Source organism: Humulus lupulus, chromosome 5 (genome assembly GCF_963169125.1).
Source record: "Humulus lupulus chromosome 5, drHumLupu1.1, whole genome shotgun sequence".
NCBI lineage: Eukaryota > Viridiplantae > Streptophyta > Magnoliopsida > Rosales > Cannabaceae > Humulus > Humulus lupulus.
Genome location: NC_084797.1, coordinates 76,840,478 through 76,901,425, shown reverse-complemented (window position 1 = coordinate 76,901,425; position 60,948 = coordinate 76,840,478). Strand labels below are relative to the sequence as shown.

Below are 60,948 nucleotides of genomic sequence, written 5' to 3'. Positions count from 1 at the left end.
GCTGATGCTCCCTCGACCAGTGGTCGAGCTGAAAATGCTCCTGACCCCAACATCCAAAGACACGCTCGACCCCGACATGCCGCTCAGCCAGATGTTGAGTGGCATTTAGTTCCTGAGAGCAGAGTGACGATCAGAATGATCGCCAATTATATAAGGAAGTATGGTCTCACGGGGGTGACCCTATTCAGACCTAACCAAGACCAAAGGGCGAACTTGCCCGGAGGCGCCTTCAGCACCTAGTCGAGGTTTCATATCGAGGCAGGGGCTACCTTGCCTCTTCACTCATTTTTCCAAGGGGTGGCCAACTATTTTGGAGTTGCCCCTTTTCAAATAACCCCAAATGGATATAGGATGCTCGCTGCGCTCTATATCCTGTACAACCACAAGAAATGGCCCGTGCCAACGCCTCATGAGGTCAACTACCTGTTCGACCTCAAATCTAACCCCAACCAAGAAGGCACAGGGTTTTTTCACTTCTGTCATCAGGAAACCGGGCGCACCTTCCTGACTGACACCACCCATATATCAAATGTGGGGAGGTACTACCAGGAGTACTTCCTCACAACTGACATGATCGCAGACAATCTGGCCTTCGCTCAAGGAGGTAAAACTTTCGTATCACTGGCTGTTACTTCTTCACTTAGTGTTCCCCTCCACATTTTCTTAAACTGTTAATGTCTTCCAGGCCCATGGCTGCGACCAGACCCAACTCTGGACATGGAGTTGAGATCGGCGCTCCTAGCCAGCATGACTGATGTAGAAAAGAGCGTCAAGCATCTAGTTACTGAGGCTAACCTTAGGTTGGTTGGCCTCCTGGCCCCTCATCAGGACACGAGGGAGTCAACTACAGGGAGTGCCATTGTTGAGGAGGAACCCGAGCAGCAACCTCCAGCATCACCTCCACAAAGGAGACCGACTGGGGTCACGATCAGGGAACCTGTTGGCACTCCTCAAGCAGAGAGGCCCCCGGCCCCCTTGGGGAAGGGAAAGAAGAAGGCCACCGAGCCTTTCGAACACTCGAACGAGTTCTCGAATGATAATGGTACAGTTATTTCGCTTTTAGATAGCTTGCCAATTCCCTGTCACCTATTCGACGGGGACGGCAATTTTAAACATGCTCCAAATTCAGGTCCAGGCTTTTTCATGTCAGAGAGTGAGTATAAGACTAGTAGAGTCTATAGTATAGCGACCAGTAATAATAGCTCGGGTATTTGACTTTACAATCTTTCTTTATTTCTTTTTCTGATGTAATATACTTGGTCATTTATGCTATCTCAGTGTTCGATATTGTTCTTCTTTTTCAAACATGGAATCCGTCAATGTGTTCAACATCTACAACACTCTTGAGGCTACCGCGACTCCCCCGAGCAAGAAAAAGACCAGCAAGAGACACCACGGGGAGAGCAGCAAAGCGCCTCCGGCGAAGAAGGCTCAAAATGCAGGCCCTTCGGAGGATAGGCCCTCTGCCACCACAACTCCATCCTCTCCTCGTGAGCAGCAGATTCCTCCTGCTCCAGCCGGATCAACTCCACCTCCCGCGACCCCGACCAACCAAACTCAGCAGGGCGATCCTGCTTCAACTGGGGGCGACATAACTGGTCGCGCCTTTAAATTGGTCAAGGAGAGGGTTGCTAAGATTGTGAAGCACGACCGCTGCCGCGAGGCAATGACTGCTACAGAGGTGATGGATGTTGACCTAATCCTGAACCACGCCCTGAACGAGTTCACCAGTGTAAGTCATCTTTTTCTGCAGAAACAGGTCTTCTTTATTTTATAGTTAGTCTAACTTCTACTCCAACTGCAGGCCATGCTGACCCTCACTGCCGGCCGTATCCGCTCGGGTGCTGTCACCGAGCAGGCCAGAACTTTGGAGCAACGACACTAGGATGAACTTAAAGCTGCCGAGGCAAAATACACCGAACAGCTGGCAGTGGTGGTTGAAGAAAAGGCCAAACTGGCTAAGGAGTTGGAGGAGAAGCAGAGGTCTTTGGAGAAAGTTCGTGAGCAGATGGACCAATTTAAGGAGTCCAACTGCTTCAACTACCGCACGGCCCAACAGCTCGAGTTGGACTTGGTCGCGAGCAGGCAGGAGAATACTACCCTGGAGGGCTGGATTAAGGAGTTTGAGAAAGCCAACGCCGGCAACTTGGAAAGGTACAAGAGTGCCACTCTTCGATGCTTCTATAATTTATGGAAGCATAATCAAGGTGCCAACTTCGACTACCTCCCTGAGAATGTGAGAGACGTCGAGCTTGCTCGCTGCGCTGCTCAGCTAGCTGAGGAAGAAAGATCAAGGGTTCCTGCTTCCCCTGAAATCTCGCTGGTCGCTGGGATGGATGGGGCAGACAACGAGGCTGCAGGCATCGTCGATCAAAACCTTCCCCAAGATCCTCCGGCTCCTCAGGATCCTTGAGCTCCTTAGTCTTTTCTGCTTATATTTTATTATTATTATTTTTTTAACTACACAACCTACGGGTCGTGATGTAAAGACAATATAATTTTTTGTTGCTGCATGGGCAGCTTTTACTTTTACTTGAACAATTACATCCGAGCAGTGAGTGCTCGCGGTGTAAAAGGATTCGTTTTGATATTATAATATATTTGCATATTATTATAACATCTGTTCGCATGACTAAAATTAGCATAGCACTTTGGTTTGATTTAACAAAATAACAAAATTTTGAAAAATACTCTAAGTGCCCTAGCATGCTTTCACTTATTTTGCTCATGTGTTTACATACCTTTCAATGATATGCTTTGCTTACTTGTACCTTATATGCCCCCCAAGTGATTGAGGAGCTTTAGGTCCTTGGTCACTTGCCATGACCAGAACCTGCTCGTAGCAATATGATTAGAACTATAATACATCAAAACAACACACGTAATGAGAAAATACTTGTAATAAATACAATAGTTGTCAAGAAATGACTAGCTGATCACAGTCCCTTTTATTTCTCGTAATAAATGGACTAAACAGGTATGTACGAGTGATCAATAAGATCTTACACTTTTAAAACTTGTAAAAAATAGAATTTATACAAGCCAATTCTTTAAGAAGAATTGTTCATTGGTAATACTTGCGCAGGTGTTCTCCATTCCAATAGCAAGGAATGAGATCTCCGCTTAAGCGTGCAAGTTTATAAGTGCCTGGGTGAAGGACTTCATCAATCTGGTATGGCCCTTCCCAATTAGGCCCAGTACTCCAGCAGCTTGGTCGCGGGTGTTTAGGAAAACTCTTCGAAGTACAAGATCTCTAACATTGAATTTTCTTTCTCACACTTTAGAGTTGAAATATCGGGCGACCTTCTGCTGGTACGCGGCTACTCGGAGTTGGGCTTGTTCACACTTCTCATCAATTGAGTCCAGGGATTCCATCAATAGCTGGCTGTTAGAGTCTTGGTCATATGTTAATCTGCGATGCGAGGGTGGATCTAACTCGACAGGCAACATAGCTTCATACCCGTACGCCAAGGAAAATGGGGTATGACATGTTGCTGTTCGGTGGGAAGTTTCGTACGACCAAAGAACTTCAGGCAACTGCTCTGGCCATGCTCCCTTAGCTTCTTCAAGTCCTTTCTTCAGGGTATCCTTTAGCATTTTGTTAACTGCTTTGATTTGCCCATTCACTTGGGGATGAGCGACTGAAGAAAAGCTTTTGATAATATCATGTCGTTTGCAGAAGTCCATGAATAGATCACTGTCAAACTGGGTGCCGTTATCCGAGACTATCTTCCTTGGTAATCCATAGTGACAAATGATGTTCTTGACTACGAAGTCAAGCACTTTCTTGGTCGTTATGGTTGCGAGTGGTTCAGCCTCGGCCCATTTGGTGTAGTAGTCGACAGCAACCACTGCCTACTTGACACCACCTTTTCCTGTAAGCAAGGATCCGATTAGATCTATTCCCCAAACTGCGAAGGGCCATGGACTCTGCATATGCTTTAACTCATTGGGAGATGCTCGTGGGATTTTAGAAAATCTTTGACACTTGTCACATCTCCGCACAAACTCCATTGAGTCTTCATTCATGGTTGGCCAGAAATAGCCCTGTCTTAGGATCTTTTTTGACAGACTCTGCCCCTCAGCATGGTCCCCGCAAAAGCCTTCGTGCACCTCTTTCATTAACTCTTTGGCTTTCTCCTTTGTAATACATCTAAGGAGTGGCATGGAGTATCCCCTTCGGTACAGGATCCCATCGACCAGGATATACCTAGCAGCTTGACGCTGAAGGGTCCTGGCTTTGTTTCTGTCTGTCGGTAGTACGCCGCTTGACAAATACTCTACATATGGTGCCATCCACATATCTGCCATCTGGATGACCAGAGTGGTTTCTGCTGCTTGGATGCTTGGTACTGATAGTCGCTCGACTAGCACTATGTTTAGAGTATCAACATCCTTTGCACTTGCCAACTTTGCCAAAGTGTCCGCATTGGAATTCTGATCGCGAGGTACTTGCTGGGGAGTGTATCTATCGAACTGGGCTAACAGATCCTTTGCTTTATTCAGATAGGCGACCATCTTCAAACCTCACGCCTGGTACTCCCCCAAGACTTGGTTCACCACCAGCTGAGAATCGCTATAGATGTCAAGCACTTTTATGTTCATATACTTGGCTAACCGCAATCCAGCGAGTAATGCTTCATATTCAGCTTCGTTGTTAGAAGCAGTGAAGTCAAATCTAATTGCACAGTGAAATCGATGCCCTTTCGGCGTTATCAATATCACTCCTGCTCCTGCGTGGGATTAATTGGATGAACCATCTGTAAACAATTTCCACGAGGATGCTTGGATTTGACACTCAGGTTCGCTGGGCTCTTCAATCTTTTCGCCACCCGCGAGCTCTGTGAATTCGGCGATGAAGTTAGCCAAGGCTTGTCCTTTTATCGCTGCTCACGGCAAGTAAGATATGTCGAACTGCCCGAGTTCGACTGCCTACTTTAGTAATCTTCCTGCAGCCTCTGGCTTTTGCAGGACTTGCCGAAGAGGCTGGTCGGTCAATACTGTAATTGGATGAGCTTGGAAGTAAGGCCGCAGCTTCCTAGAGGCCAAAACTAAACAATAGGCTAACCTTTTGATGGGGGGATACCTCAATTCTGCTCCGATCAACCTTTTGCTTACATAGTAGACAGCCTTCTGCACACCTTCTTCTTCTCTTACAAGAACAGCACTAGCAGCGTAATCCGTGATTTCCAGGTAGATGAACAAAATCTCTTTATCGGCCGGCTTTGACAGGATGGGTGGTTGCGCCATATGCGCTTTTAGTGCTTGAAAGGCCTATTCGCACTCATCTGTCCATTCAAATTTCTTATTGCCTCTTAGTAGATTGAAAAACGGGACGCACTTGTCTGTCAATTTCGAAATGAATCTACTGAGAGCAGCAATCCTCCCGGTCAGGCTTTGGAGATCCCTAACCTTCACTGGCGACTTCATCTCGATCAAAGCTTTTATTTTCTCGGGATTAGCTTCAATTCCTCTCGAGTTAACAATAAATCCCAAGAAATTCCCTGATCCTACTCCGAAGAAGCATTTAAGGGGATTTAGCTTCATCCTATATTTATTCAGGACGTTGAAGCATTCCTGCAAATCCCTTACATGCCCTTCTGCTTTCTTCGACTTAACCAGCATGTCATCGACGTAAACCTCCATGTTTGTGCCAATCAGCTCCTTAAACATGTGGTTGACGAGTCTCTGGTAAGTCGCACCAGCATTTTTCAAACCGAAGGGCATCACCTTGTAACAGTAGAGCCCTGTATCAGTTCGAAAGCTAGTGTGATCCTCATCAGGGGGATGCATATTGACTTGATTATACCCAGAGTATGCATCCATGAATGAGAGGATCTCGTGCCCTACAGTGGCATCGACCAGCTGGTCGATCCTTGGGAGTGGGAAACAGTCTTTGGGGCAGGCTTTATTAAGGTCTGTAAAATCCACGCACGTACGCCACTTGCCATTCGGCTTGGGCACGAGTACGGGATTAGAGACCCATGATGGATAAAACACCACCCTGATGAACCCATTCTCCTTCAGCTTCTCGACTTCCTCTTTCAAGGCCTTTGATCTATCTTTGTCGAGCAACCTTCTTTTTTGTTGCACTGGTGGAAAGCTTTTGTTGATGTTCAGGACATGGTTGATGACTGCAGGATCTATCCCGACCATGTCTTTATGCGACCAGGCAAAGACATCCTAGTTCCTCCTTAAGAACTCCACCAGTGCTTGTTTTGTTGTTGTATCTAAGTTTTTATCAACTTTCACAACTCTGGTCGGATTTTCCCCATGGACCTCTTCAAGGTCCTCGATGGGTCCCACTTCTTCTTCAAAATCCCCAAAGCAAGGATCTAAGTCTCTATTTCACTTTGGGCAACACCCTATTTGGTGAGATTATCACCTGAGCGGGCTTGAACATTAGTTGCCATTTGCAACTCCTTCCCGATGGCATCTCTCGATACACCCTTCTTTGCCTTGGTGATCGAGGCGTTATAGCACTCCTTCGCTTCCCTCTGGTGTTCCCAACATGCATCCTACCCCTGCGTCCGTTGGGAATTTCATGGCGAGGTGCCATATAGAAGTGATGGCTCGCAGGTCGACCAGAATTGGTCTCCCTATCACGGCGTTGTACGCTGAAGGACAATCAACTACTATAAAAGTAGTGAGTAATGTCTTGTTAGCAGGTGCAGTGCCTGCTGTGACTGGGAGTCTAATCGACCTTACTGGGGCGAGCCCTTCTCCGAAAAAACCATAAATGGTTTGGTTGCACGGCTCCAGATCCTTCACGAACAACTTCATCCTTTCCAGCGAGGACTTATATAGGATGTTGACCGAACTTCCTGTATCGACCAACACCCTTTTTACCATCATGTTCGTGATTTGTACGTCCACGACCAGCGGATCGGAATGTGGGTATCGCATGTGCTGGGTGTCGTCGTCAGAGAAGGTGATCAGTTCCTCCTCTGTTCGAGCCTTTTTTGGTGCACGATCCTCGACACTCATCATCTCGATGTCCTGGTCGTGGCGTAGGGTTCGAGCATATCGTTCCCTCGCTTTCCCACTATCTCCTGCAAGATGTGGGCCTCCACAGATGGTGAGTAAGGTACCTGCCACGGGAGCTGGCTATAAAGGTGGTGAGTGTTGGCGTGCAGGCACCGACTCGTTGCCACCTTGAGCCTCTCGCTGAGAACCTCCCGCGGGTCGTACATATCTTCTTAAATGTCCCTGTCTTATCAGGAACTCAATTTCTTCCTTCAGCTGGTTACACTCATTAGTGTCGTGCCCATAGTCGTTATGAAAACGACAGAACATTGTTGAATCTCTCTTGGAGATATCTTTCCTTATTGGTGCGGGTTGTTTGTAGGGCACGCTCGAGCTGGTCGCTTGGTAAACCTCAGCTCGACTTTCAACAAGGGCTGTGTAATTGGTGAATCTCGGTTCATACCGACTACCTTTGGGGCGCTTACTCTCGGAGGTCGAGGGTTCGCTGCTCACCCGCTTTCCACCATTCTTACCATTGCCATTCACGTTGCCTTTGTCGTTGCCATTGAGCTTAAACCCGTTGGCGGCTTTGGTGGGCTCTTCCTTGGACCCCTTGTCTTTTGCTGGCGATTTCCCTTCATTAGAAATCGCGTCCTCGAGCTTGATGTATCGATCAGCTCGATCTAAAAACTCCTGGGTACTTTTAACCCCATGTTTTCTGAGGCTACTCCAGATGGGAGAATGGCGCCGAACCCCAGTAGTTAGGGCCATCATCTTGCCTTCATCGCCCACAGTCTTGGCTCCAGTTGCAGCTCGCATGAAACGTTGAACATATACCTTCAAGGGCTCCCCCTCTTTCTGGCGTATCTCGACCAGTTGGTTTGCCTCAGTGGGGTGCACACGACCCGCGTAGAACTGTCCGTAAAACTCCTTCACGAACATTTCCCAGGATACTATACTTACAGGAGAGAACTTAAAGAACCACTCCTGGGCGGCATCAGAAAGTGTCGTTGGGAAGATCCTGCAGCGAGCATCTTCAGAGACTTTCTGAATGTCAATTTGTATCTCAAACTTGTTGACATGAGATACTGGGTCTCCATACCCGTCAAAATTTGGCAGTGTTGGCATCTTGAACTTACTGGGGGTTTCTGCCACAACAATCCTCTGTACGAAAGGGGTGCCTCTCCTCTGATCGTGCTCAATGTGTGAAGTCCGCCCCCCGACCAGCTGCTGCACAGCCTGGTTCAGGGCATCGATTTGAGCCTGAACAGCTTCTGGGATTGTTGGGGCCTCTGGTGCCGGGGGAATGTACTCATCATGCCTTTCTCAGCGGTCGTTGAGTACATCCCTCAAGTCATCGTCTCTTCGCCGCTGTTCGCTGGCTCCGAGCCGACTAAAGACATTATTCTGCCTGGGCTGCCCCCCAGCGTTGCGACCTGCTAGTCGGTCTTCTCTAGGTGGGGGGTTCTTGCCTCCACCTCTCTCTTCATCCCTCCGACCAGCATTTCCTCTGCCTTAGTCGGCTTCATTGTAGCCGTGGCTGGCTATGGTGAGACCGACTATTCCCTTTGTTGCCTCCTTGGGTTGGCATTTCCCGAGCATTAGGGGGAGGCCTGCGTTGGTCGATGGGTCCCCGTGCATTGTCATGGCGTGGAGGGCCCCTGACCACAGAGCCAGTCTCTGAGTTCCTCCTGTTGGTAGAAGGATGTTGCCCCCTGCTCGGTGGATGCAACTCTTCACCCCCTGGGCGTCTAAGGCTGCGGGGCTGTTGCCCAACCCTATTCTGCCTCGGGCGCAGGGGATTGTCTCGACCAGCCTGAGACGGAGGCTGCGTCTCAGGTTCCCTAGGTGGGACATCATCCTGAGGCATAGGTGGCTGCTCCCGCCTCTGAGGGCTTATTGGTTGAAGCGGAGGACTAGGATTGGGGCCCCTTTGAGGTGGCCCGTTTGGCGATTGATCTGGCTGGGAGGCTGGCGCAACTTGATTCCTAGCCAGTTGGATGGCTGCTTCAAGGGCTGCCATGGCATCCCTCTGCCAATGGTCCATCTCCGCCTACCGCTCGCTCAGCTCTTAGCGCTGGCGCTCTATCCCCCTTTGTTGCGACGCCATTATCTTGGCAACATTCTCTTGATTGGCCCTCAGATTGGCCAACTCGTCTTGCAACACTCCCAGTGTTGCCTTCAGGGCCTCAGAATCCAACTCCTCCTCATCAAACTCCAAATGAGGCTGGGATGGTGCAGCGACAGCCTGTCCAGTCTTTTTGATAGTTTTCACCATTAGATCTTCTTTTGTCAAGCTCTCAATGAAAGCACCAGAATGTTGACCCTCGTTTTTATCAACGACACGGAGTCTATTAAACGATAGGAAAATAGTACAAAGCTTGATCAAACAATCTAATGGAAAGTAAAGAACACAAGGAATTATAGTGGTTCGGCCCCAGTGATTGGTAATGACCTACGTCCACTTGATACTATTATTAATATTGAGCTTCAAATGTGTGATCAAAGAACTAGGGTTCCTGAATTTCACAGACCTTAGAAGGAGAAAACAATACAAGCGATGGATAATAGTAATGTAATTCGGAGAAAGATCAAAAGATCCCTCCTCGAGCTATTTCTTGTATATTTATAGGCTCAAAGAGGGTTACATGAGTCAATTAGTCATATCTTTCCTGAATAAACGGATCTTCAGGTCATAATGAGGAGATATTCTCGGATATCATTACAATTGTACAGATTTATTCATAAATAAATGGAGTATACGACCAGGCTTGTCGTATATAAAACTTGAACTTCACATATGGAAATATCCCTGGTCGATAGGCGAGCAGCATTTCTGCCACGTGTCGAAAATTCTTGTCACGTCATCCACAACTGTTTTTTTGGGTAAACAATATCAAATATATATATAGAAAAGTTAGAAAAGAAAATAATAAAATATTTATAAAGGAAAGAATAGTTGTCTCTACATGTAAATAATAAATAGTGTATTGAGCTAAAAAAATTTAGATTAACTCATTTGATGGAGAACTATTTTATCACATTTGAGCTATAATTGTAGAAAATAGTTATTTTAAAGGAGATGCTCTAAGAGCACTCCCAACGGGGGAGCTAAAATGTCTAACTCTTTATAATATAGAGAAAAAATAGTTAAATAGTCTTCTAATGAGTGATGTAAACTTATATTTTTTTTTACCTAAATGAATAGTATTTCTCTAATATGTAGTGAAATACTATTCATCAAGCTATAAATATTTTATTATTTTTTTATAAACTTTTTGTATATATATACGAGTGTGATACTATTATATTTAATTATTTTATTTCTTAAAATGAATAAAATATTTTTTTTAAAATATAATATTTAAATGATGTAGAGAAAAAATAGAAAAGCTAGTGTATGATATAATGTAAAAGTTTGAGGTAAATTATAAAAAAAAATATGTTTTTGTGATGTATTTTGTAGTACACTTTCTCTATAATATTTAGCTAAAACTCACAAAAACATCTTCTATCAACTTTTTTATATATATATTTATAATGGCTATGCACAAATTCTAATTAATTTATATTTATATTTACATATCATTTATATAATATTTTAATATTATTATTTTTCTTTATAAATTTTCTCTTTTCTATTTAGTATATATTTATTTTATTTTATTTTTTTAATTATTTTATTTTATTTTAATTAATAAAATATATTTAAAAATATAATATTTAAATGATGATGAGAAAATAATATTTGTTATAATATAAAATTTATTGGTAAAATAGGAAAAAAAAAAAAATTTGGGAGATATTTCAAAGAAAACGAAGTACACCATCTATATCTACGGTGTTTCTCTAACTCTCTCGGCTTTCACTCCTCTCCCTTCCGCCGCTACAATGTCCTCTCTCTCTCACTGAGTCTCCCTCCTTTGAGTCTCTCGTCTCTCCCACCTTCCCCGACGGCGTCGACAGCACGGCAGCAGCAGCAGCGACAGCTCAGAAATAGTGACGCATACGCAGCTGATACACCACGACGACAGACATATCTTCTTCTCTCGTGCTCCAGACCTCCCATTGTCGTTGACTCCAACAAACAGGTACGGCAGTAACACCTCTTCTTCTTTGTAATCTCTTGATTTCTAATTCGTGGCTGAATATATTTTGATGTGAACATTTTGTGGTTTTTCTCTTGGTCGATTTCTAATTTTCTAGTTCATAACTGGTATTTGTCATTTGATTTGAATACTGAATATATTTGTGGTGTTTATCTTGCTTCATTTGATTTTGCTCAGTTTTTATTTCTAAAGCCACACAGTGTTTGACAAAATGTCTTAGAGAATGTTAACGGAGTTTAAATTGGTTCCGTGGTGAAGATGTGAGTATTTATAAATGTATCTCTGCTAATATATATATATATATATTTGTTTATATTATCTGTTTATGTATAATATTTAGTGGACCATAAAACTTATGATTTTTTTAGTGTATTCTAACATTTAGAATGAAGAACTTTGCAAGAAAACTGTGGTGTAATTCTTGCTTTTGCTGATACAATGATCTAAATAATTGATGATCCTAATCAAAAGAGGTCGAGTTGATTCCTCCGAAGTTTCATTGAATTTTATAAGTCGATCATGTGCTGTTTTTTTTTAATAAATAAATTTTAAGTCAATGTTTTAAAATAAAGACTTGATTATTTCGGAGTTTTTCGTTTATTGAAAGAGTTCCAGTGGAAGCATATACTCCTTGTAAGTTGATATGAATATAATAATAATAGACAATACAAAGAAAAACAAAGACAACATTATAAAAGTAATAATGCATGTGTACATTTATGTTTGTCTTATTAAAAAAAATAGATAATAGCCAAGAACTTACTACACGGCTGTTAAGTAGTCATTATAGATTGTTGGATGAATTCAAATGCTCTTAGGTGTTTTGTAATCTTTCCTAGAAGAATTCAGTTCTTAAGGGCCTGAAGGCCTGATTGGTAATGATTTCTTATTTGATTTTATGATTTTAAAAACTCAGAATTTGTGGACCCACCAAAATATCTAATGGTGTATTGTTTTTAATTCTAATTTTGTGTTTTAATTTAGAAAACGACAATTTCGCGTTTTCTTAGGGCTTGATTGGTTCGTTATTCGAAAACTATATTTTTAAAAATTGTGATTCTAAAATGAAAATTTGAATTTAGTGATTAAAAACATGTTTCTGAAAATGTGATTGGTTCACTATCTGTAACTGTTTTTTAGTTTTAAAAAACAAAAATTATATAACAGTAATAATTTGTGATTGGTGAAGCTGAATTTGAATACTATTTTAATTTAACAAAACATTAAAAGTTAAAAATAAACTTTATATGAGATTAAATTTTAATTTAACCACATCAATCTTCATGCAAGTGATTATTACACTACAGGTGATTATTACACTACAGAAACGTATTGCAAACTAACAATTTTAAGTAAACTATAGGTACATTCTTATTCATACACAACACATTTTAAATGGCAAGCTCAATGAAAGAAAACCAATGCCCCGGCGGAGCAAAACTAGCACGGCCAACCAAGTGTGTAAGAACCAACATCACTTTTTACTATTGTTCTCCAAAAAGTATCCAATAGTAATAATTCATTAAATACTAGTAAAGCAACATCATTATTTTAAAAAAACAAGAATACTTCCTGAAATGCTTTACTTCCATACACCTCAATCTCAATATTTTCTTCTAAGTTACTTCCTCTAAATTCTCATTAATATTTTAAAATTGAACATAATATATTTCAAGTAAACTTCAGTAAAAAAATATCCAAATCCAACAACAATAACTCATAAAAGACCCAATAAAACAACATCACATAATTAACATATAAGGAAATGAATCTAAAATAGCTAACGAATGGACATAACAACACCCGTTATTTACACCAAAGGGACTGTAGTGATAGCTACATCAAATGCATTAGTTTAAGCCTTATAAATATATATAACATATATATGTTATGTGATGGGAGATACACTACAACAAAATCCCAACTTTAAGAATAGAGGCCAGAAAACTAGTGAACTGGCAAAGTTTATGGTTCACTCAATTGTACATTTCTATCCAGAGTTGATTAAATTGTAATAATATATAATGAGCACAAGTCTACACACCATTTGCTAATTAGTATGTTAGTTTTGAGATAGTGTACTTGTCTGCAAGTACACACTGCTATAAGCATCCAAAGAATGCAACTCTCTACCTAAGAAACTTGCTTAGAAATTAAAAACAAATTACTGAGTAATTGTTCCGTATAAATTGTCTATTAATTGATAATAGGTAATATGGGATTCCTCCCTTTGCACATACATATATACAGACGAATTGTCCAATTTTACTTTTGCATTTTTGCAACTCTATTAACAGTGGTGCATATTTCATTAATGCTCTTACTGTAATCTTTTAACTTGAATCATTAACAACAACAATCACTCCAATATCATACAACTATTAATTTGGTCAAAGTTTGACAGCTTCTAAAATTTATGCCAAAATCCTTTTTCTTACAACTATAAACCAAACTCAAGAAAGTACCTAGAATTAGACTCAACCCTAACACAAGAGCCCCCATTTCAACCCCCACCAATGACATACAAACTAAGATTTTACACACACACATATATATATATATATGTATATATATATTCAGAGAAGATTTTACATAAAGACTTAAAAAAATGAATTCTCACAATAGATTTGAACTTCAAACCCAAAGCTTAGTGATACCTTATGTGACTGGTGCAACAAACACAAAAGAGAGGGAGATCTGGAGTTGGAATCTACTATGCAGTTAGGAGGGGCGGCCGGTTGACTGAATATGATGAGATAGAGCGGTGTCGCCGTTGAGCTTACAGCAAACCCACACAGTCGAGGGCAAGGAGCGGAGAGAGATGGAGGTGGTTTGTTTTTCACGAATGGTGGAGGGGAGGGGAGCAGAGAGAGAAAGAAGTGGATTTTGTTTTCAGGGATTTTGGGAAGAAATTAGAAAACGTGATTTGATTGTTTTCAATTTTACAACACAAAATCCAGATATTGTTTTGGATTTGGTTTCCAAAAACAAGCTAACAATCGTGTTTTCTTGTGGGGTCCACAAATTTTAAGTTTTCAAAATAATAAAAATGGATTTGAATACCCTACCAATCAACGCCTTAGTTTTGTGATTTTTTCTCCAAAAACCTAAAATCAAAATCATAATCTACCTACTTGTTCTCTCTGCTCCTATCCTCTCAGCCTCATTTCACAAGAGTATTTTCTTCCCATCTCACCTCTCAGAAGATCGTCTCCCTCTCCTCGTCGCCGGTGTGATTGTTCTAAGCTTGACAAAGCAACGACTCTAAATGAGCGATCTAGTCAACTCATCACCCCTCCCATCTGCCCCACTGACAACTCAGGTTCTCCTTCTCCTCTACTCCCTTGTTCTTGCCATTATTAATACGGTATTACCAAACTCTGGTTTTACTCTGAATGTTATATATATATATATACCTTTATATGTTTGTGTGACTATTAGGTGGTCGGATTTCTCTGGTTTCTTGGACTGTTAGAGGCTGAATTTGTGGGATTTATTTTCTTCCATCGAGTTTTGATTTGTTCTTATTTTTGCATATAAATATATATACATATATATAGTGTTTATTGTTTTTGATGGGTTCCTCATTGCCCCTCGGCCATTTTGTTTATTGTATTTGATGAGTTTCTCTTTTGCTTTGGCTTGTTTATCCTTGGTATTTTCTAAGAGGAAACTACAAACATTAGTATTAGACCAACATTTGCATGCTCTGTCTTATGAAATGTATATTCACTATATATATAATTATATATATGGTAGTAATTTCGAGTGTTGAGATAAGGACTTAACTTGCATTTGCTGGATGAATAGATAAGTCTGAAGACTTTAATCCAAATCGTGAGATTGCCACTCCTCCCTTGAGCATATACAATGCAAAATCACCCATTCCAATTAGAGCACTTACTCCACCACCTATTCCAATTTTAAATGACGTAATTCCTTCCCATTCTAAGGTTGCTGTCATTAATGTTCCAAGTGTGTTGTATTATAAGTTTCACAGGACTGCGAAGAATAACAAAGCAAGAGCTATTCCTGTGAGTACAACGTCCTGCTGCCAATAAACTCTCCATGCTTAAAAATAAGAACCACTTGAAACCAATTTAGTCTTTCTCTTTTAATTTTCAGAAACTAATTTTGAGTCCTTCTATGGTTGCTTTCTTGTAAAATTGGAATGCCATTGCAGACAGATAATATGCCAAAATTCCACCCAAAACTGGCATGGTATTCCATAGAGCCAAACTTACATGTATTAGAATGGAGGGGTCCCTCTATATGTGTATTCTGTTGTTGTTGCAGATATACTTTCTTGATGTACTCTTGTGTTGATGTAATAATCAATAACCATGCATCAACTACTATTGCTGATATGAACAACTATTCTTTTAATGGCCTTTACTAAATATGTCTGTGCGTATACATATATTTATGCACCTATGTCACGTATCACTAAAGTCCCGTAATAAAGAAATAATTCCTAGTCATATATGTATATCCAAATTTTACACTGATTATAGATCCACCAAATTTGTGATAAGACACATTCAAGTATTTGACTCACTAAATCAAATGTTTTGAAACTGAACTGCACACTATATATTGTGAAGTTTATTCCTTTTATGGATAAATGTTGTTTATATAAGATGAAAAATATTACAGATGATATTGTTGAACAAATATGACTTAATTATAACAATAGAGTTTAGTTAATTTTAAAAATATTAACTTCAATTTAAAAAGAAAACTGATGCAAATGTATTATTATTATGAATTTAATCGATATTTTAATTTTAAAATTTACTTTCATAAATTAAAATTTAATATCATACAATATTTATTTACAAATGTTAAAATAAAATAATTTTCAAATTCAATGGGAGCAATCACACATTCTAATAATGTTATATTTTCAAATATTCTACCAATCACAAATTCAGTTTTTTAAAATTAAAAAATTATTTACAGAATTCTCTATCTTTTTTTCCTTCTTTCTTGAGCTGCACTTGTTAAAGAATTTATCATGTTATTTGTTTCAATGCTTCTAGTTTTTCAGCCCTTTTTCAGAAAGGTTTTCTATCTTTCAGCTCAAATGAAATTTCTGGTTCTCCTGTCATCTGCAAGTTGTTTTAGCATATTGGATGAAGTCTTTATATATTCTTGTGGCTTTTAGTGCTTAAATTTCCAATTGTTGGATTGTGCTTAATTTTATGCTTTTGCAATAAAAGTATATCCTAGTGTTGTTTTGTGTTCAGCTCAAATGTTGGTTAAGTTCAGTAGTGTTTTGCTTATTGAAACAGTTGTGTAGGTTTGAAAGTAAACAATTTACTAGTTTATTATATATATACATATGTAGATATATATTGTGTTGACAAAACAATTATCAATTTCAAAGAAAGAATTATTCATACACTCTTCAAGCCAGATAGTGTTTAATGTTTTAAGATTCACAACCAACCCAATCATAGTCTAATAAGTTTTTTCAATACACCCCTTTTAAAACAGTCTTTAAATTAGGTACAAACCAGGCCCATAGATTCGTTTGTATGTATATATATATTTCTCTCCAGAATCAAATATTCTGCCAAGTTCAAAACTTTAACCCAACTCTCCTTGTATTTGAGCTTTTTGAACCCAAACACCCAATCCTTATATTCAATACCAATGCAATCAGCCCATCTTTCTGGTTAGAAGATTGTCCAGTATCAATTTTTATACTTTCCCAGATTTTTGTTACTGAGTAAGGAGTTAAGCAATCAAGGACCCGGAGAATGATGTTAGAACATGGCCCAAGTCAATGCTTCGCTCAACTGCGCAGGTTGTCTGGTTCAAAGGGATTGCTTTCTGTTGTCTATCTCTTCACTTTGCAAAGTAGCATGTTCAAGTAACACTTTTGGCCGCTTGGGTATTCATAACCTGGAGTTCAAGGATTATGGTTTTTATTGTTAGGGTCCTTAACGAAAAATTTATGTATATATATGGTGATGATGATTATATTGCTATTGATGAGTTTTATTAGATAATTTTATATGGAATTTTATCTGGGAATATTCTATTTCTTTAGTTTGGTTTCTAATTCATGGATTTTGACTCGGTTATTGCTTTCAATTTCAGTTTGTGAGTCCACACAATGGACAATATAGTTGATTCTTTACAGAATGCATACCAAGAATTTGTTGCTGCAGCTGCTAATGTTCTTGAAGCTAAGGAAAGTTGTAGCGCCCAGAAAACAGTAGCCACTGATGCAGCTCTTGAGAATTTCAAACAGAAGTGGGAATTGTTCAGAGTGGCTTGTGATCAAGCTGAGGAGTTTGTGGAGTCTGTCAAGCAAAGGATAGGATCAGAGTGCCTTGTGGATGAGGCCACAGGCTCAGTAGTTGGAAAGTCTGGCAGTTGCAGTGGCCCTGCTGCCACTACTGGTCTTCCACCAATTAGTGCTGCTCGTTTGGAACAGATGAGCAAAGCTGTTAGGTGGCTTGTCATTGAACTTCAACATGGTTCTGGTTCTTCTGCTAATGCAGCCGCTCATTCCCATCCACCAGGAGCTCCATTTGATGCTAGATTTTCTGAGGATCCAGCTCAATAGCTCTGCATTTGTAGAGTTTTTATTTATAAAATGGTGATTAGATGTAGTGATTCAACTGTTGTATCTTCGAGCAGAGTCATTTGTTCATGTAACTTGTAGAATTTTACTAGCTAGCCAAAGGGAAGAAAGGTTATGATTCTGGCTGTACTTTACCATGGAGTTCACATGTATGAATGATTCTAGTGCACCTTAATACTTTCATATACTGTTTCTCATTTATGCCTGTGATTTTGTTACATCTGATGTAGTTGTTACTCTTTTTTTAAGTTCCATCGAGCTTGGTATATTCAATGGTGTAGCCTCATGTTAAATGTATTAGTACCTGTTATTCTCCTTGTTAGAACAGTGTGATTTCTTTCTCTTTAGATAAGCTTTTCATAGTTGATCTGCATTGTAATTTGAAAGTTGGAGAGGAGAAGTTTAATTCTTCTTAAAAAAATAATAGAACAGGAGAATTGCCAGAATTCACCAAATTTTTTTGTTCAGGGTCTTACAAAATCAGGTGAAGATGTATATCCATGTGGTTCATCAAGCTTTGGAAATTGCTTAATCATCTAGCAGACAGCTCGGATTTACAAAAGAAAAACAAGAAGGTAGAACTTGTTCAACAAATACCATTGCTGCTGCCGAGTTGTGTTCATCGTCGAATACAGGTAAGGTTTCTGGTCTTTTGGATGCTAAGGTTGTATTGTATGAGACTATCCCCCCATTAGTTTGCTGCCATGAGGTAAAGCTTTTTCATCCAAAAACCATTAACACCATCAGGAGTTATCCATCATCCATACTTGAATGAATGGATCTTGGAACCATTGCTCGAGCAGGACACTGGGACAGAAGAGCAAAGCAACATAGTCATTCCGAAGTGCAAGTTAAATCTCATCACTTCTTGTAATAAGAATATTATATCAAAGAACTGAAAGAAGTCCAGCCACACAAATGAACAACTTCTTTGCAGAAAACTTCATCTCAAAGACAACCAAAAACCGCAATTTCATGTGAACTCCAATCTCCCTCCAAGTATCGGTTTGAATGGCCAATATCCATGGATGTACTGAAATGATTCATATAATTTCCTCCTCAGACATAAATGCAATAATTGTGACTTGTGAGTTTTTATCACATAGCCTTGTTCTTTTGAACATTGCCTTTTCAAGGTCGACGCCTCTGATTGATGTCATTCTTTCATACACACTTCCCACTTGGCTCTTCCTCTGTTCTATCTAAGTGTCTATGAAAGAATCAATCAAAATGGAAACATTATGTGTTGTTTGGTATGTTTTGTACAAAAATTCTGAGACAATACATTCGGTAGAGCACTACTTATTATTTTTATTATTCCACAACTGTTTTTTTCATTAATAACCTAAATTTAATTTACATCCTTGAAGTTTGGTCTATTCTATGTCTCTATGAAATTATTATTTTTTCTTTTCTTTTCCCTAAAATGTGCCTCTTTTCTTTGTTCAGAAACTCAAGGGAAAAAAAAACAAATTTGACCCCAAACATAGCATCCAAAAACAAAAAAAAATCTAAGCCATATTTGTGTATAATATAAGTGACCAAATTATATATATATTGTACACTACCACAATTGAACTTGAAAACAAGAACCCCATTTCCAACAAAGATCAAATTTTTATCAATCAGATCTACTTTGGTCAAGAGAAATTTTTGTAAAGATGAGATTTTTTTTTAATGAAAAGGGGTTTTTTCAATAAATTTGTTATATAAATCTCTACTTATTTTTTTTTTTTGTGAATTATCAATTATTTGCCAACTCCTATCTCCACCCATGACAACAAATGGAAAATGGGCCCACTTTCTTTCAAAAAAATTGGGAAATCTACAAAAATGCACTAAAAGTTAAAAAAAATCTGGAAAATACGATATATTACAAAAATACGGAATTTTTGGATAAAAACACGGAATGACAAAATTGTAAATACGGAATGGCAAAATCATAAATAAAAGCTGTAAAATACAATTTCTTGTTATCAACGTTTACAAACTAGTAAATATATGTTACGAACTTGTAAATATCTGTTACGTGTTTGTAAATATTATTTACAAAATCAGTTATAGAATTGTAGATTTTTTTTTTTTGTAGATAAAACTTACAAACAAATTCGTAACTAAAATTTTTATTTTTGTAACAATAGTTTACAAGTCTAGTTTTACAACTAAGAAAGATATTTTTGTAACTAATATTTACGAAAATATTTTATAGTTAAGAAATCATAAACAAAATATACATAAAATTATTATACTTTTTTATATTGTTACAATATTGTACCAAAAAATTACATGAACCATCATATTTATGCTATACAACTTAAAAATATAAATTTAAGATATTCATTATTTATAAAACACTTTATTGAATATAGTGGTGAAATACAATATTTTTTAAAAAACAAGTTTTACATTTTTGTAACAACAATTTACAAAACTAATTTCACAACTAAAAAATTTATTTTTGTAACTCACATTTACATAAATATTTATAAATTTATTTAACATGATTATTACAAAGATTTACAAAACTAATTTTTTAACTTTAAATATATTTTTGTAACAAAACTTGAAACTTGGATTAGATTATGATTTTGGTTTAACATTGAGTGTTGAGACTTGACTAGCTATGATTTAAAAAATATATATAATATTTTTATAAAGAATAATAATATTGTGATTATCTTTAACTATATATTATAACATATAGTTATTAATATTAATTTTAATTAACAACATATTGTAATTTGTATAAATATTTATTTATTTTTTGAGTAATTGTATAAGTATTAACTTTAATATTAATAAATATATTTATTTTAAATAAAAATAAATTAATCTACTTTATTTTATTGAAGGTAGTAATTATAATTATTATTACTTTTATTATTATATTAATTGATATGCTTTAATTCTTATTAAAAATTAAGACAAAAAAAGTAAAACAAAAATAAATATATATATACACAGGTGGGTGGAGAAAGTCGTATTTTTATAATTTATGAATGGAGAAAGCCGTAATTTTGTAATTTATTAAAAATACCGTATAAAATAATTTTTTTTTATATTACAGTAAGAGATGTAATTATTCCAAAAAAAATTCAGTAACTAATTCCTCACCGTCTCATGGTCTCATCAACTGACATGTTGCGGACCATTTGGTCTATAATTTATCCACAAACCAAAATATACATAATATATATTTATGTTAAGGCAGCTAACTCACTCTTTCAGGACCACTCCCTTAATATTGTATCAATATTTTTTATTTTAATTAAAAGTGAGGGACAACTCTGGATATTCCCAAGAAATTGAAGCCCCAAATGCAAATTAAAATAAAATTATAATAATAATAAAGTCACCAAAGCATGAGAGACAGATTGGAGACTTTGGAGGCCCATATGTTGTTGATTCAGACATTTGTATTTTGGACAAATACTTTTTTTTTTTTTTTTTGAGCAATTTGGACATATACATTGAAATAATTGAACCCAGAAAAAAACATTAAAAAGAAAAGAAATTAAAAAAAAAAAGTTTCTTCAACTTTGACCCCTCACTTTCTCTTCTATCTCTTCATGGACCCAATTCTTTCTAAAAACACAACAGAAGGCTTACACTTTCTTTCTCAATCTCTCTCTTCTTTAGTTCTTTCTTTTTCTCTCACTCCACACATTTTAGGGGAATGGAAAGAGCTCTTACACATTGCTCTTTCTTTTATCTCTCTCAACAGTAGTAGTGAGTGATATTTGTGCTCTCGGAAAAATATTTAATTTTTTAATTTTCTTCACTCTGCTAGAGCAAAGTTCTGATCTTTGTAGTGACTTCTCTCTCAGGTACCCTTTTTGGGGCTTACTTTTCTCTTGGCTTTTAATTGGTCTTGTGTTGTGCTTGGTGGGTTTTGCTTCCTCTCTATCTTGTTTTTTAGCATCTGGGTCTTTGTGGGGGCTTTTGGATCCAAAGAGGTGGGTCTCCTAGTGTTTGAGATCTGTATGAATCTCCTTTACTTTGTTCTTATCTTTTGCTCTTATAGACTTTTGGGTGTGTAGTAAAAGAAAATAGAGAAGCTACATTTGGGTTGAGAATTGATTTAGTACAAGACAAATGATTATCCTTAATTGGGCTGGGCTTAGGACGGCCCAGCCCAGTCTTCACCTTCCCTGTCGTCGTTCCGGAACCTTAAACCCTAACAAAACCTTACAGTATTCAAATGATTGTAGTGTAGCTGTGGTGGAATAGAGGAAGAAGACAGTAATGGCGAGTCGAAGAGTGAGAGTAGAAGCAGAGTCAGAAAGCACAACCGATACACAGACCGAGTCAGAATCGTCGAAGAATGACGACTTGAAATGGTTAAAAGACCTTCCAGACGTTCCAATGGGAAAACTTTCACCCCATCTCGAATTCCAGAGAACCCGGGTTGAATGCAAGGCTGATGCTCCCATTCATGTACGTATTTTTTCTTGTGTCCTTTTTTTGATCATTAAAGATAATTTAAAGGGGAATACTTTCTTTTTTTTTGAAGTTTATAAAGAGACAATATTCGAAGACATAAATCTACAGAGAATTCTTTGTTTATGTTTCTGTTGTAATCTCTTCTTTTTTTTTTATCACTTTTTATAAACAAAAAGTTTGGTTTAGTTTGATTGACGAGTCACAGTTTAGTTTCTTTTTTTTTTTTTGTGTTAAAAAAACTATCTTTGAAGATAAAGTTGTTTAAAAAGAGACAATATTCGAAGAAATAAATCTACAGAGAATTTTTCCAGGTTTGTTTATTAACTGGGTTATTGAAAATTTATAAACTTTTCATATTTAGGACTTGAAACTATAGGAATTCTTAATTTGGTTTATTTGATTTGGTTGGGTTTTGGTTCATATAAGTTTTGGTTAAAGTGGGAAGCAATGAATGAGATCACATTGAAAATTAAGAAACTTTCTTATCTAGTACTAAAAAATGTGTAGGAATTTTTAAGTTGGGTTATTTGATTTGGTTAAAAGGTGTTTTGGTTGAAGTGGGGAGCAGAATTTTAACTTCTTAACTCAGCTAAATCGGCAAAACAATTGAAGTGGATATGGATAGCTCTAATCTGCCACATGTGTGATTTTCTTCTTTCTTGTATGTATTTTGGTGCTTTTGCAGACTGATACCATACAGTACTCTGGTGCATACGCATCTGTGGGTTATGATAATAGCATGCAGTTGGATAATTTCTGCGACAATTTTAAAGTTAAGGTGATTCGACTGACAGAGGAAGATATGGAGTTTGATATGATTGGTATCGATCCAGCACTTGCAAATGCATTCCGGAGAATCCTTATAGCTGAGGTTCAATAATTTTCACAATGTTTTGACAGAACTGTTTTTGAATGCTTGCAGAATTGGCAATTCTTACTGTATTTTATGATATATATTGTAACATTCTGATCATTTCGCGGATTGATATCGGTTCAGGTTCCAACAATGGCTATTGAAAAAGTTCTCATTGCAAATAATACATCAGTTGCTCAAGACGAAGTTCTTTCCCACAGGTTGGGTCTCATTCCAATCAAGGTTGACCCGAGATGGTTTGAATATGCAGGTTGGACTCTAAATGTTTTTGGTAGTTTAATTTTTATGTTCTTTTGTAAAAGAAGGAATTTTTTTTGGACTAACGTATTTTTATTCATCTTGTTTTTCTTTTACGATGTTAGACAATAATACACCAAATGAAAAGAACACTATTGTTTTTAAGCTCCACGTTCGTTGTGCAAAAGACATGCCTCGCACTGCAGGTTTAACTTTTTTTATTTTTCTTCATATTTGATAATTGTGATAAAGTGACAATTAAATCTCTTTATTCGGTCTCTTATTGGGTATAGTTTGTTTTCGTTGTAATGTTGTAATACAGTAAAGTCAAATGAATTGAAGTGGTTACCCCATGGAAGTGAGTTTCCTTTGATCTCAGAAGATTCGAAGTCTGGTTCATCATCAAAACCAAGAACATACACATCATTCGCTTGCAGCCAGGATACCTTTCCTGGGTTTTCCAACAACCCAATCACCACTATGGAAAATATTATTATATCGAAGTTGGGCCCTGGCCAGGTAATCTTGTGTATGTTTGATTATTCTATTATACTATCTGCTGATGCTGGAAGGCATAGATTGTTGATTGACCATTATGTATAGATCTTCACAACTTAAATACATGTCTTAAAACACTAAATTAAGAAATTTAGCTCATTATAGTTTACATGTACTTTAGTTTCGTAGTTTCTGGATAGCATGTAGATGTTTCTAGGCAAAAACCTACAAGGAGTAAGTTTTACCGATTGCTAGGATTGACACTGGGAAATTTCTTTTAGGATTAAACTTGGAGACTAGAGAATCAAGTACATTATTTTCTTGACGAGCTAGGTTGATGGAAAAAATGCCTTGGCTTTTATAGGAACATGATATTATTTTCTGAAGCTCTAGGGTGTTATTGTGGGGTAAAATTATTTTTTCGCTCCTATTTTGAAAAAGTTTTGTCAATTTTTTGCTGATTCTTAACTGAGAAACCCACCAAGACTTCTTTTTTTCATGAGTTTCTTTCTTATAAATAAAAAAACTGTTGGTGGAAGGATATTCTTTGTTATTGCATGAATGATGATCATTCTAACTTATATACTTCTCTTAGCTACAAGTGCTCTTGGTGTCCATTCTCGTCTCTATATGTAAACATCATCTTCGCTTGTTTCTTAATAAACTGAAAAGTTATTTCTCTATAACAAAATGATTTCTTTTCCATCTAGGAAATTGAATTAGAAGCACATGCTGTTAAAGGCCTCGGTAAAACTCATGCTAAGTGGTCTCCTGTGGCTACTGCCTGGTATAGGATGCTCCCTGAGGTATATGATATGTTTTTTATGTGACTTTTCAATTCTTGATTCTAACTAAAGTTTTGGAAACATATGCTTGATCTTTTTGTTATAATTTTATTTTTAGGTTGTATTATTGCAAAAGGTTGAAGACGAGTTAGCTGTGGAACTAAAAAATAAATGTCCGGTCAATGTCTTTGATATTGAAGATATTGGCAACGGTAAACTGATGTTCTTTTCTCTTAAAATTCTTTCTCAATATGATTATAAATCTTTCTTCTTTTTGTCGGACTGTTTTTTCTTTCTTGATTGTCAATTCGAATATTCAACAGGTAAGAAACGAGCTACAGTAGCACGTCCACGAGATTGCACTCTTTGTAGGGAGTGCATCATAGGTGGCGAACAATGGAAGGATCGTGTATCATTACGCCGAGTTAAAGATCATTTCATATGTAAGTTGGCAATTGCAAAGATTTTGATTTGAAGTGCTTATAATTTCATAATATGATCCATCTAATTGGAATAGTTTTCACTTTCACTAGTTACTATCGAATCAACTGGAGCCTTACCTCCTGAATTATTATTTACGGAAGCAGTAAAGATTTTGGAAGACAAATGCGAACGAGTGATTGCTGAGCTTTCATAAATCTGTTTTGTTCACTTGATAGAGAAAGAGAATGCCATTTTTGTAAAACCGTTTTATTTTAGAATCTATTTATGTAAAAGCTACTGCTAATTCATTATCATCAAGAAAAGAAGCCATTCAGGCCATTGTTGTCCTTTTTAAGTAACTTTTTCAGGCTTGGATATTTTTTTGGGCTATTTTATTAGTAGTGGCCAGATTTAATGAGGTTGTTGCAAAGGCTCTGCTAGGGGGAACTAGTTGAAAAAGATATTGCTAATTCAGCAGCCTCTGCAGTGCTTTTAGCTAGTTTAAACTATTGAGTTCCATGCATATTTGGTGTTATGACTTGCGACGACATGGATCAGGTGTTAAATTGAGCTGGTGCCTAGATGGCATGCATCAATTGAGATGGTGTCGTTGTTCGAGCACCATCTTTAAAACAAAATTGGGGTAGTTCAAATGGTCAGACATAATTCGAGTCGAACCTAGGCGCCTACATAGTAGTAGGCATGCTCTAGTTTCATGGGAACTAAAAGTTACTCCTTGCAAGTTGAGATTTGCAAGGACTTCTACATTCAAAATTTTGAACTTCATTGCTGAATATCAAATATTACATTGCATAATACCATATTCAATGGTGCTTTAATTTGATTGAACAATTGACATTAAAACTCCCCAACTTTGAAATCTCTTTTGACCTAATCCACCCAAATAACAACCCAAGTAATTCGAGTTGTATTTTTAATTAAGAAAAATGTATTTGATTAAGGAGTGCTAAAGAAATTCTAAATTGTATTCTTCTTCATCAATAAAAGTATAATATTAAGTGAATTTAGCATTTCTATTTGATTTATTATTATTATTTTATAAAGTAGACAATTTTTTTTTCTCGAAAAAGTAAAATTGATCAACTTAACTAGGGATGACAATATAACTCATGGTTACGAGTAATCATGTTTATTCGATCTGAATGGAGTAGAAAAAAAATCATTCAAGCGGAGAAAATGACTGGGGCGGGGAGTACCTGCCTTGCATATTTAGGTATGGTGTAGGTACGGTATTAACATAATCTGTCTCATTCCCGCCCCGATATATATAATAATTTATTTATTTAATTTATATTTTATAAATATATATAATTTTATTGTCGTACGCCCTAAATATCCGCACACACTTTGGCAAGCTAGAGAAGGGTTTAAATCGATCTGCTACATGTCAACCGTCCACCCGGAGCTGTTTGTTACGGTCCCCTATCTAACCAGCCCGAGCTGGTAGATCATTTAGTTGCTCCTTGGAGCCATCGCGTCGGCATAATAGAAGCCACGAGCTAGCGCCGCATTAAGCTCGTGATGCATCAGAGGTCTGACACCCCCAAATCTTTGTAAAGTCAACCACGCAATATAAACGTGCATATACCAGACATCACGTGTCTGTTCTATTCCTAAATTTTCGGATACGCAGTATAAACGTGCGTGTTCGGACATCCCGCACCTGACTTGGGTCATGCGGCCCATTACCCATCATTACCTATTGATTAGACCACACTTCACTGTAAAGTTTAGGAATTAATCATCAGTGTCCCGTAAATGACACTGATGGATGATTAGATCACGGGATGACCCCAATACCTACTCAGAGATCAATCTCCTATAAATACCGAAACCCTGGGTAGTGCAAGGGGTTGGGTCTTTCTTGTAAAGCAAGCACTTTGTAAGAAATAAGAGAGAGATATCAATAACATCGACTGGTGGACTAGGGGGATTTTGAACTTTCGAACCACCTAAAAAATGAGTGACCATCTTTTCCTTGCAATTAGTTTTCACATTCTAGATTGCTATTATTTTCATATCACGGTTTATCAATTTGCACTAATCCATCCTATTTATTCGTATAATTATCTGTTGGCGAAAAACCGCGTCAACAGTTTGGTGCTTTCATTGAGAGTGTTTAGATTAGTGCTATCACAAAAACTTGATCATGGTGGTTCCTCAGTCGAGGCATGGTAACGAGGCGGATCAACATGATGGGCAGGAGGCCCACCATGCCGCCATATCCAACGAACCAAACCCAGAGTCCAGCAGCGATTGGGAAAGCTGCTGATGGGCCATGACGACACCGGAAGTTCGGCGCCCCGACCGCCAAATCCGAACCCTGGTTACTTGACGACGATAGAAATGGAGAACATACAGTTGAGGAGTCAGCTATCCAGAGCAAGTAAGCAAATCAAGGAGGTCTTGGCCCAACTACCCCCTCTTGCAACCGACGTTAACGTCGAAAAGAGGCAAAGCAGGACTCACAAGTCCCGCAGGGATAGTCGGCCCAGACCCAGTCGGTCGGTTAGAACCTCAACCCCGAGTTCTGCACCCATGTCGCACCATAACCAGGAAGTTATGTTTGAGGAGTTTCCTAGGGCCAATCAGCAAGTCAGCCGATCAGTCGGAACCTCAACTCCTAGTTCGACTTCACCATCGAACACACCCAGAATGGCTCGTGGCAGCTCGCGGAGGAGGTCCGGGGAAAGCTCGCGCAGACAGCCGGCTCCGGCCAGCCCTCCCGTGCCGCGATCAGACCGCCAGGCGCAGGAAGCTGGAGGCGGTAGAGTAGAGCGACCGTGAGCTAGTTTGATCCGGCCGGACGGGACCAGGATCGCTTCACCAGTTAGGTATCCCCCTTTGCCGATAAGATACCCATCTCCTCCTCATCCTGCTCGAGATATTCCTGCGCACGGGAGCAACAAAAGGAATCCTCCTCCGCCCGTCCCTACCCATCGCCCGCAAGCACACGGGAATGTCCTGGATCCTCACCCCCGGCAGCAGGCTCCAAGATTTTCCAATGGGAGCTATTGGACTGAGAGCCACCGAAGTGGCAGATCTGATGGAGACCTGCGTAATCGTCTAAGTTCGGCGCAAAGCCCTCGGGCCGCCTTGAGAACCGATCTTCGAGATCGCCTCAACTCGCAGAGGGGGGATCCGACCAGAAATGAAAGTCATGCTCGCCGAGAGGATGGTCCTTCCGAAGTACGTGACAGTGGGAATGTCCTGCCAAACCAAGCTCAAGCTTGGAGGGACAATAACCCGCCTAACGCGCACAATGGAACGGGAGCTGTTGAACAGCCCCAGAACAACCAAGGGATCAAGGACCAGACCCTAGAAAGGTTAGCTCAGATGGAGGAGCTAATGAAGAAACTCTTGTCAAAAAAAGGCAAGGACGAGTATGACTCGGGAGACGAGCTCGAGCTTTTTGCCCCCAACATAGTAGCCACGACGTACCCGTCGGGTTTCCGAATGCCCCATCTATCCAAATTCGATGGGGACGGGGACCCGTCGGATCACATGGGTATGTTCAATACCCTAATGATGGCCCATAATATCCTTCCCGAGCTGAGATGCTTGATATTCCCTTTGACCTTGATCGGGCCAGCTAGGTAGTGGTTCAAGCAGTGTAAAAAACAGTCGATTAGCTCGTGGAAGAATTTCTCTATCGATTTCAAGAGTGCATTCCGAGCCTCTCAAGCGGCTCGCGTCAAAGCGGACACCTTGGCGAACGTGAAGCAACAGCCCGGGGAACCCTTAAAAGCTTACCTGAGCAGGTTCGCAAACGTTGCGGCCCGAGCTAAGGACGCGTACGATAGTTCCAAGCTCATGGCTATGAGGACTGGAATCCTTGTTGGGGGCGGGCTGTGGAAAGAAATCCAGAGGAGAGGTGTCAGCATCGTGGATGAATTCTTGAACAAGGCCCAAGAATGGATAAACTTGGAAGAGGCGCGAGCATCGGTCGCGGGAACCAGCCAAACCCTTGATCAGCCCGTTGGAGCGGAAACGGATGTCGTGAAAATGACTCAAACCGTTGCCCAGAATAACCAAGGGGGTGGAGGCAAGAGAAAGGGGAGCGGCGAGGGAGGCCAGCACGGTCCAAAGAAGAACAAGCCCGCAGAAAAGTTCAAGCCAGTCTACGCGGTTTATACCGAGCTCACAGACACTAGGGAGCACATTTTCCTAGCAAATTCTGCCCGCCTTCCCTGGAAAAAGCCAGAGCCTTTGAAAAACCAGAAGGCCAAGAGAGACCCTTCCAAATTATGTTGATTCCACAATGACATCGACCACAACACTGACGATTGTAGGCATTTGAAGGACGAGATCGAGACATTCATCAGAGTCGGACCTTTGGCTCAGTATGCGCAGAATCGAGTCCCTACCAGTCAGCAAGCCCCGGAAGCTCCGATAAATCATCCCGGGGCCCGGGTAAATCAGGATACCCCTCCCCCTATAATAGGAGGAGAGATAACTACCATCTCCGGAGGCCCTCATCTGGCCGGCACGAGCAGAGGTGCCCAGAAGAGGTACGTCAATGAGCTGAAGTCTCATAACGAAGTTGAATTTATCCCAGAGCAGCATCTACCCAAACAGCAGCGATTGGAGAGACAACCAATTAGTTTTACCGAAGAGGACGCTAGTCATGTCCAGTTCCCACATAACAATCCTCTAGTCATAACTGCCTAGCTCGCAAACCGGAGAGTTAGGAGGATGCTAGTTGATAATGGGAGTTTGGTGAACCTGTTGTTCCGGTCCACGCTAGAGAAAATGGGGTTGTCTGTAGCCGAGCTGAAGGCCACCTCCATGATGTTGTATGGGTTTTCTGGAGAAGGGTCGGCAGCGATAGGAACGATCGAGTTAGTAATAACCTTGGGAGAGGGACCCCAAACTGTCTCAAAACTCCTCGAGTTCGTGGTTATCGACTGTCCCACCACGTACAATGCAATTTTGGGCCGGCCTACGTTGATGGCATTTGAAGCCATAACTTCTATCCGCCACCTCGCAGTCAAACTCCACTCCTCTACGGGAGTATGTATGGTCCAAGGTGATCAGCTCGCTGCCAGGGAATGCTATAGCATTTCCATGAAGGGAAAATCACAACCCGGGCAGACGATGACCATTCAGAGCGTAAGCGAGGAATCTCAGGAAATGAGATCCATTCCTGGGATAGAAAAACCTCAGGAAGCTGATGGCGTAGGTATCACCTTGAGTGATGATATCGACCCAAGGACAGGCAAAGATAGATCTGAGCGCCAGGCCATCGAAGAGGTGAACATCGATCCTAACCTTTGTAATAAGAGAAAGGCGGAGATGCTGAGATTTCTACAAGAAAATCTAGACGTGTTCGCCTGGTCTCATGAAGACATGATAGGAATCAGCCCAAGCGTCATCATGCAAACCCTTAACTGGGACAAAAACATGCCTGCGAAGTCCCAGAAACAGAGGCACCTGGGCACGACCCGAGCTGAGGCCCTAGAAGAGGAAGTAGCTCGACTTTTAAAATGCGGCTTTATTCGCGAGGCAAAATACCCGATCTAGGTCGCCAATCCTGTTTTGGTCCCGAAGCCCAACGGGAAGTGGCGGACCGGCATCGAATTTTCTGATCTGAACAAAGCATGCCCCAAAGATTGCTTCCCCTTGTCGAGAATTGACCAATTGGTGGATGCCACTGTGGGGCACGAGCTCATGTCCTTCATGGATGCATACTCAGGTTATAACCAGTTACTATGAATCCTGCGGACCAGGAGCATACTAACTTCATGACCCCAACCAACGTTTATTATTACAAGGTCATGCCCTTCGGGCTAAAGAATGCGGGAGCTACATATCAGAGATTGGTCAACAGAATGTTCACTAATCAGATCGGGAAAATCATGGAAGTGTATGTTGACGACATGTTGGTCAAGTCAAAAACTGTCGATAACCATGTCCCCGATCTGAAGGAATGTTTTAAGATCTTGAGACAGTATGGTATGAGGCTTAATCCCCAAAAATGTACCTTCGGGGTTGCGTCAGGAAAATTTCTGGGTTTCATAGTCAACACCAGAGGAATAGAGGCGAACCCTGATAAAATCAGATCGCTACTCGAAATGCCATCACCCCGGTCGCGAAAAGACGTCCAAAGTCTGACAGGAAGGGTGGCAGCCCTTAATCGGTTCATTTCCAAATCAACCGACAAGTGTTTGCCATTCTATAACCTGCTCCGGGGAAATAAAAAGTTCGAGTGGACCGATGAGTGCAAGCGTGCCTTCCTCGATCTAAAAGCACATTTAGCTGAGCCGCCCGAGTTTTCTAAACCAACATCAGAAGAGTCTCATTTTCTTTACCTAGCTGTAATGGAAGATTTGGTTAGTGTCGTGCTGGTCCGGGAAGAGGACCGGTCTCAGAGGCCGGTCTATTACATTAGCAAGAGGCTCCTCAGAGCCGAATCTTGATATCTGTTGATGGAAAAAATGGCGTTCTGCCTTATCACGGCCTCGAGAAAGCTCAGGCCGTATTTCCAGTCCCATTCAATCCACGTCATAACCGATCAATCTTTAAGGCAGGTATTGCAGAAACCTAAGGCATCGGGACATCTTTTGAAGTGGGCTATTGAGCTCAGCCAATTCGAGATACTATACGTACCGCGAACTGCGATCAAAAGCCAAGCTCTGGCTGATTTCGTGGCAGAGTGGACTGGATTCCAAGAGGAACCGATGGAAGAACCGGTGCAGGCCTTGTGGACGGTTCGTCTAATGAGAACGGGTCCGGAGCTGGAGTCATTTTGATATCCCCAGAGGGACCTCGTTTCCACTCCGCGTTACGGTTCGGATTCGAAGCGTCCAACAACGAGGCCGAGTACGAAGCTTTATTGGCTGGGCTAAGGGTGGCCTGGGAGCTGAAGGCCAGCTCTGTCCAGTGATATAGCGATTCCCAGCTCGTGGTTAACCAGGTATCAGGAGAATACCAGGCGCGGGGAACCAAGATGGCGCCCTACTTGGCCAAGGTAAAGAAGGAGCTGTCTGCATTTGAGTACAGCCTAGTCGAACAGATCCATCGGGAGCAGAATGCCAATGCGGATGCATTAGCAAAGCTCGCCACCTCCAGGGAGGCCGAAACCTTGGGCCTAATACTAGTGGAATTCATGGAAAGGCCAAGCGTAGAGGAGACTGCGAGAGAGGTCGAGATGATCGACGCTAGGGCAACCTGGATGACTCCCATAGTCGAATACCTTACAGCAGGAAAGTTACCTAAAGAGCGAAGCAACGCGAGGAGGATACTTTACCAAGCTCCGAGGTATACAATTGTAGATGGGACGTTGTACTGGCGTGGTCTTTCTTTACCTCTTCTGCGATGTGTTCTGCCAAACGAGGCCAAAACTATTCTGCGAGAGGTGCATGAAGGAATTTGTGGGGATCACACTGGGGGGAAAATCCTGGCCTTGAAAATATTGAAACAAGGATATTGTTGGCCCACTCTATCAAGGGACTCGATTTCTTACGTCCAAAAGTGTGACAAGTGCCAGCGGTTCGCCACGATCACCCGAGCTCCACCAATCGAGCTAAAGATGATCTCGTACCCGTGGCCGTTTGCAGTCTGGGGTATTGACTTAGTTGGTGCCCTACCCAAGGGAAAAGGAGGAGTTCACTATGCGGTAGTAGCTATTGACTATTTCACAAATTGGGCAGAAGCGGAGCCCCTGGCGACAATAACATCAAAGAGAGTTCTCGATTTTGTGGTTAAGAATATTGTCTGCCGATTCGGGCTACCGAAGAAGATCGTGTCAGATAACGGAACCCAGTTTGATAGCGACCTCTTCACCAAATTCTGTGGGAGACACGGCATAATTAAAAAAAATTCCTCTGTGGCCTACCCCCAGGCTAATGGGCAGGTCGAGGCTATGAACAAGACGCTCAAGGCGAGCCTTAAGAAGAGGCTGGATGAAGCTAAGGGAGTTTGGCCTGAACAGCTCCCTCAGGTGCTATGGGCATACCGGACCTCACACCGAACTTCGACGGGGCATACTCCTTTCTCCCTGACTTTCGGAAGCGATGTCGTCCTTCCTGTCGAAACAAAGATAGCCTCGCACAGAGTCCGGGCGTTCAACCAAGAACAGAACGATAAATTGCTTAGCACAACCCTCGACCTAATTGACAAAAAACGAGAAGCTTCATAGCTGCAGCTCGCACATTATCAACAAAAAATCACTCGTTATTTCAACCCAAGGGTCAAGAGATGCATCTTTAACTTAGGCGACCTGGTGCTCCGAAGGCTCTTTTTAGCCGGTAAGGATCCCAAGGACGGAGTTTTGGGACCAAACTGGGAAGGACCCTATCAAATAATAGAGGTTGTGAAGGAAGGGACCTTTAAGCTAGCTCGACTTAATGGAGAAACAGTCCCACGGACATGGAACGATGTGCACCTACAGAAATATTATCAATAATCGTGCTTTTGTAAAGCTTAATTATAAAAGCCACCCTGTTTTATTAAAGAATGAGAAGTATATTTCTTGTATTGTATGTTTCCGTGTGCATATAGGCTTAAAAGAGCGTGTTCAAAGTAACCGAGAAAGATCTATTTCTGCTTACTTGGGGGCGTATATCCTGGACACCAACTAGGTCCCAAAACTTAGAAGTTAGTTAAATTGATAAACCAATGTTTTTTCTAAAAAGCACGAGGTGTCGATAAAGCTAACACGAACTAAGTTTTTAAAAATTAATATCCTGGACGCAACCAGGTCCTAAAACTTAGAAGTTAGTTAAATTGATAAACCGGTGTTTTTTCTAAAAAGCATGAGGTGTCGATAAAACTAACACAAACTAAGTTTTTAAAAATTAATATCCTGGACGCAACCAGGTCCTAAAACTTAGAAGTTAGTTAAATTGATAAACCGATGTTTTTTCTAAAAAGCACAAGGTGTCGATAAAACTAACGCGAACTAAGTTTTTAAAATTAATATCCTGGAACAACCAGGTCCTAAAAACTTAGAAGTTAGTTAAATTGATAAACCGGTGTTTTTTCTAAAAAGCACGAGGTGTCGATAAAACTAAACGCGAACTAAGTTTTTAAAAATTAATATCCTGGACGCAACCAGGTCCTAAAACTTAGAAGTTAGTTAAATTGATAAACCAGTGTTTTTTCTAAAAAAAGCACGAGGTGTCGATAAAACTAACACGAACTAAGTTTTTTAAATTAATATCCTGGAACAACCAGGTCCTAAAACTTAGAGGTTGGTTAAAATTGACTAGCAGTACTTTGCAATCTCAAAGAAACAAAAAATGGTCAATAAACTAACACGAACTAAGTTTTTACCAAACACATCATATTAAAACAATAAAATAGATTGAAATAAAACTTGGGAGTAACTGAAATCAATTGTCTCGAGGAGAAAAAACCTTGTGATGGATAGTTACAGAGGTAAATAAAAATGAAAATTCAAAAAAGTCTAGGCCCCCCCAGGTAGCTTCGAAGAGGTCACCCCCTCGGTTTCTTGCTCGCCGGCAGCGAAAGTCTCCCCAGTCTCAGAAGGCGGCTCCTGTTGAAGACGGGCCTTGAACTTCTCGAGGAATGGCTCCCACACCTTGGGGGACAGAAAAGAGAAATCGCCGTCCTGGTTGAAGGCCTAGCAGTGGTAGAGCATGGACTCCATGGAGGAGCTGGAGGACGCCCTCTCTGCCACGGTGGCGGTCTCGGCCTCCAGCTGCTTAGCCCGAGCCTCCTTAAGCTCGGCCTTCGCAACGACCAAGGCGGCTTGCGTAGCCTTTTCGCCTTCTTTGGCAGCCGTCAAGGCAACCTTGGCACTTTGCTCTTGTTGTTGAGCAGATGCGAGGGCGGCCTGAGCAGTCTGGAGCTCGCCCCTGAGCTCGTCAGTCCTGGCCCTGGTCCGAGCTATGCTGCGGTGTAGAGCCAAAGTCGCCTGCAAAGAAATGAAGAGAGTAAGGCACGTGCTGGGAAGAAAGCAAAGGAATTAAACTGAGTAAGCTTACCGTGAGGTTCATCCCCAGCGGGGACTCTATGACATTCTCGGGGCTCCTCGCCTCGATCTCCCTCAAGTCCCTCGGGTTGGCTTTATAATAATGCTCCACCGTGTAGCTTGCAGTCTCATAGACCATCCGTCGAAAGGTGTCTGGGATTTTCTCCAGGTCTTGGGCATTAAGCGGGATGCGCACGATGGGAGCGGGGGCTGACGGAGTTCCAGCTGGTCCCTCCTGTTCCCGAGTAGGGGCTGGAGGTCGCGGGGGAGGTGGAGGCATATTCTCTATGGATGCGGGGATCTGACTTTTCCCCTTAGCGGGGGACTTGGAGGTTGTCCCGGAGGCAGGAGTCTTCTTGGTCAGCCGGGGCCTCTTGACCAATGGCCCGGATGGTCCGGAGGAAGGGTTCCCCCCCTAGAAGATTGATCGTAGGGCGCTATCTCCGCGTTGTGCCATCTCCTCGCCTGAAACAAAAGGAAAAGGACGTTAGTATACATGTAAGGTTGTTTTATTACAAGAAATCTAAAGGTGTATTGAAAATGTCCTACCCTCCGAGCTAGAGGAGGAATCTATTGCCACGACCTCCGACCTCGGAACTGCTATAGGGGAGTCTAAGTTTATTACTTCACGAGTCAGAGAGGGTTCTGGGTCCGGATCTACCTTAGGACTGGACTCCTCTACGTATTGTCTAAGTCCTGGAGCGACTACACCCTCTAGAAGGGAGGGCCACGACCTAAGGTTGATCCCGTACTCCTCAAAGAAGGCCGACCTAAAGGACGAGGTGTTGTCTACTACTACGGTGCCGCTAGGATGACCCATATCATGGCGTAATACTAGTTGGTCTACACACTGGAGTAGGGTTATGTTAAGGTCCGGGTCATCTCGATGACGGTGTACGAGCTGGTTTGGGTTAAACCTAACAAGCCTAAGGTCTGCGGCAGCCTTGTCTAGATCCCTAAACGGGTATGGGTTACCTTGGCCGGAGGGGCCGCCTGCTGCCCCCGATTGAGTCTGATCCACATCGGGGCCCCGAGCAGCCTTAAGAGCTCGCGTTCGTCGCACGAGCGGCACCTTATCTTCTTCGACCTGCTCGTCGCTGTCGCCATCTGCGGCATCCCCCTCGGGGATAGGCACCAGGTCGCGAGCTACTGGGTAGTTAGCCCGCATCCTCCTCAAGGCCAGAGTCTGGCCCGCAGAAATTAACTTACACGCCAACATCATCTCATCAGACACGAGCTGGCGATAGTCTTTCTCACTAGACGGAAGCCCCGCCAAAGTATCGTATTGATCCCCAAGGGTCACTGATTTGGTCGTCCTCGCAAAAATGGCTGCACGATGATGCTTAAGTCAGTACACGCGAAAGAATGAAAAAGAAAAGTTTTTTTTTTAAATTCGGGCTAAGGATGGAAAGCTTACGAGGATGGTTGAAGTAATGGTACTCGCAGTTACGAAACCCAGTCGACATGAAGAATTGGTCCTTGAAGTCGTTGGGATGGCTGGGCAGCTCGATGACCGCAGGAGAGTTTGGGAAGCGGGTCAGGTAATAGAACCCGTCGCCTCGCCCCCGTTGATCCGGGCTGGCTTTGAGGCAGAAAAAATAGAGGATGTCCGCGGGAGTAAGGACTTCCCACTCGTGTCTCAAGAAGAGGTACCTCAACCCCGCCAGCAGACGGTAGGAATTAGGAGGCAGTTGAAAAGGGGTCAGCTTCACGTAATTAAGGAAGTCGGCGAAGTACTGGTCCAGGGGGAGGAAGGCCCCGGCCTTGAGATGTTCGTCGCTCTAGGCCACGAACTCCTCATCAAGAGGCGCGCAGCTCCTCTCACCCTCGAGGGGAGGGCGGGCTATAAGGGCGCCTGTCCCAACCTCGATGTTATGGGACAACAGTATCTTGTTGACCCTCCCTTGGGTCGTGATCTTCGAGGCTATCCTCTCTACCTCGAAGAAAGCATCAGGTCCCACCTCGACCTCCTTCTCCACCGTGGGACCAAACTGGGGGATGGGGGATTTAACCGCGACCTCTTTTCCCCTGCTGGATTGCTGGGATGACGAGTTGGTCGCGTTTCTCTTGGGCGCATTCTTCTTGGGCCTCATCTGATCGCCTAGCGAACAAGAATTAGAAAAAGAAAACTTAGTGGGCGACCTAAAAGCTAAGAAAAGATAAGCAACGCGAGGAGAAGTGACTTTCATACACAGGCTAAGGTAATCTCAGCCCGCGGTGTGTGAAGCCACGCGCTGCCATAGTCACGCGCCCACGTTTCCAACGGATCCCTGATCTCCAGGGATCTTTGTGTCAGGAGGGTCAGGTTATTGCTTGCCTTGGAGGGGAAGTTTTGAGAGGAAAACCACCTAGGAAGCGTGAACCGTAAGCTATCCAGATTCCAAACAGGCATTTCCTAAATTTACCCAGAAAATTACCCAGAAAGTTACCCAGAAATTACCTAGTCATGAACATCGCGTTCCTAGACATGTTTTTAAAATATAATCAATATGCCTAGAGTCGAAACCTATGTGCCAAAAACCATCCAAAAACAACCTAATGTCTACGACTGAGAAATAAGTTTGCCTAACAGAGAAACGGAAAAATCAAAACATACAACGGACATGGAACTTACAGTGTATTTTCCGAGCGGAAGTTGCAGAAAGCGTAGGAGTAGGAGTCCTGGTGGAATCCTTAAAGCTGGACTTCTAAGAGACTCTTGTGGCGAGAATGTGGGGATTTCTGGGATTATGACCGGAAGAAGGAGAGCTTCTGAAACTCAAAAGAGAGAAAATGAGGAAAAAAATTCAAAAGAAGAGTGATTAGTACTGAAGAATGCCAACCTTATATATACGTAAGAGGCATAAGGAAATGAGGACCATCTGATCAAATTAATGCGAGATACAAGACTCATAACTCGAGAGACGAAACGACAGCAGAAAGGTGGCTAGGCCATTTAATGCAATTCTCGAAATCCGAACAGTCGCCAACCACGACGCTCCACGTGTCTGGTGTCACGAGTTGACATTTTGACAACGGAAATGCCCGTGCGGCACCTTGACTCCTCTGAGCCAAGGTCAGCCTTCCAGCCATTCGAATAACAATGGGCACATTTTTCGCGCGACCGTGTGCCTCTGCACACTTTCGTCTCTTGAACAACTCTCGCTGAGTCATGCTCTCAAGCATCTATGAGTGCAATCATGCATCAAGGCTATCTAGCCAAGACACTCACACTGTCCATAGGTTCTCACTATGGCAAGGCAAATCCCAACACCGATACTCACCCAGACATTCGCAAGTCAAGGTAGCATGTGTGGCCAAGAGCCAACACCAAGCTGACGTGCCAACACCTCTCATCATGCCCCATTCGATACTATCCGATTAGCTCACGTTACAGACCAAGGACTCACATACGTCCATGGTCCAATCCTCAAGGCACCATACCACCATGCATGTTGGCAGGCCCTCGAGATTGGCTGCCAGACTAGTAGCATACACTGGACCTCTGTCCTACTCAAGCATAGTGCACCCTCCAATGCTTGCATGCTAACAAGTCCCACGAATGACTTCCCGTGCCATCTCGTGTCGAGATTCATGGCCATGGCGCACCACGACATCTCTCGAAGGTTTGGGCCACGTTCCATGCAAGCGGCATCCCGGCAAGCCAAGGGAACCGTACCCTTAAACCTCTGACAGCCCACTTCGACTCACTACCGGGGCGGCCCGGTAATGTCCATGAGTACTCCTACTCATGGAGACATATGAGTCCCCTCGTGGTTCTCATATGCCCACCCTACTAGTCCTCCCAACTAGTAGTAGCTCACTTGACGCACCTGCGCCAGGGGGTGGTGGAGAGCTAACACCAGGTTCTCCCCCTACAAAGAGCATTCTGAGCTTTTAGCCTTCTACCAGGAACATATATGATTTTTGCTTGGGAGACATATTTGGCTCTCAGCTCGCCAATTCTCCGAATCTCCCAAATCTAATCATACCATTGCGTTCATTGACCCTTCAATACGGAACCTACCAAGTCTCGTCCATTTCCGGGCAATATTGAAGATATTTACGAAAATGCCACTGCCGTACAAATTAGGCATTAGCATGCTCACCAGCCTGCACCCTCGCGTGCGCATCTGACCGAGCGCCATCCTAGCTTGTAACATGCCCTCAGGGCCGGCATGTTACATCTGGTACCCATGCAGTGGGCAGGACATGAAGAGTCGAAAGGGAAGTTTAAAAGCCCCCGCTGTGAAGATCACAGATGACGTCATAGGTCACGAGCAGGGGCTTGGGGGGCACATGTACGCCCTAAATATCCGCACACACTTTGGCGAGCTAGAGAAGGGCCTAAATCGATCTGCCACGTGTCAACCGTCCACCCAGAGCTGTTTGTTACGGTCCCCTATCTAACCAGCTCGAGCTGGTGGATCATTTAGCTGCTCCTTGGAGCCATCGCGTCGGCATAATAGAAGCCACGAGCTAGCGCCGCATTAAGCTCGTGATGCATCAGAGGTCTGACACCCCCGAATCCTTGTAAAGTCAACCACGCAATATAAACGTGCATATATCAGACATCACGTGTCTGTTCTATTCCTGAATTTCCGGATACGCAGTATAAACGTGCGTGGTCAGACATCCCGCACCTGACTTGGGCCATGTAGCCCATTACCCATCCTTACCTATTGATTAGACCACACTTCACTGTAAGGTTTGGGAATTAATCATCAGTGTCCCGTAATGACACTAATAGATGATTAGATCACAGGATGACCCCAATACCCACTCAGAGATCAATGTCCTATAAATATTGAAACCCTGGGTAGTGCAAGGGGTTGGCTCTTTCTTGTAAAGCAAGCACTTTGTAAGAAATAAGAGAGAGATATCAATAACATCGACTGGTGGACTAGGGGGATTTTTAACCTTCGAACCACCTAAAAAAGGAGTGACCATCTTTTCCTTGCAATTAGTTTCCACATTCTAGATTGCTATTATTTTCATATTACGGTTTATCAATTTGCACTAATCCATCCTACTTATTCGTATAATTATCTGTTGGCGAAAAACCGCGTCAACAATTGTACTTATATATTATTAAATATATAATATACTTATTGAAATATTAATAAAAATCTAAAAGAAGTGTTATCCCCAAAATTTGAATATGATGACGTGGCAATCAAAAGTTACAAGTGGCAATGAATGATAGAGCAAAGATGTGGAATTAATCTTGTGATATTACTGGAAATTATTTATCTGGTCTGGAAAAGTAATTTGACCGACCAGTAAACTTTATGTCTGGCCAGTAAAGTGTTTTGGCCGATCAGTCACTTTAGGAATCAGGTTTATCTGGCCAGTCAATTCATGAAGATGTTTTGCCCGACCAGTAAAGTGATAATGGCCAACCAGTCTCACCCAGGGAGCGGAGTTAGCCGGCCAGATAGATTAGAAACTCAGCCCAATGACTCTTCAACAAAGTTTCAGTAACAACTTCAGTTAGAGCCTTCCGTAGCTACAGCGAGAATCTTTCAGATATCCCGAAGAAACCGCATATTGTTGTATTTATATTTGATTATTAATTAAATATTGGTTAGAACAACTGAATTAGCCCTATTATTGAGGGACTTTGATTTGTACGATCCATGTGCCTATAAATAAAGAGCTCATGGCATCATTGCGGGGATTCTGATTTTTCGGCATAAGCTTTTGGGAACTCGGGGATTCTTGAGTTATTTTTCTAACAGAAAGTTTGTATTTTTTAGGGAGAAATCTTGTACTTTTTTATTTACACTTAAGAAACTCAGTTGACACAGATTCATCTGATCTTAAGTGTGGTTCTATATATCACAACTCCAAGTGGATTAGGCTATTACCAATAAATTGGGGCCGAACCACTATAAAATTATCGGTGTCGTATTTTCTCTTGAAGGTTTACTGTAGTTTTGACATCTATTCATCGTTGGCCAAAATCGTGGTCAAAATTTTTTGGTGCTTTCATTGAGAGCCTGAAGAGAAGAAATGCACTACGATCATATCATCATGGCGCCCAAGAATACCAATGTGGCATCCAAGAAATCAGGCACGTCAAAAGAGCATGCTAGATCAGAAGGTCCTAGACCTCAGAACCCTGAGACTGAGCCCAGGGTCTTCCTCGAGGAAACGACTCCAGAGGTTGAATTACTCCAGGAAGCCATGGGGGCCTTCCAAGAAGAGATGATGCAATTAAACGCTCGGCAGGAGTCATTTGCTGAAGAGATGGCCAATGCCCAGACCGCAGCAGGAGGAGCAACCACACAGGGAGCAAAGAATTATGAAGCCGTTCAGAGAACTACTAGCAGAGCCGATTCTCGGGGCCCAGACAGAAGTAGGAGTAATCCTCCTGGTCGGGAGGATGATGGGATCCGCTCCAAAACTGATTCGACACAAAGGGAGAACTAAAGAACTCCTTCCAAGAGCCACCGGTCAGAAACTTCTAGATCAGGAAGTCACCGGTCGGGCAGTAGAAAGACTCCTCCCAGGCTGGATCAGACTAGAGCTCCTCGAGATAAAGGAACTTCACAGTTCAAAGATGGACATGGTCGTGATGAGGCTGATAGTCATCATACCGACCGGTCAAAGGAAAAAGAGGGCAACAACCAACAAGGAGGAAAAGACTGCCCGACACGTACAGGAAGGCCACCACTACATCCCGACCAGCAGTGCAGTGGGAGATAGCAGGTCTCGCACAGTAAGCCTTCTGAAAAAACTCGGAGCATAGTGTTTGATCGCCTAGGAGGGCGCACTTCCCGGAAAAATCTAAGGGACGTTATCAGGGACAAGAGCAGGACCGTCTCGGTCGAAGGGCAAAATCTGAACCACCCTGCTAGCCAAGTAGAAATACTTGACGACAGTGTACCAGATGGATATGCCCGACCGGGCAGTCACGACCTTGGAACCCCGTCAGTTGCACCAGCCATCCAAGCCTAGCTTGATGCGCTAACGGCTGCGGTGTGTCACGGGCTGACATTTTGACAGCGGAAATGCCCGTGCGGCACCTTGACTCCTCTGAGCCAAGGTCAGCCTTCCAACCATTCGAATAACAATGGGCACATTTTTCGCGCGACCGTGTGCCTCTGCACACTTCCGTCTCTCGAACAACTCTCGCTGAGTCATGCTCTCAAGCATCTATGAGAGCAATCAGGCATCAAGGCTATCTAGCCAAGACACTCACATTGTCCATAGGTTCTCACTATGGCAAGGCAAATCCCAACACCGATGCTCACCCAGACATTCACAAGTCAAGGTAGCATGTGTGGCCAAGAGCCAACACCAAGCTGACATGCCAACACCTCTCATCATGCCCCATTCGATACTATCCGATTAGCTCACGTCACAGACCAAGGACTTTAATACGTCCATGGTCTAATCCTCAAGGAACCATACCATCTTGCATGTTGGCAGGCCCTCGAGACTGGCTACCAGACTAGTAGCACACACTGGACCTCTGTCCTACTCAAGCATAGTGCACCCTCCAATGCTTGCATGCTAACAAGTCCCACGAATGACTTCCCGTGCCATCTCGTGTAGAGATTCATGGCCATGGTGCACCACAACATCTCTCGAATGTTTGGGCCACGTTCCATGCAAGCGGCATCCCGGCAAGCCAAGGGAACCGTACCCTTAAACCTCTGGCAGCACACTTCGACGCACTACCGGGGCGGCCTGGTAATGTCCATGAGCACTCCTACTCATGGACACATATGAGTCCCCTCGTGGTCCTCATATGCCCGCCCTACTAGTCCTCTTAACTAGTAGTAGCTCACTTGACGCACCTGCGCCAGGGGGTGGTGGAGAGTTGACACCAGGTTTTCCCCCTACAAAGAGCCTTCTGAGCTTTTAGCCTTCTACCATGAACATATATGATTTTTGCTTGGGAGACATATTTGGCTCTCAGCTCGCCAATTCTCCGAATCTCCCAAATCTGATCATACCATTGCGTTCATTGACCCTTCAATTTGGAACCTACCAAGTCCCGTCCATTTCCGGGCAATATTGAAGATATTTACGAAAATGCCACTGCCGTACAAAATAGGCATCAGCATGCTCACCAGCCTGCACCCTCGCGTGTGCATCTGACCGAGCGCCATTATAGCTTTAACATGCCATCAAGGCCGGCATGTTACACTCTCCCACACTTCAATTGTCGATGCCCTCATCGACAGACCGCTGGCCAATCTTCCTGCCTCGACTCCTAAGCTCACTCCATGCTTCTTCCGAATCTTGAGTCTGCACTAGTCCCTCTACCACTGTAGAACCACTAACTTGGTGATGATCTCCCACGTCCACCCTTGTACTCGATCAAGGACCCCATGCCACCGTCACTATTCAGAATTCTCCCATGAAGTAGTGTCGCTGCACTCGAATACTCCTTGCACACATGAACTCCTCCGAGTCCATCACGTTGCCCCTCCAGTCAACCAAGCAGCCCTTGCAACACTGACCCCAAAGCCAACACATCTTTTGATTGTTGCTTTCCCGCCAGTTTTCCAATACCTACTCTCTTATTGACAAGGAGGAAATTAAGGTGCACCCCCCCCTCAGGGTGAGGTTCGTAAACCAACCGTTCCCAACGACACCTACGAAACATCCTTCTATTGAAGGCATGTCTCTCTTCAATGTGGCACTCATGCCAACTATAGCCTTTATGCAGTATCTAGTGCATCCTTGCACCCAGACTTCACGAAGTAGTCTTTCGGACTTTTGGCCCTCCGGCCTTACTGCATACCCATGGCTTGATGCGAAATGGCCACTCCTGACCATAACCATGACTGCTACTCTGAGCTTCTACAATGTGGTCAATGATCTGACATCATTCAAAACCACTGCATTGCCTTCTGGCTCGTGCTCATGCTGACTCTCAGCATCGTGCCTCAAGTTCTGCCCCCAAATCAACCTTGCCTAACTCTAGACGGCCTGTTGAATCTTGATCAACTTGACTGCACTTTACCTCACCCTTGAGGTCTGAAGTTGTCCCAATCTGCTATCTCCCTTCGGCATATGTTCTCTGAATCATTCGGCTTGTGTTCCCATAAACATGTGTCCCCATAAAACACTAAGCATGTCCCATAATATGCTGCAAAACTTGCCCAATCTTGGTCTCAGCCTACACCCATGCATACTGTCTATCTGCAATTTCAATTGGTCACCTGACCTACTTGCATTAGTCATGCATGTCTTCGCACTGTACAACCCATCTGTTGTTGTGTTTCTCTCCACCAAAATTGAACAAGTACCCTGACCCTTCGAACATATGAATTAGTGGGCTCCCCTACTTCAACTTAGGAATAACTTCTCTTCTCGAGGTGTACCTCTCAAGGTATAGCTCGCAAGCTAACCGCTTTTCCCGTGCAGTCCCTCGTTCCATTTATCACTTTTGAAGATGATGTTGAACTAATGTATCAGCCATTCTGACTCTTCGCCCCTCGACATCTCTACGTTGCCTTAGTACCTGAGTCCTATTGAATTTCACCTTAGGCAAACATTGCACTGATGTTACCTTAGTACCTGAGTCCTGACGACTTTCACCCTAGGCAACTGGCTCTGTCTTTGTCTCTGAGTCTCCTTTACTTTACATTCTGAACAACTAACGATCTCCCTGATATCTCATCTCAATGCTTTCGTAATGGAATATTGTTCTGCTATTTGGATGTTTGAACCGTGAAGGTTTTTCCCCCACTTCAACTGTTGGCGTCCTCGACAACTTGCCCACACGCAAGAATTCGTGTAGCACCATTGTCGTTTCCCCTATGCGTGAGCTCTCCACATAGCTATCTATCTTCTACATACTAGCATCTCGCCCCTCCGGGCAGCTTCTCTAGGCTTCTATGTTCACTAAGTCCTGATAGCAAGGCCCTCCGGCCCACATTTGAACTCAAGCACCATCTCTGCCTCCTTAAGCCTTTTTGTAGCACTAAGTTTCCTTGATGTGGCCCTTCAGCGCTCTCAAAACTCTAGTACTATTCTGACCACTGCGCGCGGTCTACTCGGCCCTGCTGGCCTTTAATGCATATATTCCACAACTCAGCATCTCCCACGATGCCATAGTGTTGCCCACACCAGTTAATCACTGTGAGGCAACACGTTCCACTCAAATGTCTCGGTGCCTCCCTTCTTGGGCGAAACAAGATAACATGTAGATACCTCCAAGTACGACTGCCCTCTGACGATTGCGGCCACGGCCACCTTGGTCTCCCTGTGATGCCATTTGGCACACAAGTAGCAATTGAAGCATTCCATGTCCATCTTTATCTAGTTCCCCAAAGCTATCCACTCTCGACTTCTGTCGTGACTGACAAGAGTCTGACGGCCACTATTATGCTCACCCACTCTTGCGTACAAGTTCCCTTTTCAACAACAGTGCTCCACGCGACTTACACTGTCACTCAGGCAAACATGAACTAGTGAACCAAGCATAAAACCTTGACCTCTCGATCAAACCTTGTCTCGTGTCAATGAGCTCCAACTCTTTTGTAGCACCTCTCCACAATTGCACGTGGTTGTTGTCTTTCTAGCATCTCTGAACTTTGATTCGAAGCAACCATAACTTGCCCCCTCTCTAGGATGTCCAGTATTCCCACAAAGAAGAGCAACCAAGTCTCATCCCGTCTCAGCCTACTGATCCTTTCTAGGTGATTAAAAGGCTCAACGACATCTATCCAAGCATCCAGACCCTTGTGGTCCTTCAGCACGCCTACATCCTTTCTAGGATGGGCCAACCAGGTTCACCCCAACTTGAGATGAACCTGGCTCTGATACCAACTGTCACGGGTTGACATTTTGACAACGGAAATGCCCGTGTGGCACCTTGACTCCTCTGAGCCAAGGTCAGTCTTCCAACCATTCGAATAACAATGGGCACATTTTTCGCGCGACCGTGTGCCTCTACACACTTCCGTCTCTCGAACAACTCTCGCTGAGTCATGCTCTCAAGCATCTATGAGTGCAACCAGTCATCAAGGCTATCTAGCCAAGACACTCACACTGTCCATAGGTTCTCACTATGGCAAGGCAAATCCCAACACCGATGCTCACCCAGACATTCGCAAGTCAAGGTAGCATGTGTGGCCAAGAGCCAACACCAAGCTGACATGCCAACACCTCTCATCATGCCTCATTCGATACTATCCGATTAGCTCACGTCACAGACCAAGGACTTTAATACGTCCATGGTCTAATCCTCAAGGCACCATACCATCTTGCATGTTGGCAGGCCCTCGAGACTGGCTGCCAGACTAGTAGCACACACTGGACCTCTGTCCTGCTCAAGCATAGTGCACCCTCCAATGCTTGCATGCTAACAAGTCCCACGAATGACTTCCCGTGCCATCTCGTGTAGAGATTCATGGCCATGGCGCACCACGACATCTCTCGAAGGTTTGGGCCACGTTCCATGCAAGCGGCATCCCGGCAAGCCAAGGGAACCGTACCCTTAAACCTCTGGCAGCACACTTCGACGCACTACCGGGGCGGCCCGGTAATGTCCATGAGTACTCCTACTCATGGACACATATGAGTCCCCTCGTGGTCCTCATATGCCCGCCCTACTAGTCCTCTCAACTAGTAGTAGCTCACTTGACGCACCTGCGCCAGGGGGTGGTGGAGAGCTGACACCAGGTGCTCCCCCTACAAAGAGCCTTCTAAGCTTTTAGCCTTCTACCAGGAACATATATGATTTTTGCTTGGGAGACATATTTGGCTCTCAGCTCGCCAATTCTCCGAATCTCCCAAATTCGATCATACCATTGCATTCATTGACCCTTCAATATGGAACTTACCAAGTTCCGTCCATTTCCGGGCAATATTGAAGATATTTACGAAAATGCCACTGCCGTACAAACTAGGCATCAGCATGCTCACCAGCCTGCACCCTCGCGTGCGCATTTGACCGAGCGCCATCCTAGCTTGTAACATGCCATCAATGTCGGCATGTTACATGGTGCAAAGTTTGTCAAAATGACCTTCTGGAATGGATGCAGTAGACCATAGAAGTGGCAATCCCTTTGGTGCTAGGATCGGAGCAGCCCAGCCACCAGCAAAGTATAAAGCACCAGTACTGCCAGTATATATAGAAAAGGCAGATCCTATTAGGCACGTTGGGAAATTTGAGGACCAAATGGAGCTGCTTGGTGTAAGTGAAGACTACCGGTGTAGAGTCTTTCCAACCGCATTATCCGATACCCCCCCCCCCCCAGTTTATGCCAACCACTTGGCTGACATCAAAGAAGGAAAGTATGAATCTCTAAAGAATTATATACAAAGATTCATGAGAGAAGCCAACCGAGCAACTGCTATCGGAGACGAGGGGAAGATGGTTGCAATATCCTTTGGGATAACTTATCGAAGCCCCTTGTGGGATAGTATACATCGCAATCCAATTTCAACACTCCAACAATTTCTTGACCAAGCGGACAAGTATATGAAATTGGATGATGCGATTAAGAAAGAGGAGAAAGGCATAAACAATCCAGGCGGATCAACTGATCCTCCTAAGAATGGAGGAAATGGTCAAAATGGCAGAAAGAAACGTGGTAATAACGGGTCTGACCGCCATGATGAAAAGAAGACTAAGTCGGGTCCGAACTATAAGCCAACCAAGTATGAGCCCCGATTCACAAACTATACAACTCTTTTAGCTAGCCGCGCAGAAATCTATCTCGCCAGTCATCAGGAAGTTCCCTATAAGAAACCTCCACCCATGAGGAAAGAGATATATATGAGGGACATGAACAACTTTTTTCGGTTCCATGGAGATTATGGCCATGACACAAATGAATGCAATCACCTCAAAGATGAGATAGAAATCCTTCTCCAGTCGGGCAAGTTGAAAAAGTATCAAGCAGAGACACCCCAAGGAGAAGGAGGCAGCAGCAATCCTGGGTTCAAATGATAGAGATCTCCACCCTTGCAACCCGGGCCTATGGACTTTACCTTAGACACTATATGTGGAGGTCCACACTTGGTTGAGGATAGTAACAAAGCAAAGGGAAGGTATGCCCAGACACTTCGGCGTGAGTGGGAGTGCTAGGATCAGATTTGGTGGACAGAGCCTGATTAAGAACCACTGGAATGGTGAGCATCTGAGGATATATTATCACTAAAATACCGCTTTCAGAGTGGTAGCTTAATTTCAAGTTGTTTAACTTGTAATTTGATTTTGGTTTATGAGCTGGTTATTTGCTAACCAGTCATTTATTTATGTTTGAACAATTTTTGTTGTTTAAGACTCGCTATTAGACACGTTTTGTCCTTTTTAATTTACGAGTAATAAAAGAGACTACGCTCAGCATGGTCGATCCTTGCTACAAATGTGCATGTGTGTTAATTATTTGGACAATGTTCAACTGGTCGATACATTCAAGCAGTGCTCAACTGCTCGAATATTTTCCATATATTCTATGTATTTCACGAGTAATTAACTGCTCGAACAAATTCGGTCAAGTAGCAAGTGACCAAGGATCTTTCAACCCTCGATCACTTGGGGGGCACATGGGGTATACAAGTATATAATTTAACACAGGCAATAAGATCACAAGTTAAGATATTTGTTTTTAGGCTGACTTGTAAATTTTCGAAGTAAAAAAAGGTCATTTAGCTAACTTGTTTAACAAAGCTTAAGTAACTTGGAATTTTTCAAAATTTCAAGTTAGAAGCAAATATTCGTGTGACAATAAACATTATGCTCATAAAATGTAAGAGTAATAAGAGTGTGAGAAAGCATACTTAGTAGGGACTTATGAAATGTATAGAATTTCTAAGTTAGAAAACTAAGTACTCATGCGAAATATAAGGCATACATCAGAGTGACTTTACTATTCACAAAAAACTTATAATCTTTTAAGTCTAAATAGACTTATAATGTTTCAAGTTAGCAAAGAAAAGTAAAGTATAAATGCAAATAGCTCGGTCATACGAGAAAAATATTAAGGCTTCTAAGCAGCAATTGTCTTCACAAAAAGTGCGAGAAAAAGAAGTAAACTACTAGCCGGGAACAAAGTTTTCACTGTTCTAGTTGAGCATGGCCTCTGATCGGCCAAACGTGTTCTCTGGTCGATCCAAGATGCTCACTGGTCGGGAAGATTGTTTCCTGGTTGGTCAACACCGTCGTCATCAGGGGCTTTCTTAAGTCGAAAAGATAGAGCAGGAGAGGCAGGCACAATGCCAGCTGGAAGAGCTGCCTCCTCGGCAGCCTTGGCTTCGCATTTGGCAAGCTCCTCGGCTTTTGCTTCTTCAGAAAGAAATTCAAGGTTGAGAGGTTTGTTTAGCTTCCAAATCTGGTAGAAGCAGTTGAAGCAAATTTCTTCGTAGCTAGCGAGATCAGCTTCCTTATCATGCTTCAACTCCTTGATCTCTTGAACATTTTTCTCCTGCTGATCGGTTAATTTCTTGATGGTTTGGATGAGTTTATTGTTCTCATCAGTCAACTCCTTCAATGTTCTGTCTCGGTCAGCAACTAGTTTTTCTGCCTGCTCAGTTTTTTCTTGAAGGTCTTTCTCAGATTTGGTCAGGTGTTCAATCTTCGCTTGGGATTCCACCAATTGATCGTTCAAGACTTTGACCAACTCCTTATAGTCTACTGCTCGGTGTTGAGCATGACTAATAGTGATAAGTGCCTGAAATGGATAACGGAAAGTTACTTAGAGTAAAAACAATTAATAACAAAGTGTGACGTCTTGATGATAAGATACTTACACATCATTTGAGCAAGGCCTCTTTGAAGGACAACTTCAACACTACACCGGGGTAAAGACTCAAAGGTTTGAGTTGTTGTAGCATGGTGTAGAGTGTGGTCTAGCAATTCCTTTCCAATATCACCAGCAATGCGAAGGGGCTCACTTAAGCTAGCTGATCGGGTAGTTGTTAAGCTAGCAGAAAGAGGAATTGATGAAGGAGTCAATTGCGGAATAGTGATGGGCTGGTCAGATAATCTCCCCTGGCTGGTCGGTGCATTCTTCGCAACTTTGCTCGGAGGGTTTGAGCTACTACCTTCCCCAGATTTCCTCTTTTGGGCAGAGGAAGTGTTGAATTGTTTAAACATATCTGGATCTGCAAAAAAGAGTGAAGCACAAGACTCGTTATTAAAAATGGGAGATAATATATAAGTAAATGAAAGTTTACTATTACCACATAACTTTACAGATTTCACACAATCATTCTCAAAGAAAGTTATTTATAACAAACCACCAAACTATGGTTTCTATTAGCAGAATAACTTGAGTTTAGAATTTCATCGAGAAAGTCATCTTCTTCTTCAGATAATGAGCTGACTTCTCTAGGGAGCTCAAGGTTCTTTCCTTTCCCAGGCCTGGTAGAAACGACACGTTTGCGATGGTCTTCTGGAAGAGGTTCCCTAATAATAAGGTCACTTGGTCGGCGTGAGTAGGGAGATGGTTCAGGAGAGAACTGATCTGTCACTACTTCAGTATCAACATTTGATTGATCGGTTGTGTTCGCTTCTTCAGTGGTACTACCTTCTACGATGTTTTGATCGCTTGATAATAATCCCACCAGTTGAAGATTTTCCACGTTGACCAACTCCTTGACATTTTTCTCTTCAATAGACATGTTAGCAAGTCCTTCTGCTCGGTAATGCATTTCCCTAGTTGGTAGAGGTTGATGGAAAGGGCCTGCATGCGTGAAAGCCAAATTGTTGGTTCATTTCAAATACTCAATTCTCAAAAACTCATAACAATTGAAGAAGAAATTGAAAACTTTATATATAAGTTGGTGACCTAAAACTCTAACTCAGCCCATAACTGAATTATTTGAATGTATCTCCTGTAATCAAGTCCAAACAAACTTTGAGCATAGAGTATACATTACACGAATTGTTTAGTTCAAAATATTGTCACTAAATAGTAAGATATAAGTCACACAACCTTTAAGCATAAAAAAGAGTTTCAATGAAGTAATGATTAGAACCTATTACAATACACACCAACTAGAATCTTAGAAAATGAAATAGTATCCTTAGGTGTTGAAATCTATAGGTTAAATCAGCAATGGTAGTCATTATCATCAAAGAAAGAACATGAAAAAAAAATCCATTCAAACTAACAAAAGAAAATTATTTGGCATTCAAACTATCTGTTAGAGACATTTCAAAAAACATATTATGTGCAAACAAATAGAGAAAACTAAATATATATATATATATAACAAAAATTATACCCATATCACATAAAATCATACACACATATAACAAAGTCCTAACTATATATAAAAAAAACTAGATCCAATCATCTTAATCTCAAATGTCAACAATTTCAATACTTGTGAAAGGCTCCCAAAGAAAAATAAAAAGAATAAGCTAACAATTGAATGTCGTGCTCTGTTTTTCTACCATGTTATCAAACTATTAAATGCTCTTCACATGCATTAGCAATCATATTTTAACGAAATTTAGTGTTAAATTAAAAACAAGAAATATATTAAATAATATGGTATGAATGTCTTACTTGCACGTCTCTAACCAAATTCATCCACACACTGTCAAAGTGAACCAAAATCAAAATCTATAAGAATTTGTATTATTAAAAAATAGATACAAGCAAAAATAAACTAGAACTAGATAGGTTATATACCTAGAACTAGACTTTTGTAAAAGTTGTTATTCATTGTTTTCCAATAACACACTTATGAGTTTGATAAAGAAAATTTCTAGAGTAGCAAAGATGTCATCAATCACTATAGTATCTAAAATTCATGTATGGTAAGTTTATTTACATATTAAATGCTAATTTATTTTGCAGCAGTCCTTTTTAAGGGGTCTACTCACTAAGAGGCAACAACAAACAAAAATGTTGAAGCCATAGTGAAGTATGATAAATTTAAACAATCCAAAAAGCAAAGTATCTAGAACTGTTTCAGCTAAATTTTACCTAATTGTCAAAGCACCTCTCATAAATGAAGATAAAGAGCCAAGACTTTTGGTTTCGCAAGGGCTCTTCTTAGAAGATTTCCTCTTCCACAAGCATTTTCGTTTTTCCAATCTTCAGGTCCTTAAATTGAATCTGCTACCACATCAAGGGGTGTCTTCATCTAAAGGCAAATTAAAATTCATTTTCTGACTATGATCACAAATGGAAAAAACCCATTATATATACATATCCATATATATATAATAAAGAAGAAATCGTAAGAAAGAAAATTTTAAAGTCTACTATATAACCTTGGTACCAATATGATCAAATAACACAAATTCAAAAAAAAAAGCTAAACATAATCATCATGTGTATAGCCCTAAGAGATACTGAAATCGAGTATAAGAAGGACTAAGAAGAAATATGTTGTCTTAGATTAACAAGACAAAAAGGTTTAACACAGTGAGAGTTGCTCCTACCAGTAGACGGTGGGGAATAATAGTGAAAAGGCGACCTTTAGGTTCCATTTCATTTGTCCAGTGAGGAGCTAAAGACAAGAAACCAACCATTCAACAACAAAGACAGAAAGGTTGTTAATGGAGGCTTCATCCTTAATGAAGAGGAGAAGCTCGTAGCTCTTGCCGCTACTCAGTAACAATGGAAGAGAATCAATGCTAGTGTTAGGGTTCGTAAAGTATTCTTTTGAAAGTCTTCTAGTTTAAAATTTTATTTATTTGTCACCTAAGACTTTGGTGTACCGCGCAATTTTTTTTGTGAAAAAAAATAGTTAAAGCGCTTTTTATTTTTTATTTTTAGAAAACATAATACTTTTTCAATAGTATTACATTTTAGTATTATAGAAAACCCTTTTTGGTGTAGTGTTAATGTCTAGAGTGAGAAAATATTTTGTGTGGTATTTTCCGGGATTCGATTTATGCGCGATACCATGGAGGTATTTAATCCTTTTTTTCCTATGGAAAAGGTGGAAAAAACCTGTATTCTTATGGCTTGGGTTGGTCCTAAAGTCAAAAAGGTAATGCACTTCATGAGGAGTAGGTGGCTCCCAGCCTTGAAAGTCATAGAGAATATATAGAGCAGATAGTGCTTGAATTCCATTAGAAGTTATTTGGAAGGGAGAGACACTGAAGTAATCTGCTACTGACCGAAAAAAGGGATGCAATGGGATAGTAGCTCCTGCAAAAATGTGGTATCTAGATCAAGCGCAGTAGGGTCCACCAGGATTATTAACTCTCTGGTGAGGTCGCGGACATATCACATTTACTCCTTCAAGGCCCGAAGCCTGAATGTGTTTATCAAGCATTTTGGGGTTGAGTTTAGAAGGTTTGGCTATGAACCAAGAAGGCGTTCCATCTTCATCTTTTCTCGGTTTTAGAGCAGCTGATTGCCGAATCTCAGTGGTGAAGTTCTGGGTAGTCTTTTTTCAGGGCTTACTAGCTTTTTGGACATGGCGAGGAGGTCTTGAAGAAGCTGCAGTTTGAGATTCACTGCGTTCCACTACCTTTTGTGTTGCCCTTTGAGCCACTTGAGGATCTTGGTCTTGAGGAAGTCGATTAGAATTTTTCACCCTCATTGGCGGATGTTGAAGTTGTTGATTAAGAAACTGCTCTTTGTGAAGGAAGTATAAAGACGACCGGGGAAGGATTTTCTTAAGGCGACGAAGGCGATCCTCAGGAGTACGACTGCTAGGAGATTTGGATGAAGAATCGCTACTTTGAGGAGTGTCACTTGACTTGGGAACTGAAGAATTAGAGTTTGTATGATTGTCACCTCCCCTGTAGTCGAAGCGATTCATCTACAAACAAGTATGGGGAGGTGAGTGAACCAATCAAATATAAATCAATCAGTGCAAAGAAAAAATGTTTATTTACTACCCAGTAAAATATTTTATGAGTAGTAAAAAATATTTTTTTACTCCCCAGATAAACATGTATGAGAGCAACAATAATAAGCATAAATTTTTGGTGCTTAGAATGCATGAACCATTTTTTTACAAGCACAAAGGCTTGAGAGCATTCAGAGTCGAGTGGGGTAGGCTCTGTGTCCGATCGGTTGGGCGCTGATCCAAGTGGATAGACGTGGTGTCCGAGCAGTTCGTGTGGTGTCTGAGTGGTTTGCGTGGTGTCCGAGCGGATGGATGAGCGTCCGATCGGTTGGCGCAAGTGTCTGAGAGGATGGAGGATCGGCCAAGCCGTTGGCGTGAGTGTTCGAGGGAATGGAGGAGCGCCCAATCGGTTGATGTGCGTGTTTGAGCAGCCATGCGCGCGTCCGAGTGATTGGGCCCTTGCATCCGAGCAGATGGTGGCATGCTCGAGCGGCTTGGGGGGCGTGTCCGAGTGTCTGAGTGATTGTGCCTTTGCATTCGAGCAGATGGTGGCATGCCCGAGCGGCTTGGGGGGCGTGTCCGAGCGTCCGAGTGATTGTGCCCTTGCATCCGAGCAGATGGTTGCATGCCCGAGCGGCTTGGGGGGCGTGTCCGAGTGTCCGAATGGTTACAAGAAGATGACCGATTGGCCATATACATGCTTTCCCAATAAATTATTTTCGAGGAGACAACAAATCTCAAGGGCATGAGACACAAACATGTTTTTCTTACTCATGGGACACTACAACATGTTCAAAGAGTGGAATTTGAAGAGTTCAAGAGGTTCTAGGGATTTCATATGCTCATCAAATACCCATAAACCTAAATATGCAATGTGGTATGGAAAATCATTTTTTCTTCAAATTTATAAAATTTGAAACCAAATTGATTTACCCATAGCCTAAACTACATCAAAACAGCCACAAATTGCATCATTCATAAAAAATTCATACACAAATCCAAGAGTGCATTCCAAAAGGGGGTTGCGGCACATATAAGAGTCTAGCAAGCTTTTATGTAAAATTTTAAAGCTTAAAAAGCTTACAAATGAAGATGAGGAAGAAGAACTTACCCAAATATCTTGAAGATATGTTGATTTCTTGAATGATCCTTAGATGTGCTTGAAGAAATTGGAGCCCTTTTGGAGTTCTTTGGAGGTTTTGGCCAAGAGGAGAGTTATGGGTGGTTTATGAACCTTTTTGCTTATCAATTGTGAGCACCTATGGGTCTATTTAAAGGGAAGAGAGTGGAAATTTTCACTTACCCTTAAAACTCTTAGAATTCTCTTGCTATTCTCTCCCCCACGATTAGGGATAGGTAACTACCATGATCGTGGTTTAGAGAGTTCAGTAGTGGTTTGTTTGAAAAGGCGGGAGAATGCGGAGAGTCAGTTTTTTTTTATGCCCTCAGCAGCTAAGAAAAAGTTTATTACGTGAATAAATCATTTAATAAACTTGGGGGGCAAATGTTATCCCCCAAATTTGAATATGATGACGAGGCAATCAAAAGTGACAATGAATGATAGAGCAAAGGTGTGGAATTAATCTTGTGATATTACTGGAAATTATTTATCTAGTCTGGAAAAGTAATTTGACCGACCAATAAACTTTATGTCCAACAAGTAAAGTGTTTTGGCCGACCAGTGAAGAGCTTTGGCTGACCAGTCACTTTAGGAATCAGGTTTATCCAGCTAGTCAGTTTATGAAGATGTTTTGCCTGACCAGTAAAGTGATATGGCCAACCAGTCTCACCTAGGGAGCGGAGTTGGCCGACCAGATAGATTAGAAACTCTGCCCAGTGACTCTTCAACAAAGTTTCAGTAACAACTTCAGTTAGAGCCTTCCGTAGCTACAACGAGAATCTTTCAGATATCCCGAAGAAACTGCATATTGTTGTATTTTATATTTGATTATTAATTAAATATTGGTTAGAACAACTGAATTAGCCCGATTATTGAGGGACTTTGATTTGTACGATCCATGAGCCTATAAATAAAGAGCTCATGGCATCATTGCGGGGATTCTGATTTTTCGGCCTAAGCTTTTGGGAACACGGGGATTCTTGAGTTATTTTTCTGAGAGAAAGTCTGTATTTTCTAGGGAGAAATCTTGTACTTTTTCATTTACACTTAAGAAACTCAGTTGACACAGATTCATCTGATCTTAAGTGTGGTTCTATATATCACAACTCCAAGTGGATTAAGCTATTACCAATAAATTGGGACTGAACCACTATAAAATTATCGTTGTCGTATTTTCTCTTGAAGGTTTATTGTTGTTTTGACGTCTATTCGTCGTTGGCCAAAATCGTGGTCAACAAGAAGTTTTCTATGTTTTACTATATTTTACTTAAAATTTTGAATATATAATTGTACGCCCTGATTTTCCCACGGGCTGATTAGCAGGCCGAGCTACGGACTAATCACAATTAGTCCGTGAACATCCCCAAGACCGGAGCTCCCGTTTCGAGGTCGTACCTTCTTAGCTCGAGCAATCCCTAAGGACTCGCCAAGGTTGCCCAGGACTAGAGCGGAGAGTCTGAAGGCCGAAGGTCGGGTCAGGGGAGCAGCTCGTGGAACGAGCTATATATGGAGCTCTGACCCTCTGTAAAGCCAACACACGCAAGATAAACGTGCATATGTCTGACATCACGTGTCCGATATCTCCCTGACTTCTCGGACACGCAGCAGGAACGTGCGTGTTCAGAAACCCACAGCTGGGTTGGGCCGTGCGGCCCATTATCTCCTTACCTATCGATTTGACCATACTTATGTGTCAGGTTTAGGAATTAATCATGAATGTCACAGAGTTGATATGACAAATAATAAGGTCACGGGATGACCTCCTTACCAACTTCCAGGTGCCTTCTCCTATATATATGGAGAACCTGGGAGTTGATAAGGGTTGAAAAAAAATAGTCTCTGAATAGATATATGCTTTGTAACCAAATACCCAGAGTATATCAATAATATTGACTAGTGGAGTAGAAGGATTTTAACCTTCGAACCACTTAAAAACGTGTCTTGAGTCACCTAGTTCATTCTCTAAGATTCTATATCTGCGACGGTTCTATATTCAGCACTAATCCCTTTCTCTTCTTCTCTTAATTACCTGTTGGCGAAGAACCGCGTCAACAGTTTGGTGCTTTCATTGAGAGCAAGTTCGATTAGTGCTGTTGCAAACATCCAACTATGGTGACCACTCGGTCCAGGCATGGCAACGAAACAGAGCAGCATGATGGGCAGGAGGCTCATCATATTGCCATCCTTGATGAACAAATTCCTGAAGTCCAGCAGCGGCCAGGAAAGCAGCCGGCGGGCCAAGACGATACAGGTAGTTCGGCGCCCCGGCCACCTAATCCGAACCCGTGTTATTATACTGCGGTGGAGATGGAGAATGCTCAACTGAGGAGCCAGTTAGCAGCACTCGGTCAGCAAATCCAAGATATTCTGGCCCGACTACCCCCTCTCACAACCAACGTTAATGTTGGAGAGAAGCAAGGTGAGGCTCCAAAGTCTCGCCGGGGTAATCGGTCCAGGCATAGCCGTTCAGATAGACTTCCGGCAGCCAACTCCACTCCTTCATCACACCATCGAAAAGCCAACTTTAGGGAAATACCTGGGACCGGACAACAGCAATACAGCCGTTCGGTCAGGACGTCAACTCCTAGCTCTCAACCTTCCTCGAGAACGCCCAGGAGAGCTCGAAGGAATTCCCGAAGGAGATCCGGGGAGGGCCCACGACGTCAGCCCGTCCCCGAAGACCATCCTACGCCCCGTCCAGATCGCTCGGCGCGGGACCAGCAAGTTGGCAGGGCCGAAAGGCCCCCACCAAATTTGATCCGCCCAGACAGAACCAGGATCGCTTCTCCAGTCAGGCATTCTCCATCTCCGATCAGATATCCGTCTCCTCCTCGGCCCGTCCGAGACATCCCAGCCTACGGGAGTAGTAGGAGAAACCCACCATCAGCGGGGCCTTCCCGGCGTAGCAGGGCGCCTGAAGAAAGCTCAGGTCCTCACCACCAAAGGCGGACTCCAAGCCTATCCGGCAGGAGTCATTGGACCGGCAGTCGCCAGAGTGATCTCTCTGGAGGAGACCTACGCTAGCGGCTAAGTTCGGCGCAAAGCCATCAGACTACCCAGGGAGGCGACCTTCGAGATCGCCTCAACTCTCACAGAGAGGATCGAGCTAGAGATGGTAGTCAGGCTCGCTCGGGGGGGGGGGGGGGGTCCGATCCAAAGTACATAACGGAGGGAATGTCCCAAATAACCTATCTCACGATAGGAGGGGCAATAACCCACCTAATATGTACAATGGGTCCGGAGCTGTTGAGCAGCCCCGGAATAACCCAGGATCTCAGGACCAAACCCTCGAGCGCCTAACTCAGATGGAGGAACTGATGAGGAAGCTCCTATCAGAAAAAGAAAAAGACGAATATGATTTAGGAGACGAGATGGAACTCTTCGCCCCCAACATTACAGCGACGGCATACCCATCTGGTTTCCGTATGCCTCACTTGTCAAAGTTCAACGGGGGCAGAGACCCGTCGGACCATTTAGGGATGTTCAACACCCTAATGATGGCCCATAACATTGGCCCGGAGCTGCGTTGCTTGATCTTCCCTTCCACACTGACTGGACCTGCCAGGCAATGGTTCAAGCAGAGTAAAAGACAGTCAATCAGCTCCTGGAAGACCTTCTCAACTGATTTCAAAAGGGCGTTTCGCGCCTCTCAGGCCGCCCGTGTTCAGGTTGACTCCCTAGCTAAAGTAAGGCAGCAGCCCGGTGAGACGCTGAAAGCCTACTTGAGCAGATTCGCAAATGTCGCTGCTCGAGCCAGGGACGCAGATGATAGCTCCAAGCTCATGGCCATGAGAACCGGAATCCTGGTCGAGGGAGACCTGTGGAAAGACATTCAGAGGAAGGGAGTCAGCTCGGTTAACGAATTCCTTAACAGAGCCCAAGAGTGGATAAACTTGGAAGAAGCTGAAGCTTCAGCCGTGAGGACCAGCCAGGTTCCCGAGAAGCCCGCCGGAACAGGGACGGAGATCGTGATGGCGACCCCCGACGTCGCGCAGAACAACCAGCCCGGTGGTGGCAAAAGAAAGGGGAATGGTGAAAACAGTCAGCACAGTCAAAAGAAGAATAAGTCCGTGGATAAGTTCAAGCCCGTGTTCACAACATATACCGAGCTCACCCAGTCTAGGGAAAGTATCTTCCTGGCCAACTCTACTCGGGTCCCCTGGAAGAGGCTGGAACCATTGAAACACCACAAGGGAAAGAGAGACACTTCCAAATTCTGCCGTTTTCACAACGACGTCGGCCACAATACCGACGATTGCAGGCATCTAAAAGATGAGATCGAGACTCTCATCCGAGCAGGCCCCTTGGCGCAATACTCACGAAACAGGGTCCCAGCGAGTCGACCCGCTCCAGAAGTCCCAGCCAGTCAGCCCGGGCCTCGGGTAGATCAGGACGTCCCTCCTCCCGTGGTCGAAGGAGAGATATCCACCATCTCTGGAGGACCGCACATGGCTGGAACGAGCAGAGGCGCCCAGAAGAGATATGTGAATGAATTAAAGGCCCGCAACGGAGCGGAGTTCGTCCCGGAGCAGCGTCAGTCAAAACAGCAGCGGTTAGAAAAGCAACTGATCACTTTTACGGAGGAAGACGCAGGCCATGTCCAATTCCCTCATAATGATCCCTTGGTCGTAGCAGTCCAGCTCGCCAACCGGAAAGTAAGGAGAGTGTTGGTGGACAACGGAAGCTCGGTAAACCTCCTATTCCGATCCACCTTAGAAAAGATGGGATTGACTGTCGCCGAGCTAAAGGCGACCTCCATGGTGTTGTATGGCTTTTCGGGAGAAGGGTCGGCAGCGATAGGGATGATCGAGCTGGTGATCACCCTAGGAGAAGAGTCTCGAACAGTCTCCAAGCTACTTGAGTTCGTGGTCATTGACTGCTCCGTTGCCTACAACGCCATTTTAGGCCGGCCTACCCTCATAGCTTTCGAGGCTATCACTTCCATTCGACACCTCGCCATGAAGTTCCCTACTTCAATCGGAATCTGTACTATCAAGGGCGATCAGCTCGCTGCCAGGGAATGCTACAGCATTTCCATGAAGGGAAAGTCTAAACCCGGGCAGCTGGCAATGGCCATTCAGGGCGAAGAGGAATCTCAGGGACCCTTGGTGGATCCTGAGATTGAAAAACCTCAGAGCGCCGAAGAGGAAAAGGTCGCCTTGAGTGAGGACATTGACCCCCGAGTAGGCGAAGACAGATCCGGGCTCCAGGCCATTGAGGAGCTCGAGGAGGTGAACCTTGATCCGCATAATCCATCACGGATGGTCAAGCTCGGGAAAAACCTCTGTAGCAAGAGGAAGACGGAGCTAGTTACGTTTCTCCGGGCTAATTTAGATGTATTTGCCTGGTCCCACGAGGACATGGTAGGAATTAGCCCGAGTGTCATCATGCACACGCTCCATCTGGATAAAAGCGTTCCTGCCAAGTCTCAGAAACAAAGGCGTTTAGGAACAACCCGAGCCGAAGCCCTAGAAGAAGAGGTAGCCCAACTCAAAAAATGTGGCTTTATCCAGGAAGCCAAATTTCCAATTTGGGTCGCCAATCCCGTGCTAGTTCCTGCATTGACTTCTCCGACCTGAATAAGGCCTGCCCCAAGGATTGTTTTCCATTGCCAAGGATCGACCAGTTGGTGGACGCCACGGCGGGGCACGAGCTCATGTCCTTTATGGACGCGTACTCAGGCTACAATCAGATCGCGATGAATCCGGCGGACCAGGAACACACTAGCTTCATGACCCCGACTAATGTCTATTGCTACAAGGTCATGCCGTTCGGTCTGAAGAATGCCGGAGCTACCTACCAAAGGCTAGTAAACAGAATGTTCGCGGACCAGATCGAAAAGAACATGGAGGTATATGTTGATGACATGCTCGTCAAGTCAAAGACTGCCGACAACCATGTTTCCAACCTGGAAGAATGTTTTAAAATACTACGGAAATACGGCATGAGGCTCAATCCCCAGAAATGCACTTTTGGTGTCGCATCCGGGAAATTCCTGGGGTTCATAGTTAATACCCGGGGAATCGAGGCAAACCCCGACAAGATCAGGTCACTGCTCGAGCTTCCTTCCCCCAGGTCGCGGAAAGATGTCCAAGGCCTCACAGGAAGGGTAGCAGCACTCAACCGGTTCATTTCCAAGTCAACCGATAAGTGTTTGCCCTTCTACAACCTGCTCCGGGGAAACAAGAAGTTTGAATGGACAGTAGAATGCGAAAGCGCA

At 42.7% G+C, this 60,948-nt stretch overlaps 2 protein-coding genes across 13 annotated transcripts; both read left to right on the top strand.

Annotated features, from left to right (window-relative positions):
• The first annotated feature begins 10,790 nt into the window (after positions 1 to 10,790).
• On the top strand, positions 10,791 to 17,946 carry LOC133777463 (mediator of RNA polymerase II transcription subunit 32-like). Of its 5 annotated transcripts, none has more exons than XM_062217083.1 (3): positions 10,791 to 11,057; positions 14,279 to 14,397; positions 17,184 to 17,946. In XM_062217083.1, exon 3 carries the CDS (start codon positions 17,200 to 17,202, stop codon positions 17,653 to 17,655), a length of 456 nt encoding a protein of 151 aa, XP_062073067.1. In that variant the 5' UTR covers positions 10,791 to 11,057; positions 14,279 to 14,397; positions 17,184 to 17,199; the 3' UTR covers positions 17,656 to 17,946. The 5 variants fall into 5 exon arrangements, with proteins under 5 accessions (XP_062073067.1, XP_062073066.1, XP_062073068.1 ...); XM_062217082.1 differs by having other exon boundaries at positions 14,237 to 14,397; XM_062217084.1 differs by lacking the exon at positions 14,279 to 14,397 and adding an exon at positions 12,439 to 12,536.
• A 3,308-nt stretch (positions 17,947 to 21,254) lies between these two features.
• On the top strand, positions 21,255 to 25,288 carry LOC133777461 (uncharacterized). 8 transcript variants are annotated; one of them, XM_062217079.1, is made up of 11 exons: positions 21,255 to 21,402; positions 21,501 to 21,629; positions 21,885 to 22,110; positions 22,802 to 22,987; positions 23,114 to 23,240; positions 23,353 to 23,433; positions 23,550 to 23,746; positions 24,436 to 24,531; positions 24,629 to 24,722; positions 24,834 to 24,953; positions 25,044 to 25,288. In XM_062217079.1, exons 3-11 carry the CDS (start codon positions 21,919 to 21,921, stop codon positions 25,145 to 25,147), a joined length of 1,197 nt encoding a protein of 398 aa, XP_062073063.1. In that variant the 5' UTR covers positions 21,255 to 21,402; positions 21,501 to 21,629; positions 21,885 to 21,918; the 3' UTR covers positions 25,148 to 25,288. The 8 variants fall into 8 exon arrangements, with proteins under 8 accessions (XP_062073063.1, XP_062073059.1, XP_062073062.1 ...); XM_062217075.1 differs by having other exon boundaries at positions 21,501 to 22,110; XM_062217078.1 differs by lacking the exon at positions 21,501 to 21,629 and having other exon boundaries at positions 21,289 to 21,500; positions 21,890 to 22,110.
• Positions 25,289 to 60,948: the final 35,660 nt, after the last annotated feature.

Coding starts and splice junctions, on each gene's coding strand:
- LOC133777461 (XM_062217079.1), top strand. CDS start 21,919: ATGGCGAGTCGAAGAGTGAGAGTAGAAGCAGAGTCAGAAAGCACAACC. Junction 23,241..23,352: donor GAGATGGTTTGAATATGCAG/GTTGGACTCTAA, acceptor TTACGATGTTAG/ACAATAATACACCAAATGAA. Junction 24,532..24,628: donor GGTATAGGATGCTCCCTGAG/GTATATGATATG, acceptor TTTTATTTTTAG/GTTGTATTATTGCAAAAGGT.
- LOC133777463 (XM_062217083.1), top strand. CDS start 17,200: ATGGACAATATAGTTGATTCTTTACAGAATGCATACCAAGAATTTGTT.